The sequence below is a fragment of the Polypterus senegalus genome, chromosome 3, assembly GCF_016835505.1.
Source record: "Polypterus senegalus isolate Bchr_013 chromosome 3, ASM1683550v1, whole genome shotgun sequence".
NCBI classification, from domain to species: domain Eukaryota; kingdom Metazoa; phylum Chordata; class Cladistia; order Polypteriformes; family Polypteridae; genus Polypterus; species Polypterus senegalus.
Window position 1 is genome coordinate 112,688,573 of NC_053156.1, and position 72,089 is coordinate 112,760,661.

At 39.0% G+C, this 72,089-nt stretch overlaps 1 protein-coding gene across 2 annotated transcripts; it reads left to right on the forward strand.

The window, feature by feature from the left end:
* The first annotated feature begins 3,069 nt into the window (after positions 1-3,069).
* Positions 3,070-50,047, forward strand: rspo3 (R-spondin 3). Of its 2 annotated transcripts, none has more exons than XM_039747819.1 (5): positions 3,070-3,958; positions 11,613-11,804; positions 19,655-19,801; positions 24,817-25,008; positions 48,900-50,047. In XM_039747819.1, exons 1-5 carry the CDS (start codon positions 3,862-3,864, stop codon positions 49,091-49,093), a joined length of 822 nt encoding a protein of 273 aa, XP_039603753.1. In that variant the 5' UTR covers positions 3,070-3,861; the 3' UTR covers positions 49,094-50,047. The 2 variants fall into 2 exon arrangements, with proteins under 2 accessions (XP_039603753.1, XP_039603754.1); XM_039747820.1 differs by lacking the exon at positions 3,070-3,958 and adding an exon at positions 4,758-4,944.
* The last annotated feature ends 22,042 nt before the right edge of the window (positions 50,048-72,089 follow it).

Below are 72,089 nucleotides of genomic sequence, written 5' to 3' on the forward strand. Positions count from 1 at the left end.
TGGTCCCACACCTGGCCAAAATATATATGCATATATAGATTTGTATCTCAGGTTGTAAACTATTCAGGGTGTATTTATGTGTGTGTGTATGTATGTGTAACTTCATCTGTAGTGCAACGAAACTGTAAAACTGACCCCTAACTTGCTGAAGGGGTACCATCTACCCCCTGTACTGCATAGGCATGACTCAGAGAATAGACTGATGAATAAAAAGGCACAGAGAGAAAGAAACTGTGCAGTTTTCAGTTCTTAATGTCCAATATTTTCTATGTGTGTACAACAGAAACTGCTCTATACTCTACTTTTAAAAACATGAGACTTTTTAAAGCCTTTGCTAAAAACTAATTGTTAGGTCTTCCAAAGGAAAGTAAATGTTTAATTTATTACATAATAATTTCTGGTATCTTTTAAATAGATTGTTGAAAATAAGGAAGCAAATTCATGATCTTTATTATATATCTTCTGCATTGTACTTTTGCCTCTTAACATATCAGCAAGGAATGAAAGGGAGTGCTATTCTAGTGACCGTAAATCATAACTCAGTGCCTTAATAGCTGGTTTTGTCCTGAAGTTTCAAATAAAATAATGAGCTCCTCCACCTGGTATAAAGTGGTAGTGCTCTGGAAAGACAGCTTGAGCATCTTGAACAAGATCTGCTCATGAAAGCAGCAGGTTTGTTTGAATGGTTTTTTCCCTTAATTTAACTTATACACATTAACTTATTTCATCAGATTGAATTAGATTAGATGGGCATTAAAAACTTTAATCATGCTATTAGATAAACACAATATTTACTTTCTATTTCTATCAAAATGTATTTTATTAAATTACTAAACTACTAAAAATCCTGAGTTTTCTTACATATCCCAAAGATGTGTGAAGTAGTGTTACTTGGCTACTATGTATTGGCCTGGCATGTATAATTGCCCAAGATAGATAGATAGATAGATAGATAGATAGATAGATAGATAGATAGATAGATAGATAGATAGATAGATAGATAGATAGATAGATAGATAGATAGATAGAGTATGAAATGCACTATACACAGATAGATAGATAGATAGATAGATAGATAGATAGATAGATAGATAGATAGATAGATAGATAGATAGATAGATAGATAGATAGATAGATAGATAGATAGAGTATGAAATGCACTATACACTAATAGGCACACAGAAAGGTTCTCTCCAAATGAAGTTGGTTCTTTGTGCTTTGAAAAACTTACTAATATGTAGAAAAACAGAAAAATGTCTTTAATGTATAATGGAGTACCTAGCTTGACACCAGCAAAGTAAGAAAATCTGGATTTAGCCTGTGTTAATTATTGTAAGCAGCAAGAGTCCTTTTATTTTATATGTTGGTTACCATCTATTCATCGTTACTTACTGTATGGAGCCTGTTATGGATCTAAATAAGTAAAGTTTCTTTCTGGTACCTTCATGTAGAAGGGCCATTTGGGAACCCAAATTGGTTCTCCTATGGCATTGCTTTGAAGAACTATTCTGGCATCTTTTATTTTTAAAAGAGAATGAAACCTGTCATGAAGAGGATGGGCAACATTATTAATAATGGCCTCCAATTTTGACTCATACTGTGTACCATATGTAAAATTATATTTCAGTATGAGTTGTATATGTGTTTTTGAGTTTTGAATTTATTGTTTTTTAATCCAAAGCTATACAATTCTAAAAGAATAACACAGTTTAAATAGTGATGTACTATTTAATTTTCTAATGTGTAAAGCTATGTTGCCCATTAAAATATTATTAAAATGTCATTTGTATGCAATTCCTCCCTTTAATTCCTTGTTCAATATAAATTTTATAAGCAAAAGAGGAATAATAGAGGTTAGAATGCTACACTTGACAGTCCATAAATAATAATGCATTTGCCTGAACACTGTTACTTTTGTTTTTTACATTTATTTTCAGATGCCTGTAAGTATGTATTTTCACTTCTTGTTAATTGTGGTCATTTCTCTCACCTATTACGCATGCATATTCTGTAGTTATCTGAATCCCTGCCTGCATCGTGCAAAGTCTATTAATAGGTTTTTTTTTTTTTGTTATTTGTTTTGTTTAACTAACCTTTTTATGATTTTTAAAAGTACTGACTCATTCTTTGAAGTAAGGCACCTGACAGTTTACTGTTTCTGCAGATGTTTAATATGATGGGTGAAATACAACTAGCTGTTGAGTGACTGAAAAGCTGAGTGAAACCAACCCGATTTAACTTCAAATTGAAGGTATTTTATTCAGTCTAACCCATTCAGATGAGAAATTTGCCTCTTTCAAATGTGAATTGATAAATTAATGGCCAGCTGAGTCGTTGATAAATACAACAGGGTTTCAAAACATTTTGGGGGAAAAAACAGCTAAAGTGAATGGTATGGTAGCAAGGTGTGTAGTGTTGGGTTTGATTCTTCACTTGTGAGCTGCCAGTGTGAAGTCTGCAAGGTCTTCCTGGGCTTCCCTGTGGTGATGACAACACCCTGACAGTCCAAACACGCAATGCTCCGTGAGAGCTACAGTATATAGATCCGGTGTGATGCCCTTTCCCTGTCAGTACCGCAACAGGCTTCATTACAACCACCTTTTTTCCTTCAGTGTTGATTTTGAGAGGCAAGGATACACAGACAGAGAGACAGACAGACAGACAGATAGATAGATAGATAGATAGATAGATAGATAGATAGATAGATAGATAGATAGATAGATAGATAGATAGATGTTTGTTTGATGACCAAACTAAAAAAACCAATGTCGCTTGACGGATGCAAATGTTAAGTGCTGCATGGTCACTTCTCCTAAGCGTTGAAGGTTAAAATGTAAGGGTGATGATTTTTTATGTAAGCAAACGGGAAAGCGTGTCTAACACCACCGTGGGCAGAATTAATACACGTCGCCGGGAAAGAGAACGGCACATGTAACTGTTTTCCCTTAATGGCCATTTAAAAGTAAGTGAACTTCTCAGAAGGAGCGGAGCTCTTCTGGAGTTGTGGATGAGCTCTGGGAGATGTGGGTGTAGGTCTAAATGACGTGATGGTCTCGCCCTCCGAATAAACTTTGGATTGTCGGAGGGGAGAATGACTTCTCGTGTAGCAGCCAGTTTCTTCAGACTGCTGAGTCCGAGAGGATCAGAGAGAGAGAGAGAGAGAGAGAGAGAGAGAGCGCACATCAAATTCTTTGCACGGAAGGGAGACCCTCACATAGATCTGCAGAAAGGCGTGTTGGGCAATAACTGACACTTTCTATTAATTATGATCAGCTGCAATTTTTCTCTGACCCTGCTGATATATTCTTTTTGAGATCTAAGTTCACATCCGAGACACGCATGCTCATTACCGGATGATAAATTATTAAGTTCCATATCATTAAAAAAAAATTTATATATATATATATATATCTATATATATATATATGTATATATTTGCTCAAAAGGAAAAAAATATGCACAGAAGGGTGCGTTGCTTTAGCCTCAGTATGACTTCTTCATTCTTGCTGATGTAAGTCTGGTTGGAAAAGATCTGGTAAAATCTCACCTTGGATGTCTAAGTTAAGTCGCATTACCTCTCCGGCACTTCAAGAAAGAACCGTATTTAATGGAGCACAGCAAATCCTAAGGGATAATCTCTCATGCTCTTCTACATTACCTGGCCGTGGATTTTCAGACTTTTGACTGCAAGATGTTACCAGGAAAAGGACCCGTTTATTGCGGGGTGCTTTCTCTCAGAGTTGCAAAATCATCGGGCACTTTGCACATGTGCTCTTATTTTAGATAAATAAATACAAATATATTTGTACTTTAGTCGTTGCCGAGGACATTGTTGTAAAGAAGAAACAACCTGTGGTTACTATGCAATTGCGACTACTCTCCTTGGTTTTAATCTTTGTGCACTTTATGGAGTATAGTGACAGTCAACACGCCTCCAGGAGCAGGCGGCAAAGACGGAGTGAGTAGCTGGATGCTTGGATTACTCATTTATTTCACTTTTTAAGTATTGTGTGGGGCTATGTTTTAAATATCTAGTATTGATGCGTCTAACTTGTTTGCAGGCTGCAACTCTCACCTTATTATAATTTATTTTTTAGTAATGCTGTCCTTAAAATGACATATCTATTAAATTTTATACTGTTCAGTTATAAATCCCTCTCTTATAAATACACGCATTCACTGGCTGTGCAGAGCCACAACTGCGGGCTGCTTATGCGGCGCGCTGCCCCTCCGGCTGCACTCGCAGTGTCGCTGCTGTCACTTAAAAAACATTTTGCTGTTCTTCAGTAAACTGCCGCGTTTCGATCGGCTAACTTCGACTAACACGTGATTTTAGGAAACTTCACGAGTGTCTGTCTATACAAATAAATCATGGGACGTACATATGTATCGGAGTGCTAGTGTTTGTAACGCGTTAATTGGAATAAACGGGTTATTCAGCGGGTGGAATGTAATTAGTAAGGATTTTTTTTTTCTTAATATCTCACTGATTACTGTTAAATGGTTAGCCCATTGCTTTGGAGAGGCGCACGTTATTATTCGTTGTAAATCGTGGTGGGTGTTAAGAAGCACGTTACTCACCAGGTATCGCTCCAGTACAAGAAAGTGCGCTTTTAACAAACTAATTACAGACAATCTAGTGTAACTAAGAAATTAGGTCTGAAGGAACAATTAAGGAAATTACAGACTCGGGGAAATCGAAGCAGGTGTTCTTCAAGTTTAACTAAAGACACCATTTAAAACATCATTTAGCGTTTCCACGTGAAATGTCGGCTTGTAGCCTATAACCGCTATCATAACCATTTTTTTCGGGGAGCAAAATACATGTTTTCACCACACACTTATTGATCTGTGGCATTTACAGAACCCTTTCCATCAATCCGCTGAACCCTTTTAATCTGGTGGCTGAAAGACGGAGCCTCTACCGGCAAAATCGACCTTAAGGTGGGTGCCAACCGTGGACAGAGATTCAGTCTGTGCCGTATAATGGTAGCTTAAGAGTGTTGCTTGCTGTATCAACAGAGCACCTAAAACACTTGGATGATCAGATAATAAAGTAGTTTATAAACGTACATTTAACTTATAGAAACTGGCATTAAACTTAGTGAATGGTACCGTTAGTTATCACTGTATAAATTTAGTTTGCAGCCATATACAGACTCAACACAGACTCCATAGTTACCACAGCCGATATTAATGCATTTTAATACAATAACATATCTAAATGCAAATCCGTCAAGCGATTGTTTTGTTCTTGTCTGATAGGCTACGAATTGCAATGCGGACTCATCAGTCCGAACGAGGGACTGACTACTGCTTCAGACTGTCCGAGTCTTAGGTGGACTGCAACACGCTGTACCATGAATCTGTAATAAACTAAACAAATTGGCTACAAGACTAACCTAAAAGGATCAACAGAAAAACACGCTGCAAATGAAGCGAAAAACTATAAAATGAATGAAGGGCCAGTTACAATAAGGGAGTAAATTATAGCGCGGGAAAGGGAAAACAAGAGATGCTCGTCAGTTCACTTTCGACAGCTGTTTCTGAGACATTTAAATAATATAATATAACACGGCAATCAAAGAAATTTGTATCCACTGTCATAACGTATACTAACGACATAGATAGATAGATAGATCTAGGCTATCTATCTATCTGGGATCAGACCCGTTATATGTTGTCTGCGGAAATGTGAATCAGATTAAAGTGCTTTTAGATTTGGAATATAACTGCTAATGCGCTTTCGTAATGGGAAGTGTTTTTGGCTTCTGGATCAAGACATCATGATGCAGGATGTAGCAGCATAACGTGATGTTTGAGTACGGGTAACTTTACACTGTAGTTAAAATGCGATCTCACTTGAGCAAGTGGTTTATACGAGTTTTATAAATGCGCTTACTTAACAGTCTCGCATTTAGTCGCCAATTCGACGGCGAATCCCCCTTTTCCATTTGTTTGCATAAGGCGACATCTAACGGTCACCTGCAACAACGCGTCTGACAAAACAGCCCAATCACTTCTCCGAATTTGCCATCACTGTATGTGGGATGGAGAGGGTGAGGGGGGTCTTGGATCCGGTGACGTTTGAGCACTCGGTGATAGCGAGGAAACGTTTGTCATTCCACTAATTGGACTCTCCGAATATGAAATCCAGTATATGTAGCACACAAAATTACCAGAAGAATTAGTGTCAACCGCTGAAAATTTTACATTAAAGGGGACTTTAATAGATACTGTATGACTTTTTTTTTTTTTTCATAAAAATCTACCACCATTGTTAGTTGCGATGTGTTAAACTATACGCTCTACAACACCGGGGCAAATTCATTAATTGGAATACGTTGGTTCAGAAAATTGACAATTTCTTTTTTTTAACAATCATGGAGACAACAAAATGATGATCAGCGTTATTAGGTCCTGGCCTGGTAAATGTAAGTGCGAGTGTGCGAAAGTAACTGCGCCCAATTTAAAATTTGCGCTCGCCGCTTCGAGTAAAAGTTAAGACCTCTCGCGAACGGTAATGGAATAAATAGGATTGTGTTTTACAATTCAGTATTCAAACATTTAGTATTAAATCAGTTGTGCTCGTTTGATAACTAAATGTGGCGCAGTGATTAGCGCTACTGCCTCATGACACCAGTCTTTGTAAGATTTTTTTTTTTTTTGCATTATCCACGTTCTCTGGTTTTCCTGCCCCATTTAAAAGTCGTGTATTGAGGTTAATTGGTGGTTGTAAACCGACCCATTATGTTTCAGAATGCATACGTACGTGACTGAGCCCTGCTATGCTGCTGGAACAAGGACCAGCAAAACCCCCCAGAGAACCTGGATTAGATTATGCGGGTTCGAAAAAGGACCTATTCATTTGGCTACTGAAATTTTAAACTTCCCATTTTACAGAGATACCGCTAAGTAGTAATATAACACAATATACATTTTGTTGGGGAATTAACATTCATTGAACTCTCAGCAGGAAATCTATTTCATTTCTTCAATTTTTTTGTAATAAAAATAATTCTGGTTTTGCGACTTCCTCCCTTCTAGATGAGTTCCAGACGCCCGGTGCACCACATCATAGAATAAAGAGCTTCCTCTACTTTAATTTGGGTGGGGTGGTTGCGGGGAGGTGGGTCTCTAACAGGCTGAGTAAAGTAATATATGCCCTCCTCTACCAGCCCACTCCCCAGCTCTTTTTTGATTTTAACTTCCATTGCACTTTAAGATGTTAATTGTACTATTTCGCGCTCCTCTTATCATGTACTAGCACCGTTATGCTATTTCTAGACTGTCAAAGAACGATCGTGGTGAATAATGATATTAAGAAAAAGCTATTTGCATAAATATGAGTGGCTGTTCCTAATACTTAACGAGCAGTTACTTAAGACCTACTGAGACTGCCGGAATTGGAATCCTCAAAAAAAACAACTGATGAGTAAGACATAAACATCGCATTTTTTTATAATAGCGTAGTATAATATTGCCATATATTTTAAATTCTTTTGGACGAAGTGTTCAAAATAATGTCAAAAGCACCAGCACGCGAGTGTTCCTTAGCCGGCGCCTATTATCTAAATACGCTTTACAGACTTGAGACAGAAGTGCGCATCAATCCAGGAATGGGAAGGCGTCCATCACGAGGGCTCAGTTCGGAGATGAGGGCAGGGCACGTCATTACTCGCTTTGTGCTTAAGGTCACGACCAGTTTGGTATGAAAACACTGAAAACGAAAAAAAAAACAAAGAAAAAATCGTGTGTGAAATATAGCAGCGCCTACCATGCACTGTACTCATTTGCTAGAACTGATTTTTGAAATGTTCATGACTTAAAAACATGTCAACCGCTAGTGATAAAGCAATTCGTTGACAGAGAGTCTCTGCACTCGAGATAAGCGGAGCAGAGAGCAGCGAAAGATTTTCGATAAAACCCAAAAGTACAAGAGCTAAGGCGTGTTCCATCGTAAATCGTTTCAATTAAATCGAATTGTAGTGTGCAGTTTCTTCACGGAAATCCTGCAATCTGAATATGTGTGTTCAATTCCTTGTGTAAAATCAAGTCATTGAAGCGTTCAGACCAGACTACATTTTTCAGTTTACATGGTTATGCTAAGTAAGGCCCGCTCTCACAGGTTCAATTTCCTTAAAAAAGTACGATTGTCATTTTCGATTCTTTCTAGTAACTGTAAACTTCATACCAAAAGGTTTTCCAACACTCTTAAATAACGGCCCGTGAATGGCACTTTATGGTTCTTTACTGGGTCTTGTGGTTCCTCAAAGAACTATTTCATGATGGGAAGGGTTCTTTGCATATCAAGTTGGCTCTTTGTGCTTTGAAAAACATAACATAAAGAAAAATATCACAAAATTTTCATGTATGACAGGCTGCAGAACACTAACAGACTACAGAAAATGGACTTAGCCATAGTATTTCACAAATCTGTTACCATCTTTTCATGATTGTTTAGTATCTGGAGCCAGTTACGGATCTCAATAAATAAAAGTTCTTTCTGGAACCTTGATGTGGATGTGTGTTTTGGGAACCAAAAATTGTTCCCCTATGGCATATATTTGAAGAACCACTCTGGTACCTTTATTTTTACAACTGAAAGGTGTGAAAACATTATAATTCTTTTTTTCTATCTATCTATCTATCTATCTATCTATCTATCTATCTATCTATCTATCTATCTATCTATCTATCTATCTGTCGAATTTTATTTAAAGATCTGTCCAGACCAGCGGTGCTTATATTTTGCAATAAATTCTCTGCTTCCCTTTCATTCCAAGGTTGGTGCGAGTTCAGAATTCAACCAGGGACTCATGCCAACATTTGGACTCCAGTTGTAAAATTGTCTGTGTACCACACACAAATATGTCAAAACGGCTTGGAAATGATTTGTTTCCAATTGTGAAATGAAGTACAGTATCAAAAGACCTTTCTGTATTTGAACAAAATGGAAAAAAAAAACAGTGGAGAGACTATAAGGTCTTATGAGTGTTTGTTTTATCCTACCATGTTATTATTACTATTATTTTAATCTGTACTCTCTTCAACGGCCTTCATAATGAACATTCGATTTAAATATTTCACACTGAACATTATTAGACCCAAACATCAGTCCTTAATTTCAATGAAGCAGGCCATGATCATAGTACATTTTTAGCAGCACTAATTTAAACTCTTACAGAATAACTGTGATGCCTTTATAAATGAGTGCTTTAGCATTTGTACTATATAATAACAACCCCTAACCACTGACTTCAATGATTTCACATTAAATAACATAACATAGCATAGCATATCAAAAAACAGATATGGACTTCAGAGCCTTTTCTAGCAGCACTGGGCGCAAAGATGGCACCAATCTGGATGTGATGGTAGTCCATCTCAGGGTCCACTCACAGACTCGCACCATTCATTTAAGAAAATCCAGTGGATACAGAATCATTTTCTACTTAAACAATATGTGACTGTTTGTTATGGAAGGTTATTTGTGCCAAAATTAAATACAATCCAACTTATTAACTACATTGCAATGTACATGCATGTAGTACATTTAATTTTGTGTCATAATTAAAAACATCAACCAAATGATCATTTGCTTTCCACCCTAGCGTGCAATTTTTGCGTCAGTTTAAAATGCAATGCAAAAGCATACTGCATTTTAATTCATGTCCATATATCACATTTTGTTACTAAAAACAAAGCAATTGCATTTCACTTAGTGGTTTCTCTGAGTGTATTGCATTTTGATTCAAGACCACGCATTAAGAATTGAATGTAATCAAATGACCAATCAGCATTAAAAGGTGGGGCAAGGGGCGTAAACATATGGGGTACGAGGCATTCCACTGCTAAATAGGCCTCTGTTCTAGCAGCAAGCATACCTTCATTTAATGTGAAGTGATTAACCGAAAAAGTGAGAAGTGTGTGTTGTGTCTCGCTGAAAAAGTTTACTCTCATGTTAAGTCATCTAAATAATGTGTTGTGCATGCCTACTATCGTATTGTTACATTCTTCTTATGATAGTCCTGACCAACATATCAAGAAACTTAGCAATAGCTGGTACGATCACCAACATCTGCAGGTATCTGGAAACCATTTGTAGGAGAATATTAAGGTATGGATGCCCCAGTTCATGATCTACATAATTGTATGGTATAGCTCTTGAATGCATTCTAAGAATGTTACTATAGCACTTAGAAATTCTTCTCCTGTTATAAAATCATCAATTACACTGCCAGCTTCCACGTGTTCACTGAGATGGCAGATCTCCTGCCTTATCAACTCCTATTCACCATCTTTGGCACTCAGTGAACACACTTGTGATTGAACGCCTAACTGTTGAGTCACTTCTTAATGCTGATTGGTCATTAGATTACATCCAATTTTGGCATGACTAATACGTATCTTAAGTCGAAATGCGATACATTTGGAGCAGCCACTGAGCAAACTGCAACACAGTTGCATTGCTTTTAGTTATGACATGTGATCTGCGGACATGAATTAAAATGCAATATGCTTTGGTATTGTATTTTGAACTGTCGCAAAAATTGTGTGCTGTAGTAAAAAACAAGCAGCCATTTGGTTGATACGTTTTTAATTGTGACACAGTAAAACTGTGCCAAAATTAAATGCACCACATGCATTTGTATTACATTGCAGTGTAGTTAACACATTGTATTGGATTTAATTTTGGCATGAATAATATTTCATGGTTTATAAGCATAAATGTTATCATGAAACTGTTACTATGTGCGCTTTTAATTTTGCTCAATTTGCAGACTAACAATTAGCTTGATCTGATAACATTTTACAATATCACATGAATTTATTATGAATTATCATGCATTAAAGCAGTGATGTGACTTTGACATGCATTTAGAACATTTATTTTCTGCTTAAAAATTATGCTTAGTGTGTTATTTTTTCATAAAACCACGATTTGAATTGTTACTGCATTAATATATCTACTTAAAAGCAAAGAGCAGGATATGAAAGCTATCTATCTATGTAGTGTATAGTGCCTTTCATATCTATCTATCTATCTATCTATCTATCTATCTACAGTTCATATATATACAGCAGTATGTACATTAAATACAGTATTATTAAACAGATGCCGAAATGCAATAGGAGAACAATACAAAACTATAATGTGTATCATAAACTCAAAAAAATGTGTACAACAGAATCCATGTTTAACCTCTCAGTGTCCTCAAGAAGTGCTTATAATGGCCCTACTAAACTTGAAATGCCACAACACTTACCTCTATAGATGGATCATCCTCTTGCTGTTTAGGTCACAAATCAAACTAAAACCAGCTGAGGGGGAAATAAAAAAGAAAACTTTGAAACATCTTTTACTTTGAAACATCTTTTGAACTGGTAATAGCCCTTATTCTAAGCATAAAAGCCCCTCCAGGCTTGGCAATATATTGCACAGATTCCAGCTGCCCTGTCAGATGTTATTACTTGCTAGATAAATGTTTTTTTTTTCTACATTTGCTAATTAAAATGCTTCTTGAAATATGAAAATTATGGTTCTCATGTAGAAAAGTGGGAAAGACATTCCCAAAATTTAGAATAATTTTGCTTGTTTTTACTTCCAGCACACCCTGGAGTAAGTCACGGTTGCCAAGGGGGATGTGCGACGTGTTCTGACTACAATGGGTGTTTGTCCTGTAAACCGAAAATGTTTTTCTTCTTGGAGAGGAATGGAATGAAGCAGATTGGAGTGTGTCTGCCCGCATGCCCAAGTGGCTACCATGGGTCAAGATCGCCAGAAATTAACAAATGTCTAAGTAAGTTTTATTGAAAGGTGAAAGATTGATGGATTCTCCTGGAAAAATGAGCTTAGGTAAACAGAGAGGTCGAGACAGGCTGTTTTTGCATTAAAAAGTGTTCATAAAAATGGACAAAGAAATAACATTTATTTTGCCTGCCTATGAGCCTTCTTTTGGGATTTCAATGTTTGGTTTTCTGATATGAAGCATATGCACCCTTGTAAGCAAAAAAAAGTAATGTTTTAAAGCAATAAACATACTGATATTATAAAGTTAAACACTTTTGATCATTCATAAAAAGGCAGATTAAAAGAAAAGAAACATATCATGTTGATCTATACTTCAAAACACACTTGGGAGAAATATCCATCAACTTTTTACTTTAGTAGTTTGTCTCTCAATGCACATGCAGAGACACACAGGAAAGAAGTCAACATAACCATATCAGCCTCCTCTTAAAACCACTGACTGCTTTCCTGTGTCTCCTTTTCTTTCTTGTCACCCACCTTGCAATTACACCCTCACAGAGTGTGGCCCAGAGCTAAGGCGCTGAACTCTAAGCTGTGGGGATGCTAGTCCAGTCCTCACTAGTGACTTAGTATATGCAACCTCTGAGCAAGTCCCTTAATCTGTCTGTGCTCCACCTGTGGTGAAATAAATACAAGCAATTATATGGTTTTGTACAAAACTCAGAAGTGAGTACACTTGAGATTTATTTATTTTTTTCTAACTTTTGCTAGAAAGCACCTTTTCTTCTTCAGAATTCGGGTACCTTCTTCTAAGTGAGTCAAACCAACTTCTCAAGTGAAGTTTGTTATATTGACACCAGTAGAACTGCATGACTAGTTGTATTTTTTGCATCTGACTAATGTAAAATTCTAAAAATTGCCATAGGGGCACTGCTATCTGGTGGCTTTAGCCATTACTTTACTGAAGAGTACCTTCTGCCACCTCTTCTATTCTATTGTCAGTGGAAACCCATTAAATTCCAGAATGACATAATCACTGCACCTAAACATGTCTTAAGTCGAGTTCTGTTGCTCCAACATTCTTTCAAGCACCTAGCTTTTCCCCTCAAGTCTATATCTCACACTTCTATTATCTTAACTGTTAGCAAAAATAGGCTTAATTTTGGTGTCACGTAGTGATTGCCACCTGCATATTGAGAACAGCATGCACACTGAAGACTGCCGTTCTGCTTTCCTTATGGCAAGAAGAGGGCTGCCATTTAGCATGACGAGTAAAATGTTGCTCGCCATACTGAACTGTTTGTCTTTATTGTATATCATGCTAGCTTTTGATAACAGGAAATTTAGATTGGGAATTACAGAAATTTTGACCAATGATTACATGGAAATTTGTGAATTTGACTTACAGCTGTCTACTCCAGATATTATTGCCCTATTCTAACATAAGACCACTGATACAAATAAATGCAATCAAATGAATAAATAAATTCAGCGTTAACATATTTAATTAAATTAATGTTTGCCAAAAGTCTCCTGCATATCTTAAGAACATTGTCATCCTTTATTTCCATTTTTTGTTATCAGCAATCCTCCCATATCCTTTTTTTATTACCATGACCTGATGTGGCATCAGGGAACTCGGGTGGAATAAGTATTATGGATTTGGTTTGGAATGTTCCATTTTCAAATAACAGGTTGCTTCACTACCCACAACATCAAGTGCTTCCATAGTAATATACGTGTAATTCTTACATGATCACTCTTTGGATAGAGAGATAACTCAATTTTGACTTTGTCATTCTTTTTGACAGCTTTTTAATGTATGGACCACCTAGATGTAAGTATGCATTAAGAGGAAGGGCTATAAAGTAATTGGTGTTAATGCACAGTTTGTGGTTCTTTGTAAGCTCATTTTCACTCCTTTGGACTGTTTATAAAAATTTGAATGATAATTCTATAGCTTCTATTTGATTTCTAACACATTTTCATTCTGATAGTGCATACTCTTCTATAGACTAGTATTTTTTTACTAACTTAATGGACAGATAATTCTCCTTCCATTATCAAAAGATTCACACAACTCTTGATGAATATCTCCCATATTAAAACAGTGGCGATTGAACTCCAGCTAATTATTGGGATTGCCCAAAACAGTCTGCAACGCTTTCTAAAACTCCTTTAATAAAGAATAAGAAATTTCTGCAGCTTATTCCATGCGGAGTTTTTAAATGTTGCTCTTGTTGCTGTGGCACCATTCCCTTGCACAGGCACATTTGGCCCTCAAAATGGCATTATACAGAGTTATGGTTGAAAAAAATTGACTGTTATTGAATTTCTTGTAGCAGAGAAGGCAAAGGAACAGTTAGACTCTTGGGGATTGATAATGAGATTATTGAATAAGTGAGGAAATGGCTGTGAGTTCAGGATTTAGACTGGTATAAGAAGTGAATAAATTCTCTTTATTTCCTGCTGTTGATGTTGATGGAGATTATACAGAAGAAAGGAGTTTAGCAAATGCATTTAGTTATATTATGCATATACTAGCTGTGCTGTTAGTCTGAGATGGTTTGAAATTTAAGTAATCAACAGAGATGTTGCAATACACCATGCTTTGCATATGTCTCTGTTATATGCTATTTGGTGTGGGATTCACAAAAACACTGCTCATGTTTGTGATGCTCCATCTATTAGAATGACAAATGCTATGTATTTTACAAAAAATGTCTGTAAGCAGCCAAATGGACACACAGACACAATCGTTTTGTAGCTCTGTAGTGAATTATTAGCAAGAAAAATAATGTTCCAAAAGTTTCTGTCCAAACCTACTCTTATTTAAAACTTTAAAGTCGTATTGGCCATGTCTGTGGCTTTGTGAGTATGGAATGTCTGATGAACAAAGACAAGACATACAAAGAGAGAGGAACATAAGGCAACAGTGATGGTGTACAGGGGTTCCTAAATTCACGAGGTGATCAAAACGAGATGGACTTATCATTGTATCACAGTGTTCATTGTACTGAACAGGCATTTTGCTGTGCTAGTAGTATAATAACCTCAGTCAACATACCATTTCCTTTTAAATCTTTATGATTATTTATTGGCTAATAAAAATAATTAATCCAGCTCAAGATTTCAGCATCAGACCCTAGCGGGGACACCAATCCATCACCGGGCAAACTCATCCACATAACCACACTCATTCCAGTGAGTGCAAATAACTAACATGTCTGTCTTCAAGATGTGTGAGGAAAGCTGGAATAGAACAGCAATAAGAGCCACACAAACACTGGGAGAACATGTAAACTCCATACAGGCAGTGACCTGGCTAGGATTGGAGCAGAACAACCCACTTTGCTACTGTGTAATATCTAAAATTTTTGTTTTTTTCAAATGAGAATCATTTTTTATTTTTCTGTCGGCAATTAGTACTAGATTGCTTCTTTAGCACTAAATTCTAAAACGCCATCATGTTTTTTTTTGTACTGTGTTGCATGGGTAGTTGTTATGTACTTCAGATGAGAATGAATGTGTATTGAAGGACGCATAATTATCTTGATTAATATTATAGCCAAGGCTTCTGGAATGGTTGTATTTTTGTGTCGAATGAAAGATGTGAGGGAGACATTGTAAAGTGGGGATAATGATAGGGTTAAACAATTTAGATCGCTAAATGCTGTGCTTCTCCCCCCTACACATTTTCCCATTTGTCTAAATGCTTTCATGAGGGAAGGCTGACTGCCGTGTGGTTTAAAGGAGCGGCAGTAGTGTTTCAGTAAACAGTGAAACAAACAAGCCAAAGAAAAAGTCATCGTGAATGGATGTAATTAGTCTAGACTAGGTCAGGAAACCATGACAAATCAAAAGAAGGTGACAAAAGTGTGAAAAGGTCTGACACTGCTCAAGTGCAGGGAAATTTGCTGTTATGATGGAAGCTCTAGCCTAAAGAAAAGTTCCAGGTCTAACAGTTTTAGAAATTTTGTGCAACTAAAAAAAAAAAAACAATGAATGAGATCTTGTATCAGACCGCTAAAGCTTTGTGATGATAAAATGAAAGAAACATGACAAGGGGATTGTTTAAGACTGTGTGTTGATATACAATTAGAAAAGAAAGCATTTTCCTCTTTATGCATAACCACTACTTAGCTGATTTCTTTTTAAACCATGACAAAATGATGAATAACTTCATTGGATCCTTACCAGCTTACCAGTGAAGGAGACCGATTCTACTCCTATACTTAAAGTGTATTTTATTTGCATATATTTGAATTTACCTGTTGCATTTGTGGTTGATAATTACGGTATTAGTATTGAGATGTTGAAAGGGCAATTATTTTTGCTTCTTCTTATTATTATTTTTAATAAGTATTATTATTATTATTATTATTATTATTATTATTATTATTATTATTATTATTATTAATAATAATCATACTTTACCAATCCTGCATAATACATCACCAACTTGTTGGAATCGCAGGCAATCCTAGAAGTATAAGACAAAAGGCAGAACTCAGTCATACATAAGGCACAAGTCCTCCATACTCAACATGCATCCACACACCAACACTCACATAAAAAAGGCCAATTTCATTGTAGGCAATAAGTTATGTATTATGATTTTGGTTAAAAATTTTACTACCGAGAGAAAAACTCATACCGACACAGCGGGAAAAAGCAAACTCCTCGTAAGCAATGTCTAGGCTAGGATCTGGATCCAGTATCCTGAGGCTATGAGGCAACAGTGCTAGTTACTGTGCCATCAGTTACTATTATCTGTAACCGATTCATCCATTTCAGGGTTGTCAATCATAGGTCACACTCACCACTCATTCTGGGCCAAATCAGAGTTACCATTTAACCCAACCTGCATGTCGATGAAATGTAGGAGGAACACAAGAAAACCTAAATCCATGCAAACATGGACACAACACACAGGGGAGGCAGTGTCCAGACAGCCAGGATTTGAATCTAGGAGTTATGATGCACCAGTGCCAACCACTGTACTACCTTCCCATGCCTGGGTTTAATTGATACATTTAATAATGCAGTAACTTCTTCAGTCATCTGGCTAGCCCACTGGGACTGGCAAAGCTCCCTAATTCTTTCAGTGTTTTGAAAATGATCTGCTGATTTTGATCTACCATACATCCATGTATAGGAAAAAAAAAAATACATCAAAAAGGGAATAATGCAAAAAAACATCAAGACACTATTGTGTACTGTTCTTGTAAACCTTTGTTAGCTTTCCCTTGTTCAGTTAATCACAAGTCTTTTAGGCCCTCAGATGTAACACCAATCCCTTTGGTTCCTGTTAAAGTCAGTTTTCAGGAGGTTTACAGAATTGCTTTTATGAAAACGAGAGAAGATGTAAAGTGTTTTATTTTCTGGTTTCAGTAATCCTTAGTATATAATGATACGCCTTTGACATCCTATCACTGTTGTTTTGTGATGATGCAAATGAAACAAGTTAATTATTAAAACATATTCAAGTTAAATATACTGCTGGAGACCTATTTCTTTTATATAAGTGAGTGTGAGGTGAGTTCCCAACATCACTCTGGTTATGACCTCCCTCAGATTAGCGCCACCTTCGCCTTGTGACCTCACATCTGCTCCAAGCACAGATTTGAGTAACACTGAAGGGTTTTAGGATCCATTGGTGATTGAGACATGTTTCACTATATTTTTTTCATAATTTCTTTATAAAGAATGATACATCTTTAAATATTATACCTGTTATATCCCAGAACCTAATGTACCAATGGTGTCATTTACAAATCCAAATATTGGCTTGTTGCTGGGCTATACACATCATCAGTAGACAGTAGGCACTTCCAAGTGTGTGCCAGCATGTAACACCAACTTGTGTGCATTCTGTACTAAAAATAATAGATCTTTAATAGGATTTTATGACTATTTTCTCGGTTATGTGGTTCCTCATTGAACCATTGCTTGACAAAGCACCATTTCATTCTGGGAACAGTTATTTGCATATTAAATTGGTTTTTTTTTTTGTGCTTTGAAAAACTACTTAATATATTTAGAAAAAAAATAATGGAAATCTTTAATGTATAGTAGGCTAAATAGTTTGACACAAACAGATTAAGAAAACCTTGGATTTAGACTGTGTTATTGTATGTAGCAAGAGTCCATTTAAAGTCATAATTTACAAGTATTTCTCAAATCTGTTAACATCTATTCATGTTTATTTACTGTAAGGGGCCTATTAGGGATCTAAATAAATAAAGATTCCTTTTGGGACCTTCATGTGGTCGGGTCTTTTGGGTGCCAAAAATGGTTCCCCTATGGCATCACTCTAAAGAACCACTATGGCACCTTTATTTTTAAGAGTGTAGTTAGCACCTGTTGAGGTTAATATACAGGAGGCCCAAAAATGTATACACACTTCAACAAAATAAAAACTTATATTAAAGTTGTGATATTACATTTATAGAGATATAAAGGGATGAATTTTAGTCACTTTTGAGTTCTACATTTACAACAGGTGGTAGAAGTCCAGCGGTGTTAAATTAGACAACAAGATGGCACACCACCACAATACCACTGAGACGTGAGAGCTTACCTTCATGAGAATGTACCAGGACAATGGACCATGGACAGGATGAAGAAGAGCAGATGAGTCTCCTCCATGCTCTACTGATTTAACACTACTGGACTTTTATCTGTGGAGGACCATAAAGGATGTTGTGTATCATAGAAAACCAGCTATTCTGGCCACACTTCGAGAATAAATTGATAAGGCATGTGCATCAATCTCACTGGCCAACGTTGTTCAAGCAGTAGTTTGCCGTTATTAGAAGTGTCTGCACGCTCAGGCTAACCATTCTGAGCACCTGTTGTAAATGTAGAAGTCAAAAGTGACTTAAATTAATCCCTTTTATACCTGTATACATTTAATATTACAACTTTAATACTGGGTTTTCTTTTGTTGAAATGTGTATACAGTACATTGTTTTGCCCCCCTCTGTAGACAAGCTAATGATAAGAAAGCTTATGGTCCATCCAAAGTTTCTTATGCTATTTTGAATAGTTTGCATTTCCAACCTTTTTTTTTTCTTGCCTATAAACCTCCATATTCTGTATGTATGCTATAAGAAGTAGCACCCCGCAGATAATAAAATAGCCATTAAAACTGATTTAAGATCACCCACACAATATTGGAACTCATTCACTCAGTCATTTGTCAGATTATAAATATTTGGTGCCAGGAGACAGAAAGACAAACCATAGTAGCAACACTCATATGGGTGAAGTTCAGCTCAAACAGAACATATGTCCATCCCAGGCAACACATCAAAATAATAAGAGCAAGCATGAGTCTGGCATCCATGAGGCTATTCACTATACCATCCTTCACACTTCAGGGTTGTGTTTTTACTTTAACATATTATGGTGGCTCCATGTCTTTGTTTACTGCAAGTCTGAATATTACAGATCCATTATAGAAACTAATTCTGTATTATCAAGATGGAGCGTTACAATGTGGAAGGAAAACTGGAATACCTGGAGAAAATTGCAGGCTGACTGAGGAAGACTCCTGACCTGTCTTAACTGGGATTTGAACCCAGCACTCCAGACTTGTTCTAATTACACCACCCAAATCTGAAATCCATTATGCAAAATTATTTCTATGTATATAAGATGGAGACAGTGTTATAAGAAAATGTACCTTCTATATTTTACAAGTTAGAGTTCATTAGTGCATTTGTTGCAGTTTCTTGGGAATGGGAAGCAATTCGGGATTCTGCTGTGATGACCACTTTCTCACATTTTCAAAGTTATTTTTGACCAAATGTATAATTATTTTCTATTTTTGCCACCATTCCGGTGTACTTTATAGAAACATTAACTGTACATATTTTTTGCTATATCTTTCAGAGTGTAAAGCTGACTGTGATGCCTGCTTCGAGAAAAATTTCTGCACCAAATGTAAAGCTGGGTTTTACTTACATATGGGAAGATGTCTTGAAATCTGCCCAGAGGAGTTTGAGCCTAATGATCAATTAATGGAATGCATCCCTGTGGGTGAGTTACAGTTCACTGTCTTGTATGTGTTCCTATGAAATGTCATTTTTGGGGCAGAATGCTTTACACGGCTGACTCACATTTCTTTGTTTTCCTTATTTAAACAAAAATATACTTTTTGGAGTGGAAACTTTTCTTAGGAAAAAGAATTTTGCAGCTGACCTTGGTATCTTTAGCTGCATATAAGTTCTTTTGTGATATATACTACATTTTCAAAAAACAGTTAAAGTGATGGCAGGGCTAAGGTTAAGATTAGTTAGAAAAAAACCTTCTTATATATAGTAGAAGGGTAATTATCAAAAGGTACAGTGCTTATGTTTATATTTCTACAAAAATGCATGACGTTGCCAGCTTTCATTTACATAATCTTAGGGAAAGTAATGACCAGCAATCGTGTAGTGTGATATCCCCCAGCAACTCAGTCATGTTGGTATGTAACAAGCCAGAATAAAATCAGACATGTCTTAAGTTGTAAGGGTGCATTCCTGTATGTGTGTGTGTGTGTGTGTGAGTTGACAACCAATGAGGGTTCAGCCAGATGAAGATGGCGCCAAGAGGAAGGAAGAAAAACGTGTGTTACAAACTGCGCAAAGAGTTGTCAGGCTTGTTTGTCTAATGTCTCGTGTTTATTGCACCATGGCAGAATATAAAAAAGGCAGAAACCATAGCTAAGTTCACAATACCTTGAAAACAGTACAGCTGCCAGTAGTGCCTAGCAATGCATCAGTTGTATGTCAAAATGTGTTAGGCTTGTGAAATTCTGGAAGTTTAAAACTGTGCTGAGAAGGCATGAGGTAGTCATGTAATCTGTTATCCGCTGCGCTTAATAATCTGATATCTTCTAGGTGATGAGATCCAGTAACAGCAGTTGTTAAATTTGACATGCTTAATTTAATGTGTTGTGGGTTTAAATCCTGGCTCGGGCACTGTTTATGGGTTCATTGAATATTCTGGTGCCATCTTCATGAGTATTCTTATTACCTCCAATATTCTAAGGTTAAGCAGATTAGGTAGACTGGCAGCACTAAATCTGGCCCATGTAGGAATGAGTGTTGGTGGAAGGTTCTGCTGCGGACTGGTGCCCCATACAGAGCTGGTCCCTACCTTGCATCTAATGGTGCCATAATAGGTCCCTGAATTGGAGTTAGCATGTTTGGAAAATGGATGATTAATGAACCACCTAAACCTACCAGTACATACCTAATGGCCCAATGGTATGGGTCTCGCATAAACTGGCAAGGTTTTATTCTGCCATTTATATAAAAAAAATAGTTGGTAAGGTTGAATTAAAACTTAATGAAAAGTTAAGCCAATTGCTTGCATTCAGTATCAAGTTGGTATATTATAAGTGTTAATAAGACATTTTGTAGGTCTTATGATCTGCTTTGGAGATTTGGCTAGTCTCTCGATATCATTAAAATGGATTGGATAAGGCCATGGGGATAGGATGGCCTTCACTCCCCCTGTGATCCTGAATTGACCCTGCTTTACTTACTGATTTTGAAGTTGATGAACGATGAGAAGTGATTCTTTTCTTCTTTTTTAGTTTTAAGATTATTGGTTTAAACTTTCAAGTGGTCTTTTCCAATGGTGTATCGGGAAAGGATGTTCATTTTCTTTGTGATCTTACCGAGTCAATGACTTAACCAATTTACAGAAGATAAAGTGCAAAAAGAAAAAGAATGGCTAGATTGAACATTAAACACAGAAAATTTTATTTTACTGCATACAGTATTAAAGAATCACACCGTACAGTATGTATTTATTTGTGTGACTGCAGTTGCCTGTATGCTGCACAAGTGACTTGAGCAGGCTCAGTGCTTTACAGTGGGAAGGTTCTCATTAAGGATTGCTGGATTCTAGATACTGTAGATAGATAGATAGATAGCGAGAATTATTTGTCCCCAGGAGAAAATTTGGCTTTTTAAGAGGGTCTTTAAATAAGTAAATACATAAATAAATAGAAAAATAAAAAAACATGTATACACACACACATGCACACACTTGGTTTGGACACACACCAGAATGACTTGGCAGTCACAGTTACAGTGAGGCATTTTATTTTATGATGAAAAGGTTTGTTATTGTTTTTTAAGTCAATATTAAACTATGACTAGTCAAAACATTCATGAGAATTAATAATAATCTACCAAGGAAAACTTGCAAAAGTAATAGGCTTTCAGCCAACAGTCAGTGTGACAGTTTTTGCTTTCTGTTTTTTATCAAAAACCTCTTATTTCTGTGGCAAGTTTGCATTGCATTTAATTTCATTTCTGCCTTGGAGTCAGTTTATTATTTATTTATTCCTCTATGCTTTCAAACCAAGTTACTATACTGTACATCATATTAAGGGTTACAGTACTGTTTTCTGCAGATGGTTCTTACAGAAAGCAATCTTTCACTTAATTATTATATTTTATTTTTCTAACCAACTTTCAATCAGATTCTCTATTAGTTTAATGACAGTTAGTGCCAAAGGAATGGGAGCAACAGTATCAATGGCTCCAAGGTAGAAACTCACAAAATCTGAGAGTCCAATTCATTGCCCAGATTTATGTATTCACCTATTCATTTTCCAAACCTGCTAAATCCAACAGAAGATAACACAGGGCTGGAGGCTACCATCAGTCCTTAATGGGGCGTCAGGTCCTTTTTAAGACACATTCACTTGGATCTGGGTGACCAGTAAACCTCCCCGTCTTTGTGATATTGCAATCAACTTACTTTTCAAACAATATCTGTAAAAAAATTTTTGGAAAGTGCAGACTTCACACAGACTTTGGAGGTATAAGGCAATAGTGCTTTCTTCTGTGCCACCATATCACTATAGCTTTAATATAATTGGATTATGAGAAATATTATAGGTGATACCATTACAAGTCATTTATAATTGTCAATAAAATCTATATACAATTTAAGGACAAGTTATGCATTTTTTTTAATATGGTATTTCTATCTTTCTATCTATCTATCTATCTATGAGACACAATGTATGCACAGTGCCAGAATGTTTTCAACTAGTGTCACTTAATTGTTGATCATCTATCCTGATTCAATATTAATAAACAGTGCAATAAATATTGAGAAATAAAGAAACAAATACATTTTAAACTTGTAGCATATTGAAAGTAACATGCATTTTGACCTACATGCATTTATGCTTGGATTTGTGTAGAGTAAATTTGTGTGTAATTTTACTGTAATCTTCAGATGAGCTTTAACATTTACATTTATTCACTTAGCAAATGTCCAAACTGACTTCCAAAAGAGGTCAACATTATTGAGCAAACATCAGTCTGGGGGACTGTTTGGGAACAAGTGTTACAGGGCAGATTACAAAATTGATCAGCACAGCTACAAAACAAGATACAGGCAAGTTACAGTTCCTAGGGTACAAAACCTAACAGCTAATATCAGTTAGACAGAAATTCAACAAACAAGAGAGTCTTCAGATGCTACTTAAATACAGTCAGGAGGTCAGAATTTCTAATGGAGGTGGGCAGCCGGTTCCACCAGTCAGGAGCTACACATGAAATGAGTCTGGAGTCTGATATGATGCCGTGCAAAGGTGGCTTCACCAGATGCCATTGATCAGTAGACCTATATATAGGTGGTGACCTGTTGACTGCTCAGTAGGCAAGCATCATTGCTTTGAACTTAATACATGCTTCTACAGGGAGCAAATGATCTGATTGCAGTGATCTGAAGAGAGGAGTGACATGTGCCTGCATCAGTTGGATGAACAAATGAGAGAAGACCTTTCAGTCCATCAAACTAATTTAATTAGCCACTAGCTATGGACTCCCCAAATCTCATCCAGATACTTTAAAAAAGTTTCTCAATGTTTCTTCTTCAAGTATAGGTGTTGGTTCAAACTATTTCTGTGAAGAAGTGTTTTTTACTTTAGTCTTAAATGCTGGGGTGTCCTCAAGTTTGTGATTCACTATTTCATCTAAAGAATTTGATTGAATTAACTTTACCAATGCCACTGATAAGAATTAGGTTTTCACTAGTACTCGATGTTCTTTCTGTGTCTGTGTTTGTATTTCTCCAAGTTCTCTTGTTTTTCTCCCACAGGTTATTCTGATTAGGCTGTTTAAAAGAGACTGTGAATGGATAGAACCCATCCTCTGTAAACTCCATGACTCGCAATCAGTTCAAGCTATTTCATTTGTTTTAGTTTAAAAGTGTATAAATGGGATTCAAAAAAGTAGAAAATAAGCAGTACTAAACCAGTCTACAGTAGTTTAAGCCTAGCCTAACACAGAAAGTCCACAAAGATGCAGTGCGCTTTTTTCTAACAGAAGGTTATTTTGTCTGCTGAGTAACTGAAGGACATAACAACGTAGAACATAACAATATGATACAGCTGGGCATGGTGGGATAAATCAGTGGGTCTGTACCAAATATTATGGCAGAGGAAAAAAACATTAAACCTAATAGGACAGCCAAATGAATGAATTTAATTCATTATTTTGAAACGGGCAGCACGGTGGTGCAGTGAGTAGCGCTGCTGCCTCCGTGGTCCCCGGGTCCTCCCTGCGTGGTGTCTGCGTGGGTTTCCTCCGGGTGCTCCGGTTTCCTCCCACAGTCCAAACACATGCAGGTTAGGTGCATTGGCGATTCTAAATTGTCCCTAGTGTGTGCTTGGTGTGTGTGTGTGTGTATGCCCTGCGGTGGGCTGCCGCCCTGCCCGGGGTTTGTTTCCTGCCCCCCGTGACCCTGTAGTTAGGAGATAGCGGGTTGGATAATGGATGGATTATTTTGAAACTTTCATCCTTTTAGCTTATGGTGCATGATTGATTTTACTTTGCTTATTTTTGCTGTGCCTAAAAGAATAATTTAATTTAATCATATTTTAAGTATGGAAAAGATTTCTCCCTCACCTTTCTTTTATCCTATGGGGCTCTTTGGTTTTAAATGTAGCAGATATCCTAATGTACTCTTTTAAAATTTATATTTTTCTGTCATCCCATTGTTTGTCTAAATTCTTCTTCTTTTTCTCTTGCTAACAGTGCACTGTATAGTGGGAGAATGGAGTCAGTGGACTCCGTGTTCAAAGAGAGGGAAGACTTGTGGCTTCAAAAGAGGGGAGGAATCGAGGAGTCGGGAGGTGGTCCGGCAGCCTTCAACACGTGGAGACACTTGCCCTGTTACCACTGAGAAAAGGACATGCGTTGTAAAGAGGAAAAAATGTCGCAAAGCAGGTAAAGGAGATATTTGGTTAACACTCGTATCTCAGAGCTACTCAGAATGAAGTTAGATCAAGGAAAGAGTTCAATGTCACAAGTTAATGTTAAAGAAGGTTTGAAAATGTTTTTTTAGCCTACTATACTACTATTTAGCCTACTATACATTAATACTGTACAAGTATTACTTTATTTGCTGATCTATTGGAAGACAATAAAATTAAACAAGTATTCATTCAGAAATTCAAAACCATTTATCGACCTGCTTAGGTCTTTTTAGGGTTACAGGGGCTGGTACAAGATAAGAGCAATGGATGGATGGATTCAGTTCTAAAAGTTACGATTTACCTGCACTATTTTCTTGATGGACTAAATTTGTTGAGGTTTATTTAAAGTATCAAGGTCACCTTTTCAAACAGTGAGGTGTGCTGGCTGTATTTGCAATCTTCACGAGTCCAAGTTGTTTTCCGGCTGTGGAGCCCTTCCTGTGAATTTGCCAGTATTCCCTGTACTTTATCCTAGAGTCCAGACCTGTCCCAGTAGGTTCATTTTTGACTCCATATTAGTGCACTTATTGGTGTGAATGAGCGTTGCTTTTTACTTGTTGGCTGCTCAAAATGTGCTTGTCTTGACCCTGAACAGAATGTGGAAGGTGGATTTAATACAGTATGTAGATTGATGAGTAGGTTTTGGTCACTTTCTGTCACTTTGTTGTGGCTAAAGGAGACTGGCATGAGAAATGGCATCTTGCCATAAACATTTCTGCTTCAATAGCCCCAAACTTTAGAGAGGCAATGGCCAAAATGAGTGAACTCAGAAAATGGCTGTTGAACCAACTGAGAGAGAGAAATTAAGGTTATGTTGTATTGCAACCAAGCAAAAATCTCAATGTTGTAATTTGAAAAGACAGCTTCTTTTCTTCGATGCTCAAATCAACCTATCAGGTATTTTTCACCCACTGTTTTGCAGCAGAGCAGTATTGTGGTAAAGTGCCTACTACTGCTTCCTAGATCCAATCTTGCGTCTTCTTACTGTATCCACGTATTTGCACGTCTGCTGCATTTTTTGATAGTTTTATTCCTGTCCTGCATATTTCTCACAAATGTCAAAGATATGCTCAGGAAGTGGATGTAAATTGGCATAAAACTGGTTTGCGTGCATTAATGTGCTCAGCAATAGATTACATTTCCATGGAGGTTCTGTTCCTGTCTTGCACACAGTGCTGTCAGGATAGAATCTGTCACCCTGAAATTAACAAGAAAAGGTTTAGGAAATCAATGAATCTTATTCAGTGGCCATTTAATAATTTTCTGTGATAGCACTAGAAATCACACCCAGGACCCTAGATGTTTGTGGAAAGGTTTCTAATTACTGTTCACACAGTTATGCTGTGTATCTGCATCATGCAATGGCAGCTCTCATATAATGAAAGCTAGAGTTTTTTAAACCACAGTGTTGTTGGAGGCAGGTGGAGCCTCATTTATAAAGTAACGTATGCACAAAGAGGCTCACAATGTGTGTAGGCAACTTCTTATGCAAACATCGGGATTTATTAAAGAATTCTTGGCGGAGGAATATTAATATATTTACAGCAACTCTGACCCATGTGTACTCAACATTTCAGAGAAACTGGGAAATGAAGACATCCTTAATCAAGCAAGGAAATGCAGGCAGACCAAATAAATTCACACATAATAATTCATATCAATGAGCTGTTTATTAGAATGTGCACTGACATAACATATTAAAGTTCAAATGTGATGAATATGATGTACAGACTATTTTTTTGTCTGTTTAGACTACCTGTTGATACTTCTCAGGGAAACCACCGACAGGATAGAAATATCTCCGCCAACCTTCATACTAGCTAGGAGCCATTAACCAAACTACAAGATGCTACATCCATTTTTTATATGATGTGGGTGCATATACAAATAACATGTATATAGCATATATACATTTAACGTAACATGTTGTTACATGGGGTGGCATGGTGGCGCAGTGGTAGCGCTGCTGCCTCGCAGTTAGGAGACCTGGGTTTGCTTCCTGGGTCCTTCCTGCATGGAGTTTGCATGTTCTCCCCATGTCTGCATGGGTTTCCTCCCACAGTCCAAAGACATGCAGGTTAGGTGCATTGGCAATCCTAAATTGTCCTTGGTGTGTGGGTGTGTGTGTGCATGTGCCCTGCGGTGGGCTGGCGCCCTGCCCGAGGATTTATTCCTGCCTTGTGCCCTTTGTTGGCTGGGATTGGCTCCAGCAGACCCAGTGTTAGGATATAGCGGGTTGGATACTTACTGTTGTTACATAACACAGAAAGACAATTTGCAGCATTGTCTGTTTTTCTTAACATAATTGGAGCACATTAATGCACTCATATTGCTATAATGTGAGAGAATGAAACTGCTTTCGTTAACCAAAAGTTGTTACAGTCTACTAACATACGAGTCATCTGTGATGACTGTCGAGACTGCTCTAGCATAAAGCTGCATAAAAAGGCATCTCCAATTGCAGATGCCATTTGCAATTGAAATCGGAGAGTGTAGATGTGTTTTTTCCTCCTCCCACTTCAACTCCAGAGATCAGATCTTTTTTGTTTTTATTTGAGGCATGGTGTGGCTGGAGCTCATGGCATTTACAGTTGCAGTAACATGGTGTCATTCAGTGTACAGTATTTGCACTTGTTGCTGATACCTGCACTTAGGTGTAAATAAAGGTTCCTCTTATTTAGAAACAAGAAATTCTATATCATGCTGTGGGATGCGTCATGTGGCTGCATTACCAGCCAATGAAGGTCTGCAAGCATTGTGATTGCATATGTATGAGGTTAATTAGCATGGTTCATCTATGGTTGTTTCAGGGTCGGGTTTGAGGCACATTCATGAATGCAAATTTACAAGATGATTGTCATTTCTAAAGGGTAAATTGTGTAGAAATGTGCGTACGCCAGGTTTTATAAATCTGATTTTTTTTTTTTTTGGTGTACGCATTTTCCTGTTTTTTATCATATGCGTGTTTTCATACTTCAGATCACGCAAAGTTTTATAAATGATGCCACTGGAACCCACAAATCTGAAACAAGCACATCTGGGACAATGACCAGTACTCTGATTTACTTTGCTCAATATCCCACCAATTTAAATAAATTTAATTTCTTGAAATGCAGTGCTTTCCAAACAAACCAAATCAAGGTAAAGGGTGCTGTAGTGTTTAAAGAAATCACCAAGAGGACACATCTGTATTATCCTTAAGTAAAGGTGTTGGAGGTAACATGATCTAGAAGATAAAGGGACACTCTTTGCAGAGGCCAGAGGACTGGAACTAGTTTGGCAACCTGTGTATGCAAAGGAGTGATGGATGAAAAACTTTGGGGTTTTCCAGTGGGTGAGCAGTCAGCCAAAAGTATTTAACAAGCAAATATTTTAGTTTTAATGTTTCATTTGTCTTGTTCTTGGTGCACCGGGTTGTGCTCTTTGACTTTTTACCATTTTACTGATATAGCTAAGCTGCAATTAATTTGTAAAGTGAAAAAAAATCCTCTGTTTGAACCCCCTTACCTAGATACAGTGTACAAGAAGCTAGAGTCCATCCCAGCAGCATTGGCCACAAAGCAGGAGCAAACCCTGATTGGGGCCGCTGTCTGTTTCACATGCACACTTGCCTCACATTTCCCATACTAACATCTCCCAGACAAATACAGAATTACTAATTAACCAAACAGGTATGTACGAGGTGGGAAAGATCACATAAAAACAGGGAGAACGTGCAACCTCCACACACAGCGACAGGAGCATGAACTTTTCTAAAATACTGCTGCCATCTTTTCTTATGAAGAATTCACTCCATATCTAGAGACTAAATTGGGGAATTTACTTCTAGGAGACTAGTTGTGAAGTAGAGCACTTTAAAGTTTGAATTGGGTTAAGGAAACAGTATGTGAGTCACTGCAAGAATAAAATTTGAGGGGTATGTTGATTGTTATCCTTGTTTCGGTATTTAGGTAGCATGATACTGAGAAGAATCTTACAGACAGTTCATTTATATAAACTTATGATAAAAAATAAATAAAAATGTTTTATAAACAACTCATGCACTATATTGACCGATGTCTTTATCCAAGGTGGTTTACAATGTTTGCAATAAAATTGGTTATGTTTTTCATGCTTTTCCAATTGGAACACCGGCAGATGAAGCTACCAAGTAGCTTGGTAGACAGTAAGACTTTAGGGACTTTCAAAATCTCGGCTTGATGTTTTTTAGAAGAATTAAGTTGATAGGACTGACAAGCTTTGTTGGGCTGAATGGCCTGTTCTCATCTAGATTGTTCTGTTGTTCTAGTGACTTGCTCATAGTCGGACAGTGGCAGTAGTGGTATTTGAACACAAAACCTTGGAGTTTGTAGTCTAAAACATTAACCACCACACCACACTGCCTACCAATATTACTTTCCTTTGATAAAAACTCTACAAATATTGTATACAGAAAAGTACTTGTTACAGTGTACCGATTATTTTACAAAATTTCTTGGGCAAAGCCAGGAAACACAACTAGTATATACAATATACATATTGTGTGTGTATACAAACTTTGAATGATTATACTGTAAATGAAGAGATTGTTTGGAGATATGAGGCCTCATTTAAGTTAAACAACTCAATTAATCACCACAGTTACAGCTACTGGGCAACTTAGAATCCGCATTTTACAAAGGGAAACCATGTGAACTTAGACAGGAGTTACAGTGTGGTGTGAATTGTCATCGTCCACACTTAATTGGACCATTCTTTTTTAACAACAGTGTAACTGGTGTCATTTATTTGAACTTGCTGCAGGAATCTGTTATGATCATTTGTAATTAAAAAAAAAAAAACTCAGCTGTAGCTTATAAATATTTTATTTATAATCAATCAAAGCATGTATACATTTTTGGGACACCCAGTATTTTTTAAAGGATGAGGGGTACCATTACTGACCGTGAAAGAATGCTACCATTACAGTAGGAGGTCATTCATGACCCAGTAGATCATAATATCAGCTGTTATAAAAGGTTTGAAGTTCACCAGACTGCTAGGAGGATATGTATTTTAACCTCACATACTGACAGACTGTGAAAGACACCTAGTCTGGCCCTCTCCAGCACACATTAGAAGCTAATGGTGCAAGAATTTCTGGTCATGTATATCAGAGATTGATGATGTCAACCGGCACCCCAGAAATGTGTACTGCTGGGTACCCTGAAAGGTGGTTGCGGCACAGTATGAAAGGGCCTTGCTTCCTTTGATCAGAGAACGTAGAGTTTGGAGGCAGCTGGTGACAAGGGCTTAGCTAGTCAGAGGGAGGAAGGAGAGCCACAGTAGTAGAAGGTGAGCAGAGTGAACCTATAACAGAGTAGCCAGGGCTTACTGCTTTTTAGTTAGGCCCTTGGGGCGGAGGTGTTTATTTTTTTCTGTCTTTTGTTGTACTTTGCTGCTCCCCCTAATACTCATGTCTTTGGGGACATGGCAGTAAAATCAGAGTACCCAGAGGAAAACCAACACAGACATGTGGAAAACAGACAATGATATGTGAAACAGCAACTTTAACTGAAGTGGCATTTTAATACCCTTAGGAGTGTTAACAACAAGGATAAATCACTATAAACATAAGTCACTATAAGGTTTGAAGCAATAAGTATGGTAATGGTAAGAATTATTCTGCATTACACAATACAAAAGGGCCATCAATAAGATATAAATTCAATTAAAAGTTCATCAAAATTGTACATTTATAGTATTGGAAGTTCAAAGTTCAATTTTAATAACAACCATCAGAAAAGACCAGTGCGGTGTTTTATTTGAATCAGCAGAAAAGGCACAACTAAGTATCCAGATTCAAATTCCGCAACAATTACAATGATGTGGTCATATGCTACAGAATTTAGGCTAGTTTTATTTTCTTATAAAAGTCTGTAGGCTTATGTTATATTCCTGTTCTGGATTAATCAAAAATGAACAGCTAGATCTTTTTGTAGAGTGTGGAGTGTGGTGTTTTAGGGAGACAGGTATCGATAAATTAAATTTTTTTATGACATTGTTCACTGTAGGATGGCATTCTAATTGAGATTAGTATTTCCTGCCTTCCAGCTCCAAGATACTGGGCTCAAATTTCAGACCTGTCAATTTCTGTGTGTTTTTCTCATACTTAAAGAAGAGACCTTCTCCATACCCACTATCAATGTATTTGCATCTTAACCCCTTTCTAGCGGGTAAAAATTAGTACCTCCTGTTCCATAAGTAAACTGTGACAATGGTTAAGTTGAATAACATAGCATGACATTTTCAAACCCACTTGATTAAAATCAGCGTCACAGGGGCAGCATGCAAGAAAGGAAGGAATCCTACATAGGGTGCCAGTCCATCACTCGTATAGAATTGTTATGATCCGATTATTTCAACCTCTTATGCGGCAAAGAAGTACAGCAAAGATAAGTAAGGTGTGCTGTTTAGCCTTAAGGATCATAAAGTGGTTAAGGAATAATGTAATCCATTGTGAAGAAATGGTGATGCAGTGGTTAGTGCTGCTCCCTCGCAGGTCAAGGACATTGGGTTCATATTCCAGCCCTGTCACGATCTGTGTGGAGTTTAAACATTCCTCCTCAGTTTGCTTTGGTTTTCCTCCACATTGTTCCAGTTTTCTTCTAGTGTGCAGATTAGGTTGATTGGTGGCTCTAATTTGGCCCAGTATGAGAGTGTGTAATTCTAAGTGTACCACTGATGAATCTGATCCCCTTCCAGGGGTTGGTTACTGCTTTATTCCCAATGGAGCTAGACTAGCCTCCAGCTAACCCCTTGAGCTGAGATACATTAATTTTTAATTGTGGAATTTGTAAATCTATCCTATCCTATCCTATCCTTCCATTATCTATCTTATCTATCTTATCTATCTTATCTATCTATCGACCGTGAGCAACCTTAATGTAATTCAGTGCTTCTCAAACTGGTTTCTTCGAAACTCAGGATTCTCCCAATAAATTTAACCTAAAAGAAAACAAAATTGTAATGAAAATTCTTTGGGAGTGGCAATCAGCCTTGGGTACTGCCTGGTGTAAAACTAATCCTCTCCAAACAGGGCTTTAACTACACACACTATTTTACTTTTTTAGTAAGACTAAGCTCTTGAACTGTGAGCTGAAAAACTAAAGAACACTTTCATCCACAAAAAAAGCGAGGGAACCACAGACATGAAAAAAGGGGACACTACTAGGAAAGGAAATTAAAGGGTAGCTTTTTCTGGACTTCAAGGAATGCAATGTCCTCATATTATTCAAGACAACCTGCTCCTAGACGTTTCTAATCAAGCAACTTATTCTGTGGCCCACATGGTAGGATCCTGAGGTTCCCCCAGGGAGCTGCAGGCCCACAGTTTGTGAAGCACTGGTGTAATCCATCAAAAACTAGAGAATGGCTAGAACATTTCCATGATGGGACAGAAGTGTATAATGTCAAATTATTAATGAATGATCCATCCTCTGTCCATTTAATATACCTGTTTTCTTGTGTTTTAAGCATTCGTGTGCAACTAGGTTGTATATGAGCAACATGAGAGCCAAATCTGTAATGGAAAGACTTGGTGATGAAAAATAAATGCAAAAACAATGTTTGGTCATTTCCTGAAAGACAGAAGAGTATACACTTGAAAGTAAAAATGACTGGGCAGTGTTCTCTGGACTCCCACTACTTTCATGTAAACAAGCACTTCCTGTTTTCAACCTTAACTACCTTCCCTTGAGTTCTCATTGGTCATTTCAAGTGCTTTTTTTCAATGTTAAAAATTATCTATCAGAAACATTAATTAGTAATATCCTACTGTCTATATGTGGTTAAACATTTTTGGATTATTATACAGGAAATACTTTTGTGTAAATGAGTTTGGTCATATCTGTTCCTTCAGAAACTTTTTGGAGAGTATCAATATCAGACACCCAAGCCGTAAAGTCCACCTTTATCTTTATTTCGCTCAAGATTTCCATTAACATCCATACTTCAAAAAGCACAATAGTAACGTTTTTTTTATCACCTAGGGCTAAAGGACAGCCTAATGCTACCAGGTAATCCTTCCAAGGTAAAGGTAGCCCAGGGGCACAGAAGCCAGACCTACAGCGAGAAGTTTAACATTTTCCTGACAGGTGGATTTTAGACATAATTGAGAAATGTTAAAGGAAGCTGAGAATGCGGACAATGAAGAGCTTTGCTGTTCAAACGTCTGACAATGCAAGTTTTAATAACAGGTACAATCTCCTTCCAGGCAGAAATAATTGTTTAAATGTGATGCCTTTAAAACGCTGAAGGGTCAGTCAGGTCTAATTGGCCTGCGTTTTAGTGTCATGCTAGCCCATTGTTTGAACAGCTTATTCATGCTCTGTGTGTTATTTATCTCCAATTAAGTGTTGTCCCGGGTTTCTTATACAGGTCTGAAGACCGTTCATTGAGGGATTTTATGTTCATGAGGGAGGCTGTAATATGAGGCTGTTTTTGTCTGCTTAATTTCTCAATATCCTGAGTAATCAACTTCTATTTGTCTGGCACTGTCCACTGTTTTGAAAGTGTCCTGGTTTTTTACCATCAAAAAAATATAGAGACCTTTAGTAATCTTTCAGACAGATAATTTCTCTTTTCTTTTATTTCCTGCATACCATGGAGTACAGTGGTGAATCATTTTGTGACTTTTTCATGGTTTACTCAAGAGCCTTTGAGATATTACAGCAGAACAGCAATAATATTAAGCATGTAGTTTTTTTGTTACCGGTTCATTATTGAAGAATAAGAGTTTTTATGTCATGCATAATCTTCTTATATTATTCATACTATTCATGCTAAATTTAAATGTATCGACTTCATATTAAAAAAAAGGACCCCTTTAAATTACGTCTTTACACTTACATACGTGTCAGACACAGGGAACCCCATACACTGTATATTTAGCATAACATTCTCAAATTTCGTTAATACAATTCCAGGTCTCAGTGTGCCTGAGATTATCCCAGCAGCACTAGACGTAAGGTGGACAAAGCATTGCACAGAGTGCCAGACCATTACGGCATCAATTCATGCAAACACCTACATTCACATTTGAATTACCAGTTAACTTAATAGACATATCTTTGAATATTATGGAAGAAAATTGGATTAGCTATAGAAAAGCCCACGAAGACTCCATAAAACAACATCCTGACTTGGGATGCTGGATCTGAAAGGCAGGAATATAATGAATGTGCAAAGAAACATTACAGTTGATGTTCTATCTGTTATTTACACATATTGACACAATGTTGCAAACTGAGATGCAGACATGACTCCGGCCTGTGGAATGATTTCTGTACCAGCAGATCTTCTATGGGGTGCAGGTAGTAATTTCACATAACAGATTTAAGTGAGGTGTAATGACTAAGGATCTCACTTAGGTGGGCCCATCAGCTGGGAAGAATGACATTCAAAAAGCTCTCATCTCCTGCTTGAAGTCAGCTGGGGCTTTGACTAAATGCTGAAAGCAAAATGTTAATAAAGTTTTACAGTTGTCCATCATTGGTACAAGTCAGAGGAATGACAAAGTTCATTAAGTGCTATCTGGCAAAAGGTAAAAAAGGAAACACATTCATACACAGACATACTGTACTGTATATACAGCATATTTGAGATATATTGGATAGAGGAGGTATCTCAGAAACAGCATGGAATCATGGCCCTTTAAATAACTGTGCTGGAGTTCAGGGATATCATTCATTCAAGGAACCCCAGGAGTTAGTGTAGACATAACACTTTGAAAGTGACTTTTGACTATGGAAGCAACACCTTCATTGAGCTGAATGGCTGCCTCCCGAAAATGAGCTTATTTATAAGAGTTGGTACACAATGGCTCACTGGCATGGAAGCAGGGCGAACAGAGTATGAATGTCACACTCTGAGAACAACGCAATTTTACAGGTTCTCATTCTAACATCAGTTTGAGAGCAGGCATTTATTGATTTCAGAGTACGCTGCACACCATAAGTACTAGAATAATGAGGTCAAAATTGCTATTTTTGTTGTACATTTCAAGCTTTTCAGATATGAAATTAAAAAAAAGATTAATGTAGGAATCAAACTTTAAGAATGTTGCCATAAACTTCCAGATATTTTTTCCCATGTACGTGCACATTAATACTTCAGCATATTACCACCTTTTGAGTTTCTGTCTTGAATTCAAAATATTCCAATTCATTTAAAAGAATATCTAGGAATTTGTTACAGGGTGACTTGGCCAAAATGAGAAAGTGAGATTCTGGCAACAAATAAAGAGGAAAGGACTATCAGGGTAGAAACACATACATAGACTCAAATATAAAGATAAGTAGATACTGCATGAAAGGTGCTGTGTACCCGATGGATAGATAGATAGATATGAAAGGTACTATATAGATAGACTGACAGCCTATATAAATAGGGTCACTAAACCCTATAATAGGATGCACAACTGCTATACATCTATGCTGATTTGGCCAGTCTAGAATAAAATACTGTATCAAAGAAATCCAAAAACACAAAATCCACACAAACCACACTGCAGCCACAATTCCTTTTATAATGTTATGGTAAAATTAATGTTCAGGTTTAAATGTTAGTTATTATGAAAATAAAAATGTTATTATTTTCACAGTTCTTCCATGCGTAATCCACCTTAATAAAGGGATAAGTGTCTGTGTGTCCATCTGGTTGTCTTTGTCATTCCAATCGATGGAGCATCACAGACATTTTTAGTAATAAAATTCATTGTATTTGTCATTCCAATAGATGGCACGTCACAAACATTCACATAGCTTTTATGAATCTGTTACCAAATGGCATATAACAGAGACATATGCAATGCACGATGCACTACAAACATTAACAGGAACGTCTGCATTGGTTGATGTTTTTCACCCTGGTCTTAGATGGGTCGCACAGCTCATTTTAACATAGATTAATTGAATTGACTTATGTAGTTTTGTGGCACGACAGCTTTAACAGTGAATTTCTCATCTGAATTCTTTTTACCAGTGTTTCACTATGCAATAATAACACTTCCCAACAATACTTTCACTTCCTATATGTGGTGCAAGCTGCACTGATCCAAGAGTGTAACTTGCGTGTCCATTTCTTAAGATACAAGATCAACAATGCCCATTTGATAAATGTACTCTTGGCTTTCATTTTTAGTGATTCATCAAATGCTTATGGGAGGTCCATAAACAGTCAGCCAAATCCCCAAAGTTTCCCAAGTCTTACATTAATGATAAAATGGCTGTTGTTCAGCCAGAGACAATGTAATTCAATACCATGGCTCCGCAATCAAAATGTATTCTTATTATTTCTTTAAACAGTTCGGATAAACTGCAGATGAAGTAAAAACAGCTACCAGCACAGCACTGCCAGCTTATTTCCCAGAGGTGCACAAGAGAAAGTCAATAATTGTGCAGCTGCTGGACGCCTCATTTTAGCCTTGCGCTGTGGAGCAATGGGCAGCGATTTGTAAAGAAATACCACAGGATGTTTTATGTCTGCAGTTTAGCCCCACTGAAAGTTAGCTCTTGCCTTACATTTTCCCCCCTCCCTCGCCTTACACAAAAGAAAACATTTTCCAGCTCCCAGTGGGTTCTCTGGATTATATTTGAGAGTCGAGACGTTCTGCTGGCGGTACACTGGTTTGCAGCTGTGAGTGCGTGTTTAAGACATCAGTGTTGGTTAATGACCTTCCTTGTGTGATTATCCAGCAGGCTGCTATTCTTTAACATGAACTGTAAACTAATTACTATATCCTCTGGACCTGGAGGTGGGAGTTGTGTTTATGTTCTGCAGTACGCCATGAGGTCGAAAGAGTGACCTCAGAAAAAATTGCCTCCTATTTGTCCAGAGCTCTTTTTTTTTTTGTGGCTGTCAGTCTCTCGTGTTTATTTGTTATTTGCTTTTGCCAAATAGCTCTTGAGTTTTTTTGTCAGCAGTTGGGTGCGTATCTGAGAGTTTAAATATTAAATTATTTGATATCATCAACAGATTCCAAGTTTTCTCCATTTCTAACCACATGTAATCCACAATCAAATGTTATCAGGCTGCTGATCCTGGAGTGCTGTTTATGCAGTACCTTTTTTAGCCAAGTGCTTTAAAATAGACTGGTTGGAGCAAAAGCAGTGAACTTCAGCCAAACTGCAACAGCTAAAAAAAAAAAAAACTTTCTAAAGCCTCATCCGAAAAAGCAGGGGCAGCGCACATCCTGTAAAAAAGGGCTGAAACCCAAAGAACAGAGGAGCTATAAATATTTACACTTGTGTGTCTTGTAGCTGCTTTGCTTGCATGTTTATATTACATTTCCTAATTTGTCCTACAAAGTGTCATTTTCCTATCAGCCTCCGATGGCTTTAGTTTAAAAGAAAGCAGGCTTTCAATAGCATTGCAATGCTACGGCATCACTCAGACATGACAAGCTAAAGCCTTTAATCTTTGTGTGGCTCCTGAGGAGCAGAGAGATGACACCAAGTCTGCCCCGAGGATGTTACCCTTTGTCATTGGCCTAATTGTGCTCCGCAGCATGGAAAGTGCCAATAATTGGGGCCTCATCACGGTTGCAGGCACCTTATTCTGATTTCCGCCAAGCTAAATTTGTTGTCGACTATCCAAAGGAGCCCATAACTCTTTTTTATGCAAACTATAAACAGGTCAGAATTGGAAGGACCCCAGCTGCTATAGTAACATGCCAACCTGTCTTCATAATTAATATTAATTAATACCAGATGACAGCTGTTTATTGGCTGTGGAAAAGCGACTATTCTCAAATCAGAAGCAGTTTACTTCAGCTGTTGAAATCATAAAAATGTTTCCTTAGGCAGGCGACGTCCCTGAGAGCTCATTCGGCGTGACTAGAGTTCTTCCTCACGTTTTAGCACATCGTTAGCACTGAAATGTCGACAGAACTCTCCAGTGGATTTATTTATCTACTGTGTGGTCATTGTTGTGTGTGCTTGTTTTGTATATACGTAGCTACTGAATATTCCAAAATAAGGCTGCCCTTTAAAAGTCGTGACCCTGAGACTTTTTTGGAAATAAATTATTTAGCGGGATATACTCTGGTCATGCTATTTCATCTGGAGTTCATTTAGAAACCTCTCGAAGCATTTAAATCTGTCACACTGTTCAATAATCAGTATTATTTGTACTTTTATAAACTCGCTGTTACTTTTGGAAGCAGAGTTCTAAACAGGAGAGCTTTTAGTAGTAGGCAGGTTCATATTGACATTGGGGTTTTGCTGACATTCTTCTATTCATCCATTGCCAGTAAATTCTCTTATTGTCAGGTTAAGAATTTATACCGACACATCTCATATTAAGACTGAGCAGAACTTTACATAAATTAGAAACTAAAAGACCGGCTTCATTGGCTTTTGTTTCTTAATTTTTCTGGTCTCATCAAGATCACATAGTTTGGTCGCTGGTCACTGTCCATGGTGAGTGTGCATATTCTAACCTTAGCTCGTAAAGATGTGTGAGTGTGGCCATCCACTGTTCCTGACCTTGAACCCAATATTTCTGGATAGGCGTTGCATAAAATTCTAGAAAACAGGGGTTCCAAAAATTGATACATTTTACGGCTTCCAGTTCCTTGTCTATTTCTTTCACTTACTTAAATTTGTATTCTGCCCATTTTTATTGTAAGATTCTTTTCCGTTGTTGCAGTGAACGTTGCAACAGGACCGTCTATGAAGACTTCTGAAAGGTGGACAGATATGCCCTGCCTCACAAAAGTTGGTTTCCAAATTTGGATATAAGCTAGAATTCCTCATGTGAGGAGTTTACTGGTTTGCATTTGTTTTCTATGCTGACTTCACCTTCCTCACACATACAAAACACGTGTCATTAAACACATTGTGCTGCTACTATGGAGGCTCAAATACACCCTCACAGACAGGCAGCTACATTCCAGATACTTTCTAGCAAGAAAACACGTATGCATGTAACCAACTAATAGACCAGAAATCCTGAAAAAGTTTTTAAAAGCCATTCTGGAATGTAATAATGTTTTCTTGATATTCCTTGAATTTAGAGGTTTGTGCTGTTTATAGAGAGAGAGAAAAAACAGTCAATATAGATTTCTATTTTGTTTTTTGGTTATTGTCCTGTGTCTGTATGTTTTCATTAAGTCTTGTTTATCATGGTGCTGGAGATTAAAGCTGGGACATTTTTTCACCTGCATAAGTGAGACAAACTAAAACAGTGACTTTAATTTTACTTAAATGAACTGATCAAATTCCATTGAAAATAGATTTATCTTCTGACTTAATGTTTATTTATTAAAATACATAATATATAAAATAAAAATATTGTAATAAATAAAAATAAAGACATATATATATACATACAGTATGTTGGACCACCACCTACTCAAAGCATCATGATGCACCAACATTGATGGACTGAAAGCCAGAAGTCTACGTGACCATCATCATCGAGTCCTTCCATGAAAACCCTAAATCCAAAGAGGACTGTTTGACTTATGTTAGGTAGATTGCCCAGAGGGGACTGACTGGTCTCTTGGTCTGGAATCCCTACAGATTTTATTTTTTTTCTCCAGCCTCTGGAGTTTTTTTTTGTTTTTTCTGTCCACCCTGGCCATTGGACCTTACTTATTCTATGTTAATTAATGTTGACTTATGTTTATTTTTTATTGTGTCTTCTATTTTTCTATTCATTTTGTAAAGCACTTTGAGCTACATTTTTTTTGTATGAATATGTGCTATATAAATAAATGTTGATTGATTGATTGATTAAGGTTATCAGCATAATAGTTCAATGAAAAGCATTGTCAGTGTGAAGTTTGCATGCACAGGTTTTCCCGAAATCTCCTACATCTTACTGAAACAGACGTTGGGATAATTAGCACGGGATGTGCATATATTAAATCCACCTTTTCTTTACTTATACAGTATTCGTCTTTTTTCTTATTTATTCTTCCATTTGAGTTCTGGTAATATCTGAAGGTCCTGCGGTGGGTTGGCACCCTGCCCAGGATTGTTTCCTGCCTTGTGCCCTGTGTTGGCTGGGATTGGCTCCAGCAGACCCCCGTGACCCTGTGTTCGGATTCAGCGGGTTAGAAAATGGTTGGTTGGTTGGTTTTTAATATCTGAAGAATAATTTTCATGTGTGAGTGTCACTGTGTAAATAATATTACATTCATTCCTTAAGCGGATGTTTTCACCCAAACCCTGTTCTACTGGAGCTGCTGTTTTGCCATTTTGTAAAAGACTTGATTGACACTAATGTGTAACTAAATATCACATGTTAAGAAATAAATCCACTAAGTATCTCAGCAATAGAGAATGGCAGGTCCTATTTAAAAGGAGAGTGGAATTATTGGCAAATCTAATTCCTGATCTTTTTAAATTAATTACTGATTAATTTTAGAAATATCTGCATAACACTAATTTTATTAATAAAGCATTGATACTTTTTACCATTTGGAAAAAAAAAACATAACAACAAAGACTAGTTATATTTTATATTTTTCATGTGAAGTGTAATGGGTATACTTTTTTGCAGGAATCCGCAGTACGAATTTATATGATTATTTCAAAATATTAGTATATTTCAAAGTATTTGTGTAATTCTGGCTTTTCAATTCATAACTATAGTGATCAAGTGATCAAGCTTCATATTAAACTCATTTATCTACACAAATAATACAAACAGAAACTACAGAGGTGCAAGTAACTTTGACCAATGTCATGCAGATTATGAAAACATGGTTAGTTTATTATTTTTAGAATTCCGCATTCAAGATTTTAAAATGCTAAGAGTAAAAAAATAATTTATATTTAATAATATTTACCTGTTAAGGGTTACATTTTCTCACTTTTGTGTTATTATTTGTCATTGCCAGTTAATGAATCACTTTACAGATAACTCAATGAAAATTATTATTTCTTATGTCACTCATTCATTGCAATCGAGTAACTGTATTAATAAATAGAAAATATTTTAGAATATATAAAAAAAAGGTTTGTTTTATTCAGATCAAGGGATGCCCTATGACCCTGATATCCTCCATTCATCCATGTTCAGCATGGAATCCATCATGGAACACACTGTGGCTAATTTATAGTTGTTAGTTCACCGAAAGTGCAAATCTTATAGCAGAAATCCCAGACAAAACCTCTCATACACACAATGAAAACATGTGAACAGCACACAGACAGCAACTGGCCTGGCATTTGAAAATCAGAGCCTAGGATGTGTGAGGCGGCCGCAGCAACCCCTGCACCACAAACTGACCCATAAGGCTTTTAACAGTTTGTGATTTTGTATTCTTTTTTGTTATTAATAATTACCCACAATACAAAACTAGTTTGCAATGTCTCATTTGGAAGTAATCAATATTTTAAATAAAACACATTTTTTAAAATGTATTGTTTTTATTAGATTTATATTTATATAGTCTCACAGTAAGGAGACCAGGATTCGTGTCCCAGGTCCTCTCTGTATGGAGTATATATGTTCTCCTCATGTCTGCATCGGTTTCCTCCTACTGTCCAAAGATGTGCAGGTTAGATGAATTGTTTAGCAATGCTAAATTGGCTAAATGGACCCTAGTGTGCGTGTGTGTGTGTATGTGTGTGTTTGCCCTCCAATGGCCTGGCACCCTGTCCAGAGTTTGATCCTGTCTTGCAATCTATGACAGCTGAGATTAGCCTCTTTCCATGACCCTGGCTGGTTTAAGAGAGTTAGAAAATAATATGACATATTAATATTTTATATATATATGTTGTGTTTTACAAAAATGTATTTTACTTTGTTTCATCTCATGTGGTTTAGTATTGCCTCGGTGGCATAGCTAGCTTGCTGAAGGCCCCTGTGCAGTGCCCTGAGCTGGGCCCCTCCTCTCTAGCATAACTGTTAGAAAGTTATTCGCAACTAGATCCTAGGGGCCGGCTGGGCAGTGGTGTCTATAACCGCGTCACTATCAGATCACATGTTGGCGGCAAACAAACCGGCTCTAAAAATGGAATTTGTAATCACTTTTTTAATCGCTTTATTAGGGCAGCTGTAAGATAGCAAAAATAAAATAAATTGTGGGAATGGAATGTGGGAAGTGTGGGTAGTAGTACTAATACATAAATATATGTAAGATGTGGACCCGCTTGCTTTTCCAAGATAACTTTGTGAAGGAAGATGATTAAAATGTAACGTAAGCTAGAAAGTAGAAACTGTTCTGTGCTATAAAATGAAGCAATTGCAATTCGTAACAAATTAAAATGACACCAGCTGACAGGATACTATTGCACAATGGACCTGTTTTGGTGTCCGTGATTCCAAACAATTTGCCTTGTCAGCAGGAAATTGCTTGGTCAAATATATTGCTTGTTTGTCTTTAGTAGTTTCTCCATTTTTAACGGTTTTAGCAGATAGCACCTGATTTGAAGCCGTTGTATCGCTACTTCCAGACTTGGTAGCTGTAACCATTTCACTCACTGCACTGTCTGTATAACCTGCTTGCGACCATTGCGATGATTCACCAGCAACAGCATTCTCAGTTACCATCGCTGGCCATTGCCCAGTGTTGAGAAAGGTAGAAATCTTGGTAAGCTTGGCATTTTTCAATTCCTGTTGCAGGCATTCCTTACGTTTAGCAGCACCACTCTGATAATGTTTGCCAGGTCCGCTGCTACTGGCCAACATGGTGTCGTTTGGCAAGAGTATAAAAAGCACCAAGTTGTTCTAATATTCGGTGTTTGCCAACTAATGGGGACCATAACTTAACAACAGAATTGCTATGGTTTAACTTCCATCCATCCATTATCCAACCCGCTATATACTAACTACAGGGTCATGGGGGTCTGCTGGAGCCAATCCCTGCCAACACAGGGCGCAAGGCAGGAAACAAACCCCGGACAGGGCGCCAGCCCACCGCAGGGCACACACACACGGGACAATTTAGAATCACCAATCCACCTAACCTACATGTCTTTGGACTGTAGGAGGAAACCAGAGTACCCAGAGGAAACCCACGCAGACACGGGGAGAACATGCAAACTCCATTTAGGGAGGACCTGGGAGCGAACCCGGGTCTCCTAACTGCGAGGTAGCAGCGCTACCCACTGTGCCACCGTGCTGCCCGTGATTTAACTTTCGAGTTTGAATTTTGAAAGCTGTTGACATCAAATTAAAGTACAAAAGTAACAATTATTTACGATAATGTATTTTCACATTATTCATGTGACATCCTTCAAAACTTCTTCCATTCACGTCCTCTATGGCACGTCAAAGGTCGCCAAATTTGGGAATGTGCACTTCTTAGTAAGGCGGACTAGAACGCCTCCAAACTCCCGATGTCTAAATTCGTGTAAACTGCAGGCCTGTTGAATACGTAATATCATCATGGATTGGATTGGACTTGCCTGGCGATGGTGCAAACATGTCACTGAAACAGTGAATTATTAACACAATGAACTGTGCAAGTGATTTTAAGTTATTCAATTTTTTTTTAATCTATATGGCCCCAAGTGGGCCCCTCAAGCTCGTAGGCCCTTGTGCTTTGCACAATCTGCTCAGTCCATTGCTACGCCACAGTATTGTCTATTGACCAGTCAGGGGCATGTAGAATAAGATTTCTGGCCAATGTCCTCCAGACAGACCAAGCAAACATTAAGGTTATTTATATTTCTATACAACTAAATTATATTGGGAGGAACCAGAAACTGCTATTAAAGAGAAGATCATTTAAGTGGTGTGACTCTTGTGTGGGCAGGAATGGGTGGCATAGAAATGAGATCATGGGCTAAATGCAGGATGTAGACTTATAGTTGGAGCCCAATAAATGCATTAGTTCCCTATATATTGTTGTTTAAATTGTTTGAATCTACCACTTGAACAGTGTAAGAATTCAAATTAGCCATGTGCCTTAGTGGTTAATGTGTTGGACTGTTTGTCAGACTGTTGCCAGGTCAGTCCAAAGCACGATCTCAGCGAGTGACCCTGAGAAAGACTCTTCCTCGTGGCAGTTCTCCATTCATTTACCCTATGTAACTGTGATTTGTAAATCACTTTGATGCACGTGTTAGTTAAATAAATCAATTAGCACTGTAATCCTAAGAAAGATGCAATAGGTACAAAGGTTGCCTTGTGCTGTTGCATTACTCAGTTTAGATTCATTGCCCATTTTCTCTATTAGCCTAAGTTTCCTAGTTTGCTAAAGTAAATTTCTCATTTTTATTATTTCCTGCTGTTCAGTTCTTGTTCATTTTTAGTGTAGATTTTTTCCAGCACACTGAAAAAATACATTAAGTTGACCTTGTGACAGATTGTCAAGATGCTGCAGCCATTGTTCATCATGTGACACTCCAAGGGAAAAAAAAAACACAAAAAAATTAAACATAAGTTGCCAAGTTTAGTCAGGTGGTGCAGGGAACACTTTCTTTGGAATGTGATTTTATTTGCTTTATTTTTTGCAATTGATGATTTGGGTTTCCTCACATTCACCCCACTCCTTGTGTGCTTCTGTATGTCTTAAACAAATAAAATGAAGTACTGGGTAAGGAGTGGAAAAATCCAGCACTCCATAATGAACTCTAGAAGGGTAGCCTGATGCCAAGTATGCTGCGCTTTACATCTTCTCAAGTCAAAGGTTCTGCACTTCAAACTGCAATTAAGTCATACTGTATGTCTTCACACTGCATTTACAGCAGCTACTGCAAGTGATCTTTAGTATAAATATACCCTTTTGTTTTGTATTTTTGTTCAGGAGTAAATGTCACATTCTAAGTGCGCCCAAAAGTCGGTAGTTACTAGCATACCTCCAGTTGCATTATTTCATAGAGAGATTTTTTTTTTCTTGCCTTGTTTCTCGAGAGCAGACTAAACATGCAGCTGTGATATGCTACAGTGTAACATAATTTTTGATTTCTGGAATGTTTTAGCCTCTGTTGGCTGATGTGACTAATTATGGGTCAGAATTGTTACCCTATGAAGATTTATTTCACTGACTCAGCCGCTACAGTTTGGATCTGGTAGAGGCCAATGTCAGTCTTGAGATAATGAAATGCTTTTCACAATACTGGCCTAGCCCCGAGACTCCACTTCTAGTCTTTTATAGTATTATCTGAATTGACGCTACCAATATTTACTAAAAGGAAAGAATAAACATTTTGCTAAAAGTATTCTCTTTTTGCATAGGTTGTCTCCTGATTTTATACTTCTGAAACAGCTAATTCCTATTATTTTTTTATTAATTCAGTTTATTTACTAAATGTCCACTGACAGGAAAAAGCCCAATTGTTCAGTAAACAGCAGTGCTCAACTTTAAAAAAAAAAAAAACAACAATATATAATGTATAAAAATACCAAAGTCACTTTAATGAGTGACAATGTCCATTTATCATTTCCTGAAACCTGCTTGGTCAAACCCAGAGTTGCAGGTGGACTAAAGCCTCTCTAGACTGCATGCGGCACAAGGCCTTAGATAAGGTGCCAGAATAATAATAACTCTTTACATTTATATAGCAGTTTTCTTACTTCTCAAAGCACTTTACATAATAAGTGGGGAGTCACTTCAATCACCACTTGGATGATGCAATGGCAGCCATTTTTATGCCAATACTCTCACCACACATTAGGTGTTAGGTGGTGGTGAGAGATCCAATTAGAGACAGGGAAAGAATAGGGGGTCAGAATGACTAGGTTGTGGTGGGAAATTTAGCCAGGACATCTGGATACACCATACTTTTTATGAAGGATGCCCAGGAGTCTTTAATGACCACAGTGAGTCAGGATCTTGATTGTACATCTAATTCCGAAGGATGGTGCCATTTTGTGTCCATGTGACTGCAGTAGGGCATTGAGATCCATATTCAGACCATAGGTTAAGCACCCCCATGGTGGCCTTGCCAACACCTCTTCCAGCAGCAACCTGGTTGGTCTCCCATCCAAGTATTGGCCAGGGACGAATATGCTAAGCTTCATTTAGTTTACCTTTTCTCTCAATGAATGTACATGTGGTATGGCTGCTGGCTTGCTAGTACATCATGGGAGACTCAAGTCCACACCAACACTCACTCACAAAGAAATCTATGGATGTTTTTAATGTCACTGGCATTAATTTTTGTTATGATGTTATTCATCTAATCGATATCACTTTCGGGACTGATTAGTATTGGAATAGGTGAAGCTCACCATGACAATGTCAAGAGAAAAATGGATTGAGAAAATTCACTAATGAATAGATGGATGGATAAAATAAGATCAAATGTTTATTTCTCTTCAGTCCTTAAATGAATTTTTTAATCTAAAAATCTTTTTTTAGTCTTTAAAATCTTTATTTCTAATGAAAAAACTAGGTTCAGTAAATGAAAAAATGCAAATTTTCTTAAATTATTTTGCCTTGACCAATTCTAATTGCAGAACAATTAAATAGCACCCCTCAGTGAATGAACTCTGTATTGCAGAGTTGTTATAGCGTTAGCAGCTTTAACCAAAAATCAACTCATTTAGCCATCATATGAGTTTGTTTGTTTCCATTATAGGTTCATAAGGAATCCGAGACTATCTCACCTTCACTGGTGCAAGGAACCTGCCCTGACATTATACAAAACACTCATACGCTTTCAGTCAAATAGAGTGCATCCATTTAATGCGACATATATGTCGTGAGGATTTTGATTTTTTGATTTGATATACTATATTAATCAACAATTGGACACTGACATATGCACAACCTTTGTTCACCATTGTACAACACCACTGGAGCAATAATGTTCAGGCTGAGGGCCTTGTTTAAGGGCCCAGCAGAGTAGAATGCCTGCCAGTAGCAGGATTTGAACCGGCAACCTTCCAGATACCAGCGCAGGTCTGTGGTGTTATGGGTCCACAGCTCGTTGAGAAAAGGCCATTCATTTTAATTAAATAATCACCGCACCCGAGGCGGCTTCGTGAGGGGCGTTGTTGTAGCGAGCCGCGGGGCAGTCGTCGATGTGGGCGTTTCTCACCGTGTGCACAGTGCACAGAACTGCCCACATTCGTGATTGCTCCCGTGGCTAATGCTACAGCTGTAATGGCCCCTCACGTTTTTAAAAAGAAGCGCGAGTCGGTTGTGGGGGAGAGAAAGAAACGTTCGCGGTAAAAAAATGGAGAGAGGAGAAAGGAGATGAGGATGGAGGTTACAGGGGGCGAGGAAGCATGCGGTGCAAGAGAGACGGACAGGCGGTGTGTGCGTCTGGTGAGCACGCGATTGAGCGCTCGTGGGCAGCTGTATGGAAGCTGGGTGTTAGGCCAACACCTAGACGTTTGAGTTGAGGTTGCTCCCGCTGAGTGAGCAGGTAGCGGGAGTGCCTAGAGGAAAGCGACGAGCCGCAGAAGGCCGTGGAAAGGCAGCGGAAGTCGGGAGACTTGGTGGCGGAGTCCCCAATGTGTGCGTCCTGGCTATTGGGGTAATCAAGTCTCGGGGACTGGGATGAGTGCCATACCGGAGCCAGGGATTGGGAGGTCTCCAGTCTCGTGCGTGTGTTGTAGGAGGGCAGCTGCAGAGAGCGTCTTGCCTGCTGCTAAGCCCAAACGGGATAAGCAGATGAGACGCTAACAGTAGAGCACCGGATTTGTTGTTGGTTTTTAAGACTGCTTCCTAAAAGAAGATTTTAACCTCTCGTTTTTAAGGATGTGTTTTTTTTTCTATTTATTGATTTTTAACCTCCACGTGTTCTTTTTATGGGTTATTTATTTAATGAACTGTGAAGAACTGCACTATTTAAGGAACACTGTTTTTGACTGTTTTTAATAACAGCACTGTTTTCACTTTTAACCTTCCCCTTGCTCAGTAATTTGCCTCCATTGACTAGCTCACTCGGTTACATTATCGACGGTGTTGGGTTCAAGGGTTCCCAAACAGCCAAAGGAGCGTGGAGCCAGAACCCACATCGTCACAAGGTCCTTAAGATGTCAGTAAACAGCAGAACCTACAGAAAACCAATGCAAAGAGCTGACGAATGAAGTTAGGTTTAGGAACTGTGATCCAGAATCCATAAATATTGTTGCCAATCCTTCATCAAAGGCAACTTAAGATTGTAGATGTTAAATATCCTTTGAAGGTAGTTTTGTTCATTAAAGGTTGAAATGGGATATCCTGGATTTTGAATTTTTAAATAAGACAATAGTGTCTGAAAGCAGTTAGAGCTATTGATTGTAGATGTAGCAGTTAATAAGAGTCAATGACAAACTGTTAAAATAATTCAAATGATTAGCACATTTTTCACTTTTACTTTTTATTACTAGCTAAGTTTCTTATTTTTAACCTATGGAGTTCATAAGATGGCTCCTTTCTTTCAGACTTTTCATGTTTCACATATCAGGTCATAAGCTCTAAATTAAGATCGAGATTAAGGTTCAAGGTCCAGTGGTTGGCAAGGTTTTACATGACAGACAACCTTTAGCATTCTATATTGTATATACCGATAAAGTTGGATACAAAGGAAGTGCACAATGCTTACGTTTATACTGTTAAATCAGTGGTATCACATGCCACACACTTCCTACCGTCTGTGCATGGTAACACAACAGCAACAGATCCAAAATTACTAATAAAATGGCAGTGTCCAAGGAAAATAACATGGTATCATGGTGAAATGTGCAATTCCAACAACCTGAAAACCGCATTGACACAAAAAAAATAAACAAAACAAATGAATTCTACATTTCCAACAGCCCAATTTTTTCTTCTTCAAAACATAAGGGGTACTAGAAATATATTTCAAAATTGAACATGTCAAAATAAAACAAAATTAATGTAATACCATAAATGTATGGCATGTTATCTAAGCAAATCTTCTGCCTTGTCTTTCTTCTTAAGTATTTTGAAGAGCCTCATTTAAATATGTCTTATTTTATTTATAGAAAAAAGGGGGAAAGAAGAGAGAAGAAAAAGACCAGCAAAAGGAGAAAACCACGAGAGCAGACATGATGAGAGAGACACCAAAAGAGATACAGATACAAGAGGGGCATCAGAAAATAAAAACAAGACTGAACACAGGAGAAAGAAAGCACAAGGCAAACACCACACTTCTACAGCTGGGAGCTCTGGACACTAACATCCTCACTGGATTGTTACGATTTAAGATGCTGCTACCTGTGTGAGTGCATGTGTGGCTGTGTGTGTGTGCGCATGAGTGTGTACGGGTGTGTGTGTGCAAGAGTGTGCATATGGACACAAAAATGAACAGTGCATCATGAGTGGAATTACCGGCAGCGAGGAGTTCTCTGCCTAAAAGGACCCCAAAGGAAGACCAAAAATGGAACTGCTATAACCACTTTAACAAATACATGTAACTTTTTATCCTTCCACAGACAATTTTATCTTTGAGTTGATATTGTACAAGTCATTGTTTTCTTTTCGGGGCCAGGTTCTACATCCCATCCAAGTCTGAATGTAGATGTGTTATAATACTTAGATTTGCTGTTTAGATGTCTAATTATAACAGAGTAATTTAAAACTGTGCTTCAGACTTCATTTATGCAAAATTTACACATTTCTCCAACTGCATGCCATCCAGTAAACCCTCTTGCAAGAGAGAAAGACTATTATACCAGCACAGATTCAACAAATGTTATTTTTATGTGGCATTTTCTTTAACAGGGTGTGCTGTGCTTTTTCCCCTTCACCGTTATGCCCGTTCATCATGAAAGCTGGTGGTACTGATGGCATAGATAGTCGTGTGCCTTTGAGCTACTTCTCGTGAAGTTAAATGCCACTAAACTGACTGAATTACCTGTATGGCAGATAAGCCATATGGGATCCATGGGTTTCCTACACATGCGTATTCTATGTCTACATCTTAGACTGGCATCAGGACCAAATTTTTGCCTTTTTACAATCCTCATATTATCTAAAATTCCCGGTTTGTAACATTTCGTTGGCAGCTCAAACAAGCAGTACATTTTTAATAAAGCGTTTAAGCCAATTACAACAAAGTAGACTACATTGTGCTTGCAACCAGTATTTAAATAAAATTAAATAAATAAATAATCTTTATATTTTTTGGCTACATATTGTTTATTTTCTTGTTTAAATTGGTTTAACTGATACGTGGTACAAAGTACTATTTACAATTTAAGTGATTCATCACTCAAGTGAATGAATTCATTATTTACAAGGTAATCTATAAGGAAATATTGACATGATGGAAGGAACCTGTAAACCATACTTCAAAAAATTAAACACTGACATGATGGAAACAGCCTGTAAACCATACATTCGAAAAATGTGTTCATAAACAATCAATAAGTTGCATGTACTTACAGCAGGAGTTGATTGAGAATAAGAATTCCTAGGTAGGTAGCATCAGGGACAGAATCAATATCATTATATCTGTGGGCCTCTGAAAATGAGCAAAGCCATACGGAGAAGTTAGCCATAAATTGAATCCATGCAGAGCATGGCAAAGAATGATAGATATAAAGCACTTGCTTGCTAGGTTGAAGAACTTACAAGGCATTTCCCACCACTAAAATCCATCAGCCTTGGTGAGAGGTTCTTGGGAGTCTTGATCCTGACATGGATGAGTTCAGGGTTGTGAGGTGTAAGTGGGAGCTATTACCTTTAATCCCATGTGAGCAGAGTTTAAGAGCTGATCTGTGCAGGTTGAGGACATTGAAGAGAACTGTAAGGCCTTGTTTGCTTACTGAATAACCAACATTGCTTTTAAGCCCCATCTTGCTACCAACATTGTTTGAGTGCTAGTCAATTCCTCTGTTTCGCACTAGAGTAATTATGGTATGATAGCCCCAAAAAACTCATGGACAGAGCTACAGAGGGATACACTAACTATAAATCATGCAGCTAACTTAAAATATAGATTCCAGAGTTGTGTTGAAGGACTTAGGAGAAACAAAAGGTCTAGAATCAGGAGATGTTGGAGCTTGAATATTCCTTCCTGACAAGATCTGAAGCTTTAATAACAAGTAGCACAATTTTATACTGTTACTAGCTGTCACACAGTAGTGAAACAGGGCAAACTTTAAAAATCAATCGAGGGCCTCTTGATATACAATACAAGGCTATTCGAAATGAAAGAGCAGATTTCAAAAATGTATTTCAAACAAAACTGTGTAAAACAGAAACACATTCTGCACATCACTGGATAGAGGAAAGTTCAAAGTTTGGTCCTATGGTCCTTGAGGTTGCATGAGTACCATGTGTAGCATGACAAACATCAAAACGGTAGACCATTTCTTGCCACACATGAGTCAGCTGGTCCCTATTTACTGAATTCACAGCTTCCTCAGTTCAATGTTGCAAATTCTGAAGATTAGCAGGCATAGGTGGAACAAACACTCTTTCTGGAAACCTCGGAGGCCATAGACAATGAGCAAGATCTTGTTGTCCACCCCTTCCAATCCATCATCCTGAAATAACACCGAACCTCCAAAATGATTTCTCTTGTGGTATTATTGCCATTTTACTATAAACAAGAAACAGCAGTCGGTGGCATTCACTGGTACTTTTAGGTGGGTTTTTAAACTTTGAACTTTCCTCTATCCAATGATGTGCGGAATGTGTTTGTGTCTTAAACAGTTTGCTTGAAATACATTTTTGAAATCTGCTCTCTCTTTTTGAATAGTCCAGTATTTTTGGTTTTGCTGTCAGGGGCGAGAATGTAGCTGTGATCTCTTTGCCAAAAAATGTAAAAAGTTGACAAGGTATCTGTAGCCAAGCAGAAGGTTGACAAGCTCTAACGTCAAATGTTACCACCGTATCTGATCGTGTTCAGCTCTGATGGGAGAGTGTCCCCCGCGTGACCATGATATCTGTGGCAATCAGCAGCCACACTCTGAAACACACGTACAGTGCATCTGGAAAGTATTAACAGCGCATCACTTTTTCCACATTTTGTTATGTTACAGCCTTATTCCAAAATGGATGAAATTCATTTTTTCCTCAGAATTCTACACACAACACCCCATAATGACAACGTGAAAAAAGTTTACTTGAGGTTTTTGCAAATTTATTAAAAATTTAAAAACTGAGAAATCACATGTACATAAGTATTCACTGCCTTTGCTCAATACTTTGTCGATGCACCTTTGGCAGCAATTACAGCCTCAAGTCTTTTTGAATGTGACGCCACAAGCTTGGCACACCTATCCTTGGCCAGTTTCGCCCATTCCTCTTTGCAGCACCTCTCAAGCTCCATCAGGTTGGATGGGAAGCGTCGGTGCACAGCCATTTTAAGATCTCTCCAGAGATGTTCAATCAGATTCAAGTCTGGGCTCTGGTTGGGCCACTCAAAGACATTCACAGAGTTGTCCTGAAGCCACTCCTTTGATATCTTGGCTGTGTGCTTTGGGTTATTGTCCTGCTGAAAGATGAACCGACTCCCCAGTCTGAGGTCAAGAGCGCTCTGGAGCAGGTTTTCATCCAGGATATCTCTGTACATTGCTGCAGTCATCTTTCCCTTTATCCTGAATAGTCTCCCAGTTCCTGCCACTGAAAAACACCCCCACAGCATGATGCTGCCACCACCATGCTTCACTGTAGGGATGGTATTGGCCCGGTCATGAACAGTGCCTGGTTTCCTCCAAACGTGACGCCTGGCATTCACCCAAAGAGTTCAATCTTTGTCTCATCAGACCAGAGAATTTTGTTTCTCATGGTCTGAGAGTCCTTCAGGTGCCTTTTGGCAAACTCCACGCAGGCTGCCATGTGCCTTTTACTAAGGAGTGGCTTCCGTCTGGCCACTCTACCATACAGGCCTGATTGGTGGATTGCTGCAAAGATAGTTGTCCTTCTGGAAGGTTCTCCTCTCTTCACAGAGGACCTCTGGAACTCTGACAGAGTGACCATCGGGTTCTTGGTCACCTCCCTGACTAAGTCCCTTCTCCCCCGATTGCTCAGTTTAGATGGCCGGCCAGCTCTAGGAAGAGTCCTGGTGGTTTTGAAATTCTTCCACTTACGGATGATGGAGGCCACTGCGCTCATTGGGACCTTCAAAGCAGCAGAAATTTTTCTGTAACCTTCCCCAGATTTGTGCCTCGAGACAATCCTGTCTCGGAGGTCTACAGACAATTCCTTTGACTTCATGCTTGGTTTGTGCTCTGACATGAACTGTCAGCTGTGGGACCTTATATAGACAGGTGTGTGTCTTTCCAAATCATGTCCAATCAACTGAATTTACCACAGGTGGACTCCAATTAAGCTGCAGAAACATCTCAAGGATGATCAGGGGAAACAGGATGCACCTGAGCTCAATTTTGAGCTTCATGGCAAAGGCTGTGAATACTTATGTACATGTGATTTCTCAGTTTTTTATTTTTAATAAATTAGCAAAAACCTCAAGTAAACTTTTGTCACATTGTCATTATGGGGTGTTGTGTGTAGAATTCTGAGGAAAAAAAATGAATTTAATCCATTTTGGAATAAGGCTGTAACATAAGAAAATGTGGAAAAAGTGATGCGATGTGAATACTTTCTGGATGCACTGTAGCTCTGATCTCTCTCTCAAAAACGTCAAACATTACTCCTTAACAATCTGAAGATGATAATGTCTGTTGAACAAACAGGTACGGAGGCAAGGTATGTGGCGAGAGGTGCAGCGACTCGAATGGAGGCTGGAGCGTGAGTGAGGATGGCCCTGCCCAGCTCCCTACTCCTGAGGTTCTGCCTCCCCCTTCTCGCAGACTGTCTCTTGGATTCGCACAAGCCGAACTATAATACTTAGCATAATGACAGAAGTCGCAAAATCAACCAGAATGTTCAAGCAAATTATATAAAAAAACCTGATCTACTTTAAATCCGTGAAGCAATTATCTCATGAAAAGCAGACAGACATACAGATAGACAGACAGATGTTGGATTTTATATATATATATATATAGAGATAAATACGGCAACAAAGTATTGATTCCATTGAGTTAGGATGTTTTTATTGTGCTTGGGGCAGAGGTCTAGCAGCAGTATTTTGTATGTGCTGCTGTCTGTCAATACTTTACCTAGGAATACCTATTACAGTAATCTAGCCATGTTTTGGCATGACAGAATATTTCAGATTCAGAAATGGAAAAGTACAAAGTCAGACTAAGGCAATGTTTCTTTTTCCAGTAGAATACTGAAAGAAGTGGGCGGCATGGCACAGTGGGTAGCACTGCTGCCTCGCAGTTAGGAGACCCGGGTTCACTTCCCGGGTCCTCCCTGCGTGGAGTTTGCATGTTCTCCCCGTGTCTGCGTGGGTTTCCTCCAGGTACTCCGATTTCCTCCCACAGTCCAAAGACATGCAGGTTAGGTGCATTGGTGATTCTAAATTGACCCTAATGTGTGCTTGTTGTGTGGGGTGTGTGTGTGTGTGTGCCCTGTGGTGGACTGACACCCTGCCCAGGGTTTGTTTCCTGCCTTGTGCCTTGGGATTGGCTCCAGCAGACCCCTGTGACCCTATAGTTAGGATATAGCGAGTTGGATAATGGATGGATACAGAAAGAAGCTTTTGCCTCCCAGGTATAAAAATAATCTTTAGGCTTTTGTTGAGAGTGGCTGCAAGATTGTTTGACAGAAGATACTGACAAAAGTAGGGAGGATCGCACAGGAGGTTCATCTTTTAAGTGCTCAACTTTCAAATGGTCATGAACTGATGTTTTTGGGACAGGACACAAGCTTGCTTAAAGCCTGTGTTAACAACGATTGATCTACGTATAGAGCTGGGAAGTATTAAGAAAAGTGAAGAGCATGAATCATGAGTAAAACATGAATGAAATTAGCTGCCATTAAAATCCCAACACTGTACTTCAAATAGCATTATTTCATTTCATTTAAAGAACCATTAACCAGTTTCAAGTTTATGAGGGCCAGAGCCCATCGCAGGAGGAAGTCTGCCCGTCACAGAGCATACGTAAGTACATTCAAACACTAATAACTTTGAGTAAGAGTAATAATAGTAGTTGTAGTGTTATCACATGCACAGAGTATATAAGGTTTCTTACTTGAGTTACATCTTGAACTGATTTACATGTGTTAAAGGTTAAAACCAAAGCATTCCGGGAAACTTCACACACAGACATGGAGAGAAAATGCTAAACACAACACCCAAAGTTCAGAGATTCAAACCCAGAACTCTTGGGTTTGTAAAGCTATCCAAGTTCCACCTGGCCACCCTTTTATTAAATTGATCCTTTCGTGTATCTATTCATTTTCAGTGGTACACCTAAATTTTTGGGTCCCTGAAGTTGTTACTGTTATGGGGGCCCCTTTGCAGCCAGCAAAAAGGTCTGGGTAACTACTGTTATCTTCTTTAATGGGGTTGTTCCATGACAGACCACAAGAAATTTTTTTTAAAAAGTAAACACTGCATCTAATGTTTTGATTTACTTTACTAGTGAATTATACTATATAATTAATACTGTTATTTATTAAAGCCCCCTTCTCATACAGTACAGTAGACATGTAAAATTTCTAAGGAACGTGGGCGAAAGTCACTTCTGGGACCCCTCCACAATTAGGGACCCTAAACCTTAAACTTCACTAGTTTCATAGCAGATCCACCCGTGTCCATTTATCCCAGCAGCTCTGTGTGCAAGCTGAGAACTAACCCATGGCTGGGCACCAGTCCATCATTGAGCACATTGATAAATTGAGTTTATTTTTATTTAACACTCTTTAAGTCAGAGTTACCTCAGAATGTAGGACACATAGTCAAGATTCAAGGTAAAAAGAGAGAGAGAGATCAGGTCATCATTTTGAAAGCAATCAATTACAGAGACATACAGAGATTACAATGCTTTTTTAATTTTAAAACATGAACAGGCTGAGTGCTTCAGCTAAATTAGCCATTTGGGTTACCACCATTATGAGAGCTTCCTTGGGCAGACTGTCAGTAATGTACAGTACTTCTGGCATGGGACTAGCTTAAATAAGAATGAAGGTCATGCTAGTAACAATGAGCAAGAGGCAAGTCAAAAAAGCAGATCACAACTGCTTGGATAAACTGAGTTCATTATCAGGGATGGAATTATTTATTTTACATCTCACTTAAACAGCTTAGACAACAAACTGAGTTCATTATTGTGGATGGGATTATGTTACATCTCACTTAAACAGCTTAGACAACTTTGTGGAAAAAAAAAAATAATAATAATATAAATATTTCAGCAAGACAAAACAAACAGGGCAGCCAAGTGCACCGTCAATCCCAAGAGGGTGACGGGTCAGTTCTGATCAAAGCAGTTTCCGAACAGCTGTACACAAAGCCAAATACAGTGCATCAGATTGTGAAAATAAATAAATAAATAAGTCCATCCACTCCAGACAGGGAATTTCTTTATCTATACCTAGGGAGCATACTGCAGCTGATGTTGTCCTTGAAATTCAGGAGTACTTCAAGTTCAAATCTATTGTCAAGTGTGCATAATACAAATGGGAATACAATCTGAACATTTTTTTTTATTTTGCCTCTTGGTAAAAAAGAAGTTGCAGAAAAAAAGTCTGAAAATCTCTTTCTGATATATTTGGATATTGCTAGAATTCTTTAAAGGTACACTGGGTAAGACAGTGCTTAGGCATTTGTCTTCTTAGACATGAACCCCCATTTAGCCAGTCCTAGTGGCTTTGTAAGATACAATGTTTACACACTCTTGTTTTGTTTTCTATGGGCAGAAAGAAAACTAGAGGATTGACAAAGAGCTTTGGACTGAGATCTTTTACTTTAAAGATTCATTGATTACATAATTATTTTATGTTTTCTTTTATGCAGGTTTTTAAAGGTCCCATTAAAGAAATGCACATGGGGTATATCCACCTTAATAAAAGGATGTGTCAGTGTGTCTGTCTGTGTGTCCATCTGGTTGCTATGTCTCTGTCACTCCAAAACATGATGCATCAGAAACATGAACACCACTTTTATGAATCCCATACCGAATGGCATACAACAGAGACATATGCCGTGCATGGTACACTGCAAATGTTAATGCTGAGGTCTACGATGATTACTCAGATTTTAACCCGTCTTAGATGGGTAGCACAGCTATTCCCATATCTATGCCTTGTAAAATATGACATAAACAAATATAAAAAGTTGGGGCACCAACTTCATAACCCCATATATTTGGATGAGAAAACAAAGAAAACACACAGTAAATGTTAAATAGTCTTTTCAGACTGGAGTTCTAAATAGGAGGTTTAGTTGAACCGCTCTTTGTCTTTGTCTCATCCCTCACCTAGGACCAGTTTGCCTAGGCTCTGGATGTTGTAGGACTGTCTTGGGTGACACGTCTCTGCAGCACCGCATTGACATCGGGGACAGTGCCTCTGGATTGGCAGACTGGGGTGGTGGTCCCCCTCTTTAAGAAAGGGGACCGGAGGGTGTGTTCCAACTACAGAGGGATCACACTCCTCAGCCTGCCTGGAAAAGTCTATTCGGGAGACCTGGAGAGCAGGGTCCGTCGGACAGTCGAACCTCAGATTCAGGAGGAACAGTGTGGTTTTCGTCCTGGTCACGGAACAGTGGACCAGCTCTACACCCTTAACAGAGTCCTGGAGGGTGCATGTGAGTTTGCCCAACCAGTCTACATGTGTTTTGTGGACTTGGAAAAGGCATTCGACTGTGTCCCTTGGGGAACCCTGTGGGGGGTGCTCCGGGAGTATGGGGTACCAGACCCCCTGATAAGGGCTGTTCGGTCTCTGTACAACCGGTGTCAGAGCTTGGTCTGCATTGCCAGCAGTAAGTTAAACTCGTTTCCAGTGAGAGTTAGACTCCACCAGGGCTGCCCTTTATCACCGATTCTGTTCATAACTTTTATGGACAGAATTTCTAGGCGCAGCCAGGGTGTTGGTGGACTCAGGATTGGGTCACTGCTTTTTGCAGATGATGTTGTCCTGTTTGCTTCATCAGGCTGTGATATTCAGCTCTCTCTGGATCGGTTCGCAGCTGAGTGTGAAGTGGCTGGGATGGGAATCAGCACCTCCAAATCCGAGACCATGGTCCTCAGCCGGAAAAGGGTAGAGTGCCCTCTCAAGGTTGGGAGCGAGATCCTGCCCCAAGTGGAGGAGTTCAAGTATCTCGGGGTCTTGTTCACGAGTGAGGGAAGAATGGAGCATGAGATCGACAGGTGGATCAGTGCGGTGCGGGCTCTGCATCTGTCTGTCGTGGTGAAAAAAGAGCTGAGCCTTTCAATTTACCAGTCGATCTACGTTCCTACCCTCACCTATGGTCATGAGCTATGGGTAGTGACCGAAAGAACAAGATCGCAAATACAAGCGGCTGAAGTGAAATTCCTCCGCAGGGTGTCTGGGCTTTCCCTTAAAGATAGGGTGAGAAGCTCAGTCATCCGGGAGGGGCTCAGCATAGAGCCACTGCTCCTCCACATCGAGAGGAGTCAGGTGAGGTGGCTCGGGCATCCGATCAGGGTGCCTCCTGGATGCCTCCCTGGCGAGGTGTTCCGGGCACGTCCAACCGGGAGGAGGCCCCGGGGAAGACCCAGGACACGCTGGAGGGACTATGTTTCCCGGCTGGCCTGGGAACGCCTCGGGATTCCCCTGGAAGAGCTAGAAGTGGCCGGGGAGAGGGAAGTCTGGGCATCTCTGCTCAAGCTGCTGCCTCCGCGACCTGATCTCGGATAAATGGAAGAGGATGGATGGATGGATGGTTCTAAATAGGAACTAAATCAAGATGTCAGTTTTCCAGGTTATACAATACAATACAATACAATTTATTTTTGTATAGCCCAAAATCACACAAGAAGTGACGCAATGGGCTTTAACAGCCCTGCCTTTTGACAGCCCTCCAGCCTTGTTTCTCTAAGAAGACAAGGAAAAACTCCCCAAAAAAAACCTTGTAGGGAAAAAGTGGAATAAACCTTGGGAAAGGAAGTTCAAAGAGAGACCCCTTTCCAGGTAGGTTGGACGTGCAGTGAGTGTCAAAAAGAAGGGGGTCAATACAATACAATACACAGAACAGAACAAATCCTCAGTACAGTATAAAAATAAGAATTTTAGAAGTATGTAGCAGAATTTAACAGTAGATGATATTACGTAATATGATTTGGATTTGTTTAGAGTCCTGGAGACCTCATCCATCAAGCTGCCTCCCCCATTTGGCCATTCCACGACTAGAACAGTGCTGGACCAGCCAATCTGATGAAAGGACCCCTCTACCCCACGATTCCTGCGATCCTCCATCCGTGATGACTTTACCTTAGGCAGGCAAAACAACTTGGCAGGTGGGCCGAGGCACCAAGTGCCACATTTGAGTACAGAGAAGAGAAACAGAATAGGTGAGGGTTAGTATCCAATTATAACTATCATGTTACTTATGTTTTAGTGCTAATGACTAACAACAAAGATGCAGTATGTATAGTTATGTGTTCAAGTGGCAGGAAGGGGAGGGTCCAGGTGGATGGACATGGACATGACATCAGAGATGGAGTGGCTGTCAGTCTTCCGTTCTACCAAGTGAGATGAAGAGAAGACATTAGTACACAGTGCCAACCTCTGGTCTGGTGAGTAATTACCATCAACAAATCCCTTTATCTGTCTCCTATGTGCACATGCATGATAACCCAAAGAAAAACAGTTTTCACTAAAGGCTCAATCAAATGGCTCTGAGGCCTAGAAAAGTTCAGCCTCACATACATATTAATTTAATCATGAAAAACATCAGTGAAAACTGTGATGATGTTTAGCATTTGCTAGTCGGAAAGAGTGACCACAGCAGTGGCAAAATAGTGCAAGTTGCAAGTCAGCAAGTAGTAGTTTGAGTCCCACCTGTACCCTTTTCTTGATCTTGTTTCATATATAAAATCAAGTTTCATATATAAAAATAAACAGTATGCAGAAACGTAGTTAACAACACTACTCAAGTAATGTCAAAATTCAAAAATGAATTGTATATTACTATAAGATTATCTCTTATTGCAGAAAAAATATCGTCTCACATTATTTTAATAACTTTAAGATATTTATGCACTTTGTTCTTTTCTTCTTTCTGTTTCATATGTATTAAGATGTGCATTTACTTTATATTATTTTATTGTGTGCTGTGATCTTTGCTGAGTCAATGGAGGCTCTAATCGGGGTGCTCCAGAGACTGAGCAAGGAGTCTGAGTGTCCTGGATAAGAACCAAGATCCAGGCCATTAATGACCTCTTGGGCACAGCCATCAGCAGTATATCTGTTCGAGGAGAGAGCATCGACCTTGTCGAGGGGTTTACTTACCTTGGCAGTGACATTCATGTCTCTGGTGATTCGTCCTATGAAGTCAGTAGATGGGTTGGGAGAGCATGGGGGGTCATGAGGTCGCTGGAAAGGGGTGTGTAGCACTTCCAATATCTTTGCAAAAAGAACAAAGATCCATGTCTTTAGAGTCCTGAGGCTTCCTGACTTGCTATATGATTGCGAGACATGCACACTATCCAGTGACCTGAGACGAAGACTGGACTCCTTTGGTACTGTGTCTCTCCAGAAAATCCTTGGGTACCATTGGTTTAACTTTGAGTCCAATGAGCGGTTGCTCATAGAGTCCCGAATGAGGCACATTACCTGCATCGTGAGGGAGCGTTAGTTACGGCACTACTGCCATGTGGCGCAGTTCTCCGAGGGTGATCCAGTTTGCAGGATCCTCGTTGTTGAGGATCCGAGTGGCTGGACTAGGCCAAGGGGCGCCCATGTGACACCTAGCTGTGGCAGTTAGAAGGTAATTTCCAGAGGGTGGGACTGGACCGCGTGTCTGCCTGGGGGGTTGCCAACCGGGATCCTGAGCTGTTTTATTGTGTGGTGGGTGCGGCAACATGCTGTACCAGTGCATGCTCCCCAACTTGACTTGATTTGATTGTATGGAACCATAATATCTCTCATAAACTTTCTTTTTCAGTCTTTTGTATTCTGATTACATTACCAAAGTCCCCTATCAAATCTGAACCATCACCATCTTTAATTAACTAGCATTGTTCTTTCCTAGTTAGCATGTCTAGCTCCCAGTGACCCTATAATAAAAAAGAAAGTTCAGAAAATGGATGCTTATAGCTTATATTTCTAGGCAAGCCCTTCACACAAATTATAAAACTAATACATCATGGGTTGGTAGATTTTAGTTGAATGAACTGAATAAACAAAAGTAAGCAAATATACAGTTATCAATTAAGATGAAAGGAAGAAATCCATTTTGAAGCTGAAGGTAAACAAATTGCTTCAAAAACTTAGAATCTGTTTTTGCCTTGTTCTCTTTGCCTAAGCTTTTTAATTCCGACAGGAAGAGGATTACACCTCTCCTTTTCACTTAAAAATTATTAAAGTATCCACTTGGATGGAAATGCATGGCACGGTATATATGTTGCATTTTACATGACTTTCACTACTGAATTGTATCAATTAGAATACATATTAAAGCTGCAATGCTGCATCCTGTGTGCCACAAAGCTGGCTCTTTATTATACAACTGTGTATTCATTATCCAAAGCCCCTTATTCCGTTTAATCAGGCCAGGGAGAAAGAAGACGTTCTTCAAGCAGCAACAAGCACCCTGAAAGAACTAGCCTGGATGACACAATAAGTACATTCTTCTTCTTCCTCTTTTCCCACTTCTATGTGGGTTCAAAGTGCTTGATCAGTCTTCTCCATACAGCTTTGTCCTGCATCTCCTCGCCACTCAAGCCCTTTTCCTTCAGATCATCTTTTACTTTATCCATCAATCTCTGCTTTGGCCACCCTCGCTTTATCTTCCCCTGTATGTCCATTCCCATCAGTCTTTTGCCCACATATGCATTGTTTCTCCTCATCACATGTCCATACAACTTCAATCTACTTTCCTGCATTATCTTTGATATCTCTCACATGTTTGTTATACCTCTGATTGTCTTATTCTGTCCTTTTTTGTGACTCTGTACATCCATCTCAACAGTCTCATTCTGCCTCATCTAACTTGTTTTCCTATACTTCATTTATTGCCCATGTCTTAGCTTCATACATACATTACAAAATAATATAAATTAAAGAGTAATGTTTTTAATTTTTCTAATGCATATGCAGTAATATAAACTCAAAGTATAGAAGAGCACTGAGAGGTAATAGTCATTTATTCGAATAGCTTCATAATGCGGATTACCAGTTTAACAAAAATCATTTGTAGAGAATAGCATTTTAGCCCAAATTGTGCATGCTACAGTGCTTAGTGTCACCTGGTGGTCAGAGGTGGTCATTGCACAAAGCAAACTAACACTGAACAAAAAAAAAGTGTTTTACCTTGTAACACTTACTTACTATAAAATGTTAAAAACTGCATTCATTAATTTTTCAAACCCACTAATCAAACATATATTTGCAAGTAGCCAGCATTCATGTTGCCTAAAAAATACACAGGGCAGGGACAAACTCCTTGTGTTACACACCAATGCACACACGCACACTCACTGTCAGTGAGGTCACTTTAGAGTCAATAACCAAGCTTATACCATTTGTTGGATAGTGAAAGGAAACAGATTAGTGCACAGGAAAACATGCAAACTACATAGAGACACCGTCACATTGATACCTACTGCACCACTTGGCTAGCCACACAGTTTAACAAATAAGGTACATTATATGACATATTTGAAAGCAGTAAGTCCAAACTTTGGTCACATCATCAAGGTCATTTTAGGTTCTTTAGTAACTCTAATTTGGCCTGCAGGTATGTGCTTGAGTATGCTCTGTGGCATCCATCCAGAGCTGAGCCATGTCATATGCTTAGAAAGATGCCAGTTCCCTGTGACACGGAACTGGACTAGCAAGTAAGAAATTGGGGGAATGTGAATGTTGGAATTTTAAATATAGAATACTTCAGGGTTTGCATGTTCTCCCCGTGTCTGCGTGGGTTTCCTCCAGGCACTCCGGTTTCCTCCCACAATCAGCAGGTTAGAAAATGGATGGATGGATGGATACTTCAGGACTGTTAAATGGTGCGACTCAAACCACCTACAACTGAACACCAGCAAAACCAAGGAGCTAGTGGATTTTAGGAGGACCAGGCCCCTCATGGACCCCGTGATCATTAGAGGTGACCTGTGTGCAGAGGGTGCAGACCTATAAATACCTGGAAGTGCAGCTGGATGATAAATTGGACTGGACTGCCAATACTGATGCTCTGTGTAAGAAATGACAGAGCCGACTATACTTCCTTAGAAGTCTGGCATCTTTCAACATCTGCAATAAGATGCTGCAGATGTTCTATCAGTTGTGGCGATCGCCCTCTTCTATGTGGTTGTGTGCTGGGGAGGTAGCATAAAGAAGAGGGATGCCTCACGCCGGGACAAACTGATGAGGAAGGCAGGCTTTATTTTACGCACAGAGCTGGACAGTTTGACATCCGTGGCAGAGCGACGGATGCTGAGCAGGCTCCTGTCAATCATGGAGAATCCACTGTATCCACTAAACAGTATCATCTCCAGACAGAGGAGCAGCTTCAGCAACAGACTGCTGTCCCTGTCCTGCTCCACTGACAGTCTAGACTGAGGAGATCGTTCCTCCCACACTATGTGACTCTTCAATTCCACTTGGGGGGGTAAACATTAACATTATACAAAGTTTTTGTCTGTTATATCTGTATTTTTATCACTCTTTAATTCAATATTGTTTTTTATCAGTATGCTGCTGCTGGAGTATGTGAATTTCCCTTTTGGATTAATAAAGTATCTATCTATCTTCATACTTTATAGGGCAGATGTATTTGTGTATTAACTGCATATTTTCAGTGAAATAGACAATAATGTAGTGTCACAAAAAGCAGACACAAGAGTCATGAAAAGGTTTCGGGCAGCCACCCATGTAATACTCCCTGGCTGCAAATGGGTAAATTGCTAGCACTGATGTGCTCAGAACGGAGCCCAAAACAGAACAGATTAGATTAGTCAAATATGGTGGCTTTAAAGGCCAGAAAAGGAAGTGAAATCAGAAGGCAGAATCGGAAGGGTCCTCTTCCATAGGTTCGGACCCAGACGGGAGGTCATCAAAAGGGCTGGAACTGGAAGTCTATTCGGTCATGTGTTCTTCACCGGAAGTGATGTCATCCAAGGGTCCAGCCCCAGAAGTGACATCACGAGCCAGGCGGAATTTCCCGTAAATGGTCTGCAGGAAAGTGAGAAAAAGGTCAGTACACTCTGCCACCCCCTGGTCTGGCATGGAATTACTCTCATTTAGACTCTTTAGCTGCCTCCCATGCGCACGTGTGTGACAGTAGCATAATATTTGTAAAAAAAAAAGTTATATAAAACCAGTTTACCACATTTCATATAAATTAGTATTAAATTACAAATGCTTTTCATGATAAGTTGTGAAGATATTCACAGCTAATAGTAATAGAGATCGCTCATCCACAGAAGCACTAGAGTGCTAGCCCTGGGCAAATATTAAAATAACATATAAAATATGTTAAAAATTCAGATAATGCCTTTGTTTCTGAATAAAGTATTTTACAACACTCACTGTGGCTTTTTCGTAAAAGACTCTGACAATGCTGTCTCTTCTGGTGAACGCCAGGGCACATGCTGGTATCTGGGATTTGGGCAAAAGGAATGATAGTAAGTGACAGTAGTACACACACACATTGACTTTATAATGGAAGGATATCTAAACCAGCTTCATCCAGTTTATAGTTGTAAGAACCATAATGTGTTCCAGCAGCATTTGGAACAAGTCATGAACCTGCCTGAGGCCAAACATAAGCACAGTCACACCATTTAAAGCCACGCTAACGCAGAGTTTCTAATCAACAATTTGAAATAAGGAAGGAAAAGTGAAGCTGCCAGACAAAACCCCACAGAGGCATAGGGTACAATAAGGGAAAGAGTGCAGGCTTGTTACTTTTACTCAAAATATCCTTAACAGGCCAAGTGCAAGAGTTAGAAAAGCAAGTCTTTCATTTAATATCCATCCATCCATCTTCTAACCCACTGAATCCAAACACAGGGCACAAGGCAGGAACCAATCCTGGGCAGGGTGCCAACCCACCGCAGGACACACACAAACACACCCACACACCAAGCCCAATTTAGAATCGCCAATCCACCTAACCTGCATGTCTTTGGATTGTGGGAGGAAACCGGAGCGCCCAGAGGAAACCCACGCAGACACGGGGAGAACATGCAAACTCCACGCAGGGAGGACCCAGGAAGCGAACCTGGGTCTCCTAACTGCGAGGCAGCAGCGCTACCACTGCGCCACCGTGCCATACCTGCCTATTCCAATGTAGTGGACCGATCCAAAGCAAAGGGCAAAGACTGAAGTAAGTCAAAGAAATGATTAGCATTTGAGCACCTCTCTTATCTATTTATTACTGGTGCAGAGTAGAAGGCCAATTCACTGAGTGCTTATTTAAGTGAGTCTGAAGGCCATTATATCACCTCCACATAATACCAACATCAATAGTGCTAGCCTTGACAGTACATTAATTCCACATTACTTAGCCCTCTCACCAAATGACTCACAGTCGGTTCAAAGCCAATAAAGCATTTAGCTTGTACATCTTTAATCTGAACAGTATGCTGATCAACTCTAAGCATCTCCAGGACAGACTGATCTCTCACAGAAAAATACACATTATTCAAATTTTCTTCTATCTGTTACAAGGACTTGAAAAATGTAATGGCTTTGAACATCCCTAAAAATGTGGAATTACACAGAAGTCAAGTAAAGTCAAATTGGTGAGCATGCACTGATACAGTGCGTTGCAGCACCCACTACACGACAAAACAACTCGGAATCCCGGTTTGCAACCCTCCAGGCATACACACGGTCCAGTCCCACCCTCCAGAAATGACCCTCTATCTGTCGTAGCCAGGTGTTACGTGGGCGAACCCTTGGCCTGGTCCAGCCACTTGGGTCCCCAACAATGAGGATCTTACAAGCCGGATCACCCTCAGGGAAATGCGCCACATGCCCATAGTGCCATAACTGATGCTCCCTCACAATGCAGGTAATGTGTTTCATTCGGGACTCCATGAGCAACCGCTCATTCGACATAAAGTCAAACCAATGGTACCCAAGGATTTTCCGGAGAGACACAGTACCAAAGGAGTCCAGTCTTCATCTCAGGTCACTGGATAGCATCCATGTCTCGCAATCATATAGCAAGACGGAAAGTACCAGGACTCTAAAGACTTGGACCTTCATCCTTTTGCATAAATATCAGGAGCGCCACACACCCCTTCTCCAGCCACCTCATGACCCCCCATGCTCTCCCAGTCTGTCTACTGACTTCATAGGAAGAGTCACCAGAGACATGAATGTCACTGCCAAGGTAAGTAAACCTTTCAACAAGGTCAACACTCTCTCCGCAAACGAACACACTGCTGATGGCTATGCCCAAGAGGTCATTAAAGGCCTGGATCTTGGTTCTTATCCAGGACACTCTCAAGCCCAGACACTTAGACTCCTCACTCAGCCTCTCGAGTACCACGATCACAGCCTCCATTGACTCAGCAAAGATTACAGCATCGTCAGCAAAGTCAAGATCGGTGAATCTATCTTCACCAACAGATGCCCCACAGCCGCTGGACCCCACGACCTTGCCCAACACCCAGTCCATACAAGAACAGAGTAGGAGCAAGAACACACCCCTGACAAACCCCAGGATCAACTGGGAAAAACGCAGAGGTCCTGCCTCCACTCTGCACAGCAGTCACAGTACCAGTGTACAGGCCGGCCATAATATCCGGAAACCTCGAGGGGATCCCGTGAACCCTCAAGATGTCCCACAGGGCAGCTCGATCAACTGAGTTGAACGCTTTGCAAAAATAGACAAAGGCTGCAAAGAAACTGCTGATATTCGCATTTGCACTCCATGAGAATCTTCAGTGCCAGGATGCGGTCGATGGTAGACTTCTTAGGTGTTAAACCAGACTGTTCCATTCACTGGTAGGTGAGCAAGTGATCACGGATCCTATTGACGACAACCCAAGCAAGGACCTTACTCGGCACTGAGAGGAGTTTTATCCCCCTGTAGTTGCTGTAATCCAGGCGATCACAGTCAGTTGGGATGATGCCAGTCTCCCAAATGGAAGCAAAGATTGCTTGCAATGCCAGGAGGACAGCCTTACCACAAGCTTGGAGAAGTTCACCGCGCATACCACAGATCCCTGCAGCCTATCACCCCCTCAGCTGGTTCACCTCCTGTGCAATCTCAGTGAGATTGGGTGGTTCACAGCTAATTGGAGGATCAGCCTCAAGAACCATGGACCCAGAGATAGCCAACGTCCTAGCCGGAGGGTCAGCTTTGAACAACTTCTCAAAATAGCCAGTCCTGCAGGTCACAGCTGCAGTGTCATCCACAAGGACAGTTCCATCAGCCGCCCTGACTGCAACTCTCCGCGGAACAGATTCAGATGTGCGTAATGCTTTGATTCCTCTGTAAGCAGGACATGGGTCGCTAGACCACAGATGGAGTGTCACTTCCTCACAGATTCCTCTAACAAACGCCTCTTTATCTGCCCTCAGAGCCCTCACAGCCGCCCTTCTCAGTTCCTGGTACAGACCAGAGTTGCCATTGAGCCGTGCACTGCTACTCTTCTCAATGATATCCAGGGTACCCTGTGAGATGAAACACCTCCTTCTCGTGTTGGTTATTACACCAATTTTTATTATTTCTGTACTGTGAACCGGTGTATGTTATTACACAGAGACATATGTTAATTGTTGTCATAAATCAATCAATCTATATTTTATATAACACTTTGCATTGAATACACCTTCACAAGACTCTTCATATAGAAAAAAGAATAGATTTTAGTATAAACACTAAATACATGAGCTTTCAAATATAAGTTACAATTATGGGCTTAATAGCTCCAGCAGACCCCCGTGACCCTGTGTTAGGATATAGCGAGTTGGATAATGACTGACTGACTGACTGAATTATGGGTTAAAACAGCATGTGAACAAACAACAGACTGAATAGTATAGTGGAGCTGTAACGATTGTATCGTCTACACTTCACTAAGTTTACACTGAAAAATTATACTGATGATTGCAGGTCAACCTCAAACTGCCTTCATCCCCTTCCTACAGTGCAGAAAGATGACTTATAAAAATAAAAGCAATATTTACTAAAGCACACAGAGAAAAGATGCAACGAAAAAATATAATTAATACATTTTCTACAAAACCCCCACTTCCAATATATACAGTACAATAAACACAAAGCATAAAATTATATATCCAAGAATTTTCCCCACCGTCCATTCGATTTAGCATTTTTTCCATTTTCCTATTTCCCCATAGTTCAGTTCCTTAGACATGCCAATCCCAGAATAAAAGATTTATGGCTCACACTGCTCCTGATCCCTTTCATGGTAACCTTAGCGTATCTGGACTTGTGGTGCTCCTCGAAAACAATCTTTCTCCTGGACTCAAATTTGTCATGTCTTTTTTTCGTTTGCCATAAAAACTCGGGCTGTCTTTTCTTCCTTCTCTTCCTGCCTTTTCACGCCCCTATTTACATAGTGTGTCCATTTCCATGGCACTCCCGGAAATCGCAATGACAGCCCTGTACCTCTCAAAAGGTCCTCTCTATCCAACCCGCCTATCTTATCTTTCGTATGCTCAAATGACAACGGGATTTTACATAGAGAGAAAAAAATATATATACATTTTTATGTGGCAATGCTATAGAGCAGCTGAACATCCTGAGACAGTATGGTAGATTCAGGATCGGCACAACTGTTATAGAGGAATGAAATAAGAATATACATCGATCAGTCACAACATTAAAACCACTGACAGGTGAAGCGAATAACATTGATTATCTCATTACAATGGCACCTGTCTAGAGGATGGACATATTAGGCAGCAAGTGAACAGTCAGTCCTTGAAGGTGACATGTTGGAAGAAGAAAAATTGAGCAAGTGCAAGAATCTGAGTGCCTTTGAAAAGAGCAAAATCATGATGGGTCAAAGCACCTCTAAACCAACATGTCTTGTGGGATGATCCTGGTATGCAGTGGTTAGAACCTACGAAAAGTGGTCCAAAGAAGGACAAATGGAGAGCCAGAGACAGTGTCATGGGCGCCCAAGTATCACTGATGTGCATGTGAAGTGAAGGCTAATCTGTCTGATTTGATCCCACAGAAAAGGTACTATAGCACAAATTACTCAAAAACGTAATGCTAGCCAAGAGAGAAAGGTGTCAGAACACACAGTGCATCAGAGCTTGCTGTGCATGGGGTTGCATAGTTGCTGACCAGTCAGAGTGCCCATGCTGACACATGTTCACTGCTTAAAGCGCTTACAATGGGGCATGTCAGTGTCAGAGCTGGACCATGGAGCAATGGAAAGAGGAGGCTTGGTCCAATGAATCATGTTTTCTTTTAGATCACATGTGCATCATTTACCTGGGTGAAGAGATGGCAGCAAAATGCACTATTGGAAGAAGGCAAGCTAGCAGATGCAGTGTGATGCTCTGGGCAATATGCTGCTGTGAAACCGTGGGTCCTGACATTTATGTGGGTGTTATTTTAACACATAATACCTACCTAAAAATTGTTGCAGACCATGTACACTCTTTCATGGCAACAGTATTCCCAGATGGGAGTACCTGAATTCAACAGGATAATGCGCCCTGCCACACTGCAAAAATCGTTCTGGAATGATTTGAGGAACATGACAAAGAGTTCAAGGTGTTGAATTGTCCTTCAAATTCCCAAGATCTCAATTGAGCATCTAAGGGATGTTCTGGAAAAACAAGTTCAATCCATGGAGGCCCCACCTCACAACTTACAGTACTTAAATGGTCTTTTGCTAACGTCTTGGTGCCAGATACCACAGGACACCTTCACAGATCTTGGAAAGTCCATGACTAGATAGCTCAAAGCTGTTTTGATGGAAAAAGGGGATGACACAATAATAGACAGGTGGTTTTAATGTTGTGGCCTAATGGTGTATATTGTGCCACAGACAACATATGGTGCCTGGCATCACAGCCAGTTTGGATAGTTCCTTATTTGACCAGGAAGTTTTTGAAATGGAAGAACATGGATGAACGGGCATTCCAGCTGGGTTGGTTGTTGGTACTTTTCCCAGCCATTATAACAGAAGGGCAATAGGATACTTCCTCCCAAAGACATGAACTCCCCTTGCATGCTGGGTGGCAGTATCCCCCTGGTGGAGGAGGATAAAAGGAATAGGAATTGTGGCCGTGATTTTATACTTCAAAAGGAGAATAAAATACTAATTTGAAACCAGGACTGTTTCTTGTGTGGTTGCGTTTGAGATTTGGGCACAACAGTTACAGTCACCTAATGGTCACAATAGTTGCAGTCAAGCTGATTTACGAATTTTTAAATAATCCATTAATGGAGGTCTACAGATACAATTCCTTGACACTTCTTTCCATTATCGCTTCTTTCCTTTTAGCTGTTCCATAAGCTCAGTGTTCAGAGCATTAGTGGCAGTATAGAGTGTCAGTATCTACTGTATATGATAAGGAGGAACTACGATGATAAGAAAGCTATGAGTGAATTCAACGAGAAAGCCTATTACAGGCTGGTTTTTCTTCAGTTCATTTAAAAACAGAAAATACTTTCATTGGATAAAAATTGTTTATCCAGTGCCTTTGATCTATCTTATCATTTGGTAAATGACAGCTAGAGATGGAGATAGTTAAAAAAGAAAAGAGTCTTATCTCCAATTCCAGAACCCCTGCTTAAGGCATGATATTTCTTAGCCAATGCCCATTGATTAATAAAGAATGCTTGCTGTTTATGCATGGTCCATAAAGTTAAATCACTGGGTTTCAAGAATTACTTCTTAACTTGTTTACTGGTAACAGCAATGCTGCTGACAAAGCTACCTGACTAGTGAAACTAGCTTGTTCATTATCATCTCAATGTTTCTCCTAATGTTTGTGCCCATCCTGATTGGGGTGTGTGAAAAATGTTGTTATACATGGCACAATATGCTATGGAGGTGCCTTCCTCTATTCTCCTTTTGTCTTGGCACCTTCTGGTCACTAGAGGGCACACAAACCCAAGGGGAGCACCCACTTGCATCTAATCCATTATTTTATTCTGCTTAAAAACAGAGGACAATTATCATAGGTAATTTTTTTCATTTAAAAAGCTTTATTTGAGTTTTGCTCAGTATCTCTCTAACATTAAAGATTAGAAGAAATTGTTAACTGTAAAATAACAGCAAATTTATTTCTAAGGTTGATGTTATGGGTGCTCAACAACCTCTTAAGGACTTTTAGTTTTTTTCCACATGTACCCCTTGGTACCTGTTTTAGGAATTTGATGATTCATCCATCCATCCATCCATATTCCAACCTGCTATATCCTACTACAGGGTCACGGGGGTCTGCTGGAGCCAATTCCAGCCAACACAAGGTTCCAAGCAGGAAACAAACCCCAGGCAGGGCGCCAGCCCACCACAGGGCACGCACACATACACCAACACAACGAGCACACACTAGGGACAATTAAGAATCGCCAATGCACCTAACCTGTCTTTAGACTGTGGGAGGAAACCGGAGCACCCGGAGGAAACCCACACAGACACGGGGAGAACATGCAAATACAAACTCCACGCAGGGATGACCAGGGAAGCAAACCCGGGTCTCCTAAATGCGAGGCAGCAGCGCTTCATTTATTCATATTATATTTCTTACATATATTTTTCTTCTGCTCTCAGTCTAGAAGACCACGAGCCATAAGAATTATGATTCTCCTCAGATTCCTTTCCCATCCTTTCTCTCCAAACAAACTTTGCAACAACCTAAAGATAGTATAATTTAAAAATGATGGATAGACAATGCACATTGTTGTGGCCAGATTCAACTGTTATTCAACATTTTCTTTCCATCATTGCCTCTTCAATGGCTATTAAATAGAGAATACCATTTTATACCCCAACCTGGGATTTCAAAGTTTAACGTACTTTCACATGTGGAAACTATTTTTTATTATGCTATGCAAAAAGTATCCATCTAGCTCTAGTTATAGTGAACACAAGGTGCCACTACTGCAGCACTTTCAAAATCAGAAAGACACCAAAGAAGTTTATTTATAAAGTTTAAAGTTTTATCCATCCATCCACCTTGTAAACCCAAACCAAACATTAGGCGCAAGGTAGGAACAATCTCTGATACTA

Excerpts from the sequence above, each read along its gene's own strand:
- rspo3 (XM_039747819.1), top strand. The coding sequence starts at position 3,862 with ATGCAATTGCGACTACTCTCCTTGGTTTTAATCTTTGTGCACTTTATG. Across the intron at positions 11,805-19,654 it reads AGAAATTAACAAATGTCTAA|AGTGTAAAGCTGACTGTGAT; the intron begins GTAAGTTTTATT and ends TATATCTTTCAG. Across the intron at positions 25,009-48,899 it reads GAAAAAATGTCGCAAAGCAG|AAAAAAGGGGGAAAGAAGAG; the intron begins GTAAAGGAGATA and ends TTTTATTTATAG.